This window comes from Podarcis muralis, chromosome 2 (genome assembly GCF_964188315.1).
Source record: "Podarcis muralis chromosome 2, rPodMur119.hap1.1, whole genome shotgun sequence".
Classification (NCBI taxonomy): domain Eukaryota; kingdom Metazoa; phylum Chordata; class Lepidosauria; order Squamata; family Lacertidae; genus Podarcis; species Podarcis muralis.
In genome coordinates this window covers 117,378,681-117,448,780 of record NC_135656.1, presented here as the reverse complement: position 1 = coordinate 117,448,780, position 70,100 = coordinate 117,378,681, and the positions used below count along the sequence as shown (strand labels likewise).

Genomic DNA, 70,100 nt, shown 5'->3' with positions numbered 1-70,100 from the left:
GGGTGCGTAGGCTCATTCCACCCCCCAACGAAATTCAGAGTGCCTGGCATCCAGGGCTGTCCTCTCTGCCCCAAACATTTGCCCCACTGGGGAGTTTCGGAGCTTATTGCAAAAGTTCTCCTGATAGATAACATTTCTCCAGCTTTTCTCAAGATGTTACCCGCGAAAGGATCTGCAGCCCCTTCCACATTTTTGTGTCATCCCAGTCCTTCACTTGAGACGCGAATAAAGGGATTGGGCAGGCCTGCAAAATTCCTTTGTTCTTCATCTTGGCACCTGGGAGATCACCTGTTGGAACAGGTGGGATGCTTCGGCTGCCCAAGGGGAAACCCTTGCTCTAGAAACATGGCTCCAGGGCGGCTGACATATTTTATTCCGTGTGGGGGCCTCTGTTTCATCTTTAAGGGGGTGAGGAAACCCTAGAGACCTTTTTGCTTGTTTGAGGGAGTCGTATCCACCCTATCAGCTTCTAAGGAGCTTAAGATCAATGGCTACTTCTCAGCAGAGACCCTAGAGCAGAACGTGGCGGCTGAGCGAGTTTATTGCCTGTATCAAGCTGGAACTTTCTGCTAAATGGATATCGAGCAATGTGACTGGGAACAATCTGTTCCTGCCTGAGATGTTGCCAGTCAGGCTGGATGGGCAAAGCAACATTAGGCTGGCATCCTCTGTAATGCTTTTATCAGATTGCCACCGTTCCGTCAAAATGGGCTGGCTGCTCAATTTAGAATCGTGGAAGGGACCTGAGGGTCATCTAGCCCAACCCCCTGCAATGCAGGAATCTTTTGTCCAACATGGGGCTCGAACCGACAACCTTGAGATTAAGAGTCGTCTTCTGCTCTACCGACCGAGCTATCCCTTGGGATTTGCCTAAATGAGAGAGTGGGAGGGCATTTGACCCTCCAGATGTTGCCGAACTGCTATCCCCATCACCCTCAGCAAGCGCCAGGGAGGGTGAGTGCCGTCGTTCAACAACATCCGGAGGAGCAAAGTTCCCCCTACGCCTGCCTAAAATGCTGCACAAAATCTCGCCATCACTCCTGGCCGTTTCGTATTTTTAAAAAACAAATCTCAGGGGAGCAGGTGATGGGGAAATGCCCCAAACCCCAGAGAACCACTGCCAGGATTAGCTAGGAGTGCCCTCCATAGATTATTGTACTACAGTTCCTATCATACCTGGCCATGCTGGCTGGGGCTGATGGGTATTGGAGTCCAGCAATGTCTGGAGGGATCTCCTGAGGACTGATCCATTTAGGGAAGCCGAGATGGTGTCTGTTGTTTTGAGATCAAGTAGGCTGGGAGCGGGATGCAGGTGGCGCTGTGGGTTAAACCACAGAGCCTAGGACTTGCCGATCAGAAGGTCGGTGGTTCAAATCCCCGCGACGGGGTGAGCTCCCGTTGCTCGGTCCCAGCTCCTGCCAACCTAGCAGTTTGAAAGCACGTCAAAAGAGCAAGTAGATAAATAGGTACCACTCTGGCGGGAAGGTAAACGGCATCTCTGTGCACTGCTCTGGTTCGCCAGAAGCGACTTAGTCATGCTGGCCACATGACCTGGAAGCTGTACGCCGGCTCCCTCGGCCAGTAAAGCGAGATGAGCGCCGCAACCCCAGAGTCGGCCACGACTGGACCTAATGGTCAGGAGTCCCTTTACCTTTACCTTTACCTTTAGGCTGGGAGCAAGAGAGGGTGGAATTGTGGAAGAACGTTACCAGCAAATAGTGATGACCAACTCAGCTGAACAGTTCAGGTTTTTCAAATGCCGTGGCCCTTGAAGACGTTCAGCTAAGTATTACGGAGGGGAGCAGACCTTTGAAATGCTTGGACTTGGTCACGTTCGTTCATTTCGCTGGACGAGATGATCCTCAGGGTCACTTCCAACTCTGATTTTACCACCCAAAGTTTTCTAATGTTTCTTTTTATTAGTTTTCAGTTACAATAATCCAGTCATAGCCTCATTATAACAATGCCAAATTATAATGCAATTAAAAATACCAATCATTCAGATGCCAAATTACATTATTTAGGTGGCCCCCCGCGTGCTAAAATTGACAGTTTGATTGTTTTATTTATTCCTGCGTTTCAGAATCTTAATAATGTCAGTTACATCCCAGTCAAAATAATAATCCCTTATACAACAACTGCAATGTTAGTAACTTCTATTCCTGTTGACACATTAAATGATTTATAGAACTACAATTGAGGAACTCAATCTATATCAGGGGTCAGCAAACTTTTTCAGCGGGGGGCCGGTCCACTGTCCCTCAGACCTTGTGGGGGGCCGGGCTGTATTTTGGAAGGGAAAAAAATGAATTGATTCCTATGCCCCACAAATAACCCAGAGATGCATTTTAAATAAAAACACACATTCTACTCATGTAAAAACACACTGATTCCCGGACCGTGCATGGGCCGGATTTAGAAGGCGATTGGGCCGGATTCAGCCCCCGGGCCTTAGTTTGCCTACCCATGATCTATATCCTTGTTCTTCCTGTGTGTGGCAATTATTCTGTCCGTGGTGTTTCTTCCTGTCCTTGTAAAATGTTGCCTATCTTTTCCCAGTTGTTGCTGTTCTCCTTCATGCCTTGGGTGGAGCTAATATTGCATTGTTGTTTCAGAAATCCTCCATTTCTCCGTCCCGTGCTTCATTGTTTTGCAACTTTAACAGCAGCTGCAAAAGCCACACTGTCCCAATAAATACCCTGTTTTCGCCATGTTTCTCTCGGCCATTTTTCTCTTGCCTTTCTTTTTCGATAGACAGAGTGATACAATACAGTGGTACCTCAGGTTAAGTACTTAATTTGTTTTGGAGGTCCGTTCTTAACCTGAAACTGTTCTTAACCTGAAGCACCACTTTAGCTAATGGGGCCTCCTGCTGCCGCCACGCCACCTGAGCACGATTTCTGTTCTTATCCTGAAGCAAAGTTCATAACCTGAAGCACTATTTCTGGGTGAGCGGAGTCTGTAACCTGAAGCGTATGTAACCTGAAGCATATGTAACCCGAGGTACCACTGTATACATATAGAAAAGTTCCTAATCTGGTCCCTGATGTGATCAGGATCTCTCTCTCCCCCTCCCCCTCCCCCTCTTTGCCCGCAGGCAACCTTGGGCAAGTGGCGCCCCGGGCAGGCGGCCCTCTCCCCCTGTACCCAGAGGAGGGCAGCTCCGACGACGAGGGCCTATTGGACCTTGTCTATGCCGCCAACCTTGAGATCCACAGCCGGCGGCCGCCCCGGAGGACCCGCCTCATCCGGATGCGCACCCACGAGCTGCAGGTGTCCGACGAGGAGTGCTTGACCCGCTTCCGCCTGGACCGCCAGGCCATCCAGGACCTCTGCACCCTTCTGGCTCCCTACCTGGACGGCGCCTCGGCCAGCCGCAGGCACATCCCCACCTTGCAGAAGGTCCTGATCGCGCTGCAGGTGCTGGGCACCGGGTCCTTCCAGCGGATGACGGGCGACAACCTGCGCGTGTCGCAGTCGTCGGTCAGCCGCTGCCTCGACGCCTTCCTGGAGGCCATGCTCCGCCACGTCCACGAGCACATCACCTTCCCCACCACCGACTCGGAACTGCGCCGCACGCGGGAAGCCTTCTTCGACATTGCCGGCTTCCCCAACGTCATCGGGATCGTGGACTGCACCCACGTCCCCATCATCGCGCCGGCTGACATGCCGGCGCTCTACCGCAACTGCCACAACTTCCACAGCCTCAATGTGCAGGCCACTTGCGATGCCTCGGGGTGCTTCACCCACGTGCTGGCAAAGTTCCCCGGCAGCGTCCACGACGCTCGGATATTCCAGCTCTCCCAGCTGCAGAGGCTCCTGGAGTCGTGGCCCGAAGGGAAGGGTTGGCTCTTGGGTGAGTATTTGAGTGTTTGAGGAGACCCGCTCTGAGGTGAATGAACCATGTCAGACGTCTGTCTGCTCTGTCCCCACACCGGATGTCTGTGCACCTGTCGTCTTCTTTGGCGATCCCTAGTAGCCGAGTAAGATTGTCTTACATCAGGGATGTCCAACACGTCGATCGCGATCTACTGGTCGATCCCTGCGAGGTTTTTGGTCGATCGCTGGCCCCCTTCCACCCCCTCTCCCTGCGCCGGCCTCCATTGTTACAGAAGGGAAGGTGGAGTTTAGAAGCGGAGGCTGTTATCTGGCCAGCGATCGTAAGGTTAGTGGCTGCTTCTGTTCCTCCCTCCCTCAGAGGAGCTGCAAAAAAGTCCCTAACCCCCCCTCCAAAAAAGCAGTTCAACTTTGACCTGAACCGCTAAAAAACGGGGGTAGATCACTGCCAGATTTTAAATATTAAATTAGATTGCAGTCTCCTGGGAGTTGGCCACCCCTGGTCTTCCATGAACACAATCTTAACAATGAGTCCATAAGTGACTGTGGAGGCCAATTCTGGATCCACACATCCTTCCACAGTGGGGACATAGGTTTCTGGGTGGGAGTTGATCACAGTGAGGGTTTGCCAAATGTGCCTTCCTCTTAGCACGTTTCTCCCTTGCGTCCTGAGTTTGAGCATCTTCAAAGCCCGTGACACCTTTGGTAAAGGCTGTTCTCCAATTGGAGCGCTCGCAGGCCAGTGTTTCCCAATTGTCGGTGTTTATACTGCATTTTTAAAGTTTTGCCTAAGACACCCACAAAAAATGTGCGTAGGCAGCAAATATATGGGGCCCTGATCCTTTCGGACCCCACAGTAAAGTATTTAGTGGGGCGAGTTCCCCCAACATTTTCTGCAAGTTGATGTCTTCCTCCCTCCCTTCCTCTATTGGCCAGCCGCCTCCCCACACAGCCAGGCCAAGCGCCCCCGATATTTAAAATTTATTTATTTAAAATTTATTTAAAATTTCATTTCTGAATTTCAGAAGTTTACAAAAGAATACATACTTTCCAAATACACACCCATTTCACATTCAACTTCCCCTCCACCCCTCTATGGTTCCCCCCATAGTTTCTAAGTGTGCTGCGTAATATAATTATTGCTTACCTTCTCTTTTCCACACTGGGCTCCCAGCAAATATTCAACTGCTGCTCTCCATTCAAATCCTACCTGCCTTTTTTTTTTTTTACATGTTTCCAACAATTCTTTAAATACTCAATAAAGGTTTCCACACCTCCTTATAGTCTGCATCTTCTCGATCTCTAATTTTCATTGTTAAATTTGCCAAATTGGCATATTCTGTCAGTTTTTACAGCCACTCCTCTTGAGTAGGTATCTCCTGATTTCGCCATTTTTTGTGTGAAGAAAGTACTCTTGTTGCTGCCGTGGCCTACAAAAATAGGTTCATCCATCTTCTGAGCTCCCCCAATATTTCTGAAATTTGCCGCCGTGCTTTCTCCTCTGCTCCCTTCCCTGGCTTGGACAGCACCTTCCTCTCCAGCTGGGTGCCACCCTCTTTTCCCGACTTGCTTCCCAGCTTTTGGCGCCATTTCTGCACATGTCTGAGCTGGGCAGCCGGGAGAGGCAGGCAGGAAGGGCAGTTGGTGAGGCGAGGAGGAAGGGGGGGAGTGGTTGGTACGTTTCTGAGCACAATTCAAAGTGTTGGTGCTGACCTTTAAAGCCCTCAACGGCCTCGGTCCAGCATACCTGAAGGAGCGCCTCCACCCCCATCGTTCTGCCCAGACACTGAGGTCCAGCGCCGAGGGCCTTCTGGCGGTTCCCTCATTGCGAGAAGCCAAGTTACAGGGAACCAGGCAGAGGGCCTTCTTGGTAGTGGCACCCGCCCTGTGGAACGCCCTCCCACCAGATGTCAAAGAGAACAACAACTACAGTGGTACCTCAGGTTACAGACGCTTCAGGTTACAGACTCTGCTAACCCAGAAATAGTACCTCAGGTTAAGAACTTTGCTTCAGGATGAGAACAGAAATCGTGCAGTGGCAGCGGGAGGCCCCATTAGCTAAAGTGGTACTTCAGGTTAAGAATAGTTTCAGGTTAAGAACGGACCTCTAGAATGAATTAAGTTCTTAACCCGAGGTACCACTGTACCAGACTTTTATAAGACATCTGAAGGCAGTCCTGTTTAGGGAAGCTTTTAATGTTTAACAGACTGTTGTATTTTAATATTTTGTTGGAAACTGCCCAGAGTGGCTGGGGAAACCTAGCCAGATGAGTGGGGTATAAGTTAAATTATTATTATTATTATTATTATTATTATTATTATTATTATTATTCTCGAACATGGGCAAGGGTGTGTAAGAGGGGGAGGCCTGTGCCCAGTTGTGTGTGGCAGAGGAATGTGCCCTCAGGGGAGCAGGGGGGAAGTGTGGGGATGGGAAATATTTTGTTCAAGTTGAGAGCCAGTGTGGTGTAGTGGTTAAGAGCGGTAGACTCGTAATCTGGGGAACCGGGTTCGCTTCCCTGCTCCTCCACATGCAGCTGCTGGGTGACCTTGGGCAAGTCACACTTCTCTGAAGTCTCTCAGCCCCACTCACCTCACAGAGTGTTTGTTGTGGGGGAGGAAGGGAAAGGAGATTATTGGCCGCTTTGAGACTCCTTAGGGTGGTGATAAAGCGGGATATCAAATCCAAACTCTTCTTCTTCTTCCTGTGCCGTTCATGCTCACGCTTCTCCCTCCTCTCCTCCGCAGGCGACAGCGGCTACCCCTTGCGCCCTTTCCTCATGACACCGCACCCCGACGACGGCCCGGAGCCCGTGGCCCGCTACAACGCCACGCACGAGACGACGCGGATGGTGGTGGAGCGGGCCTTTGGCCAGCTCAAGATGCGCTTCCGCTGCCTCCACTCCACCGGCGGGCGGCTCATGCTTCGCCCGGAGAAGGTGGCCAAGGTGTTTGTGGTGTGCGCCATGCTGCACAACATGGCCCTCCGGCGCCAGTTGCCCATTATCAATGGCGGACAAGGGGTGGACACCGAGGTCCCCGTGCCTCCCTACCTGGAAACCGACAGCTTGGTGGAGCAAGACCCCCGCGGGGTGGATGTCCGGGAGCAGATCATTAGCACTTATTTCTCACAATAAATTTCGACTTTCGGTAGATGGCTCGCGGCTGGTTGCGTGTCCTTCGGGGTGTGGAAGAGTCTTAGGTTGTCGTAAGCACTCCTCTCTCCCATACTTAGATTCCCAGGGCTGTTGCATCCCGCCCAACGACCAAAAACACCAAGAGTTTCCTTAGGGGGTGATCAAGGGCCTCACTCTGTGTGAGGTTTAATCTCTCAGCGCACGATTAAACTGTGGGACTCCCTGCCACTGGAGGCAGTGATGGTCACCAATTCGGATGGCTTTCAAAGAGGATTAGGCAAATTCGTGGAGGAGGAGAGGTCTCTCGATGGCTGCTAGCCAGGTTGGCTACCTCCACAGCTGAATGCTTCTGAATGCCAGTTCTTGGAAGGCTCAGATGGGGCGAGTGCGTTTGGGCTTGGGTCCCGTTTTTGGGCTTCCCGCAGGCATCTGGTCAGCCACTGTGAGGACAGGATGCTGGACTCGACGGCCCTTCCGTTCTCTGTGTCCCTTACGTATAAAACGGGAGTAAAGATTGACTTCCAAGCTTGTCATGTAAGCTGCTACAACATCCCTGGTAAGCGGCCTTTCTTTAGGGGTCAAGCAGACTTGTTCTCCCCTTATGAGGTGGAAATTTCCCCTTTACCTTTTCTGCAGATTAACTTCCCCACCTATAAAAACAAGTTCAAGCCCCATCAGTGTGGTAGAAGACCCAAAAGACTCCTCATTTCAACTTGGCCTACTCTGCTGCCACTGCCCACGAGTCTTAATTGCTGGAAAGGAAGCCAGAATGAGTTTAGCAGGGAGGTGGATGGGCTGCTTCAAACTACAGCAGGCGTGGGGAACCTTTTGGTTCCTGCTGAACTACAACTCCCATGAGCCCCAGCAAGCATTGCCAGTGGGTATGGCTGATGGGAGTCGTAGTCCAGCAACATCTGGAGGACCACCGGTTCCTCACATATGACCTACAGTTACTTCAGAGCTTTGCACTTCATCAAATTTGGCACAAGATAACTATGATATCTAGGATGCTTCCAAGCACTTGGGGTCTAACAGTGAGAAGAGACAGCGTGGTGTAGCGGTTAGAGTGTCGGAATAGGAACCGGGAGACCTGGGTTCAAATCCCTACCCAGCCACAAAGCTCAAGGGGTGACCTTGGGCCAGTCACTTCCTCTTAGCCTAACCTACCTCAGAGGGTTGTTGTGGGGAGTAAAATAACAAGGGGAGAACCATGTGTGTCGCCTTGAGCTCCTGGGAGGAAAATGTTGGACTCAAATGCAATAAAGAAATAATAAAGACCCGCAATCCCACCGTGTTTTTGTTGTTGTTTTAGTTTAGTTTTAAGGGGGGGGGGCTCATCTGATTTCTCATGGGGTGAACAGCAGCTAGAGGGAGAGATTTTTATTTATTTGTTTATTATTGCCATCAATCCCCTGTTATTTATCCCAATTTTTTTTGGTCCATTTGCATCCCTTAAGATGCTCAAGGTGGCATACATGACTCTCCCCCCAATATTATCCTCACAGCAACCCTGAGAGGCAGGTTAGGCTGGAAGTCAGTCGTCAGGGAGCTTCGCTGCGGCCAAGTGGGGATTCGAACCCAGGATCTCGCATGCAACGGTCGCACGCTCTCTACTGGGGGAGAGGGAAACAAGACAAATTTGCCACCAGTACTACCATCTCAAGTCATGTTCCTGAAGCCCCTTTATGGTCAACTGTGAGGACTTTTAGCAGCATAAGGCGAGCTCACTGATCTCCCCCTGGGAAAGCTCTAATGGCGCCCATTAAATGGCGCTCCCTTGGGGTGGAGTATCTGTTTGGCCCTCTGAAGCTTCCATGTTCAGCCCAGCATCTCCAGGCAGAGCTATGAGAGAACACAAGGTTGCAAGTTCAATCCCCGCATGGGACAGCTGCATTGCAGGGCGTTGGACTAGACCAGGGGTCAGCAAACTTTTTCAGCAGGGGGCCGGTCCACTGTCCCTCAGACCTTGCGGAGGGCCAACTATATTTTTGGGGAAAATAATGAACAAATCGCTATGCCCCACAAATAACCCAGAGATGCATTTTAAATAAAAGCACACATTCTACTCGTGTAAAAACACGCTGATTCCCAGACCGTCCGAGGGCCAGATTTAGAAGGTGATTGGGCCAGATCCGGCCCCCGGGCCTTAGTTTGCCTACCCATGGACTAGATCCCTTCTAAGTCCACAATTCTACGTTTCCATGCTGCTGGCTGGCGTGATTTCTGACGTGCATCAGGGCACGCACGCAAGAGCTTTACAGCAACAAACCTGCAGTGGGTCTCTGGCTGCTGTGGGACTCCAACTCCCATCATCTCCCAGCCAGAATGGCGAACGGTCAGGAATGATGGTGGTCGGAGTCCCGCAACAATTGGAATTTCCAGTTCTCTATGTCAATGAGGGAAGGGGATCAGCACAAAGGAGCATGCAATGAGCACCAGTGGCGCTGTGGTCTAAACCGCAGAGCCTCTTGGGCTTGCTGATCAGAAGGTCGGCGGTTCGAATCCCTGCGACGGGGTGAGCTCCCGTTGCTCTGTCTCAGCTCCTGCCAACTTAGCAGTTCGAAAGCACACCAGTGCAAGCAGATAAATAGGTACTGCTGTGGCGGGAAGGGAAACAGTGTTACTGTGTGCTCTGGTGTCCCCTTGCGCCAGAAGCAGTTTAGTCATGCTGGCCACATGACCCCAAAAGCAGTCTGTGGACAAATGCCGGCTCCCTCGGCCTGAAAGCGAGATGAGCGCTGCAACCCCAGAGTCACCTTTGACTGGACTTAACCATCCAGGAGTCCTTTATCTTTTTTAAAAACCTGTTATTACAAGCGTAATAACAGGACGCGGGTGGCGCTGTGGGTAAAAGCCTCAGCGCCTAGGGCTTGCCGATCGAAAGGTCAGCGGTTCGAATCCCCGCGGCGGGGTGCGCTCCCGTTGCTCGGTCCCAGCGCCTGCCAACCTAGCAGTTCGAAAGCACCCCCGGGTGCAAGTAGATAAATAGGGACCGCTTACTAGCGGGAAGGTAAACGGTGTTTCCGTGTGACCCAGAAGTGTCTCCGGACAGCGCTGGCCCCCGGCTCTTGAGTGAGATGGGCGCACAACCCTAGAGTCTGGCAAGACTGGCCCGTACGGGCAGGGGTACCTTTACCTTTATCACAAGCGTAGCAGGGTGAGCTGGGGTGTTAGGGAAGTGGTGGTACTGGGCTGGGCTTAAGTTCAGTAGCAGAAGAACATCAAAGCATAAGCAGAGCTCTGCTGAGGCAAAGACCCATCTAGGCCAGCATACAGGATACAGTTAAAGCAGTCTCATACCACATTCAACAGTGATGGCTTCCTCCATTGTATCCTGGGAACTGTAGTTTCTTAAGGATGCTGGGAGTTGTTAGGACGCTCCCCCTTATGGCGCTACAGTTCCCAGGGTGGCTTCACAATTGATCCCTCTCCCCAGGGAATGCTGGGAATCGTTGCTCCAGGAGGAGCTTCCTAACATCTTTCTGCACCTTTTAGTTTTTATGTTAAAAACGTGCTTTATTTTTGAGGTTGGTTTCTGTACATTTTTTCTTTGTTTTTCAAGCTTTAATAAAAACAGCTTTCAAAACACATACACTCAACCCATCAGGCAACAGGCAAAAAGCTCTCTTGTGGGATCACGCAGGAGCCTTTCTTTTTCTTATCTTTTTTTTTTAAATAATAATTTGCATTTCTAATAGATTTTCAATAAAAGCAAAAAACAAAGTGTGGGACGCGGGTGGCGCTGTGGGTAAAAGCCTCAGCGCCTAGGACTTGCCGATCGAAAGGTCGGCGGTTCGAATCCCCGCGGCGGGGTGCGCTCCCGTCGTTCGGTCCCAGCGCCTGCCAACCTAGCAGTTCGAAAGCACCCCCGGGTGCAAGTAGATAAATAGGGACCGCTTACTAGCGGGAAGGTAAACGGCGTTCCGTGTGCTGCGCTGGCTCGCCAGATGCAGCTTGTCACGCTGGCCACGTGACCCGGAAGTGTCTGCGGACAGCGCTGGCTCCCGGCCTCTTGAGTGAGATGAGCGCACAACCCTAGAGTCTGTCAAGACTGGCCCGTACGGGCAGGGGTACCTTTACCTTTAAAAAACAAAGCAGGAGCCTTTCCTAAGGTCAAGCACTCTTCTCCGGAAAGCACGGGGTTAAAATGAGAAAGACTTCCCCTTATTCCTAGAGAGCACCGAGAAATGGAAGTGGGGGGGGGGTGATGGCAATGTGAGGGGCGGGTCCAAAATTTAAAAAAAAAAAACAGCACCGAAAATCTCCCCCCCCCCCCCCGCAACTCCTTGCATGAAATTGCTTTGAGCTTCCCTTCAGCGGAGGCAGAGAACAGGATCCGGGTGCAAGAAAAGCAAGGCGTGCAGAGGTGAGCGTGCAAAAAAGGGCGAAGGGGCGATGATGCATCTGAGAGGGAGAAGTGCAGTGGGAAATCGCAGGCTGCAATCGCACTGGTCAAGCCGCGGGCGACTTCGGTGGGGTTTACTTGGGAGTAAACCTGCGCAGGGATTGCAGGAGGGCGCAGAGGGGAGAGGCTCTTCCTCTGCAAGCCCAGATCAGCTCTTGAGGGAAACCTGTCCAGAGTCGTTATCTTGACAGATAAGAGTCTTTATCTTGACTGGTCCATCTAGCTAAAGATTGTCTGCACGGGGTGGCAGCAAGCAGCTCTCCTGGGTTTTAGTTTATTTTTTTCCAAAAAAAAATTATTGGTTTTCACAAAATTATAAACAAATACATAAAACAAACAAACATAATTCATAACCTTATTAAAAAATTACACTTTGTTAAGTGACTTCCTCGCTTCCCCTTGGTTGGATTTCATTGCATGTCCTTTTAACGGTTTTCCAAATCACAATTCTTATAAAGTTTAACTTGAACATTAACATCCTTAGATCTTTTCCTTTTGAAATTAAACATATTAATTCATCACTTAACTTAAGTAAAATCCTAAGCCAATTAAGCATCTACAAGCTATTTCCAATTAATTTAACTTAACATATTTAACTAAATAATCATTAAATTTAATCCAATCTTCCTGATACTTCTCCTTATTCTGGTCGCAGACTCTTCCAGTTAGGTCGGCTAGCTCTGAAAAATCCATCATCTTTGCAGCTCTCCTGGGTTTTAGGGGAACCCATGCAGAGCCCGAGCTATAGAAGAAGAAGAAGAGTTTGGATTTGATATCCCGCCTTTCACTCCCTTTTTTAAGGCGTCTCAAAGCCGCTAACATTCTCCTTTCCCTTCCTCCCCCACAACAAACACTCTGTGAGGTGAGTGGGGCTGAGAGACTTCAAAGAAGTGTGACTGGCCTAAGTTCACCCAGCAGCTGCATGTGGAGGAGCGGGGAAGCGAACCCGGTTCACCAGATTACAAGGCTACTGCTTTTAACCACTACACCATACTGGCTCTCCCCAAAGTTGCAAGGGGAACCTGGAAATTGCCCCACTTAGGGGGCTTCCATATGGTCGCTGTCTTGCAGATGCTCCAGGTGTCCCTATTTTCCAGGGACGTCCCTGATTTCGAGAAGTTTCTGATTTGATTCCAGGGTGTCCCACTTTTCCTTAGGATGTCCCTATTTTCATTGGAGAAATTTTGGAGGATATCGAGTTATCTGACCCCCCCCCCCCCCCGGAACCCTCTGAAGGCAATCCTGTATAAGGAAGTTTTTTTAAAAAAAATGTTTAATGTTTATTATGTTTTTATGTATGTTAAAAGCTGCCCAGAGTGGCTTTGGCATCCCAGTCAGATGTGTGGGGTATAAATAGTAAAATTATCATCATGGAATGGAACGTCCCTATTTTCATCGGAGAAATGTTGGAGGGTATGGTCTTGCACAGCAAGCCCTTTTCTCCAAAATAGCAAACTTTTTGCCATAATGGTCTCTTATTGCTGGCATGTTCTGCAATATATTCTTATTCTTATTAAATTTGTATACCACACAACATCCACATTATCTATCTATCTATCTATCTATCTATCTATCTATCTATCTATCAACTAACTTTGTATACAGCCATAAACCCGCAGGTCTCAGGGCAGTTACAACACAAAATCACCATATAAAATCACATCCATAGATCTCAGTGCTGTTCACAACATTCTTGACACAACAATAGTGACTCGGTGGTGGGTTTATTCTGCTTCCATTTGTTTTGCAACACGTCCTCAAGACCTCAAACCTTGGTTTAGGAATCTTGTTGGATGAAGGAATTAAATAACATCCACTGAAGCACACAAAGTACAACCAGCCACTGAGGAGACATTGCAAACCAACCGCAGCCTTGTGAGCATGGCTGGCTCGGCACCCTAAAACAGGAGTAGGGTTTTGCAGACCCCATGTGACTTTTTTATGGCAAAGCAGTAAGCAGATTCACTGTATACCTTTAAAGCACCATTCAACGTACATGTAAAGCACATGGCATCCTGGGAACTGCAGTTTCCTTGTCTCAGAGCTTCCATTCCCAAAACCCTTAGCAAACTACAGTTTCCATGATTTGTCGTGCTGTAAATGCGCACTGCCTATGCTTTAAACGCATGGTGTGGACCTTTAAAGGGGTCTAAAATTCCCGAGAAATCCCAACTTTAATGGAGTGGCAGACAAAAATGTTTGAATACATAGAATTGGCGAAATTGACTTATAAGATTCAGAACCAAAAAGAAGCAAAGTTCGAAAAGGATTGGAGTAAATTTGTTGAATATATACGGAGTAATTGTAAGAATTTAAAAACACTAGCAGGATTAATGTAAATCTTGTGATGTGGATGGCGTGTAAATAAGAAACTGTAAGAAAAGATTTGAGACATGAAAACCGTTGATGGGATGGAAGGAAGTCCGGGTGCAATAAGGCGCAGGGTAAATAAGAAGACATACACATTTTTGAATGTAAGAGTATTTGTTTTATTTGTTGTTGTTACAAAAAAGCAATAAAAAGTATTGGGGGGGGGATAAATAAAGGGATGTAAAATCCATTTCTTTCCCTCTCTTTACATCTTTCTTCCCTAAGGAGGAGACCACGGTGCCTGTTTCAAAGATTGCGTCTCCCCCTTTGGATTCTAGCATTTTCTACGCCAACTGAGACGGCCACTCGGAAAACAAAATGGAGGTGCAAGACCCAGCAGGCCTCACACGAGGGCTGGGATCACAATGGGAAGGAAAAGTCCTCCATGCAAACAAGGCTGGGAGAGAATTGTTGCAAAGGATACCTCTCGACCAAGTTAAACAAGAGCGGCATGAGGGCCTGTTGCAACATTGGGAAGCCCAATGGCAGGAGTTCCTGAGGAAAATGGAGTCTCCCCACTCGGACTGGGGGACCCCACTGTTGCCAGATGAGCCCTCGCCCTGGGTGGACACGAAGGCCTTCCTGGCCTCCTTTGAGCAAGTGGCCAAAGCCTGCCGGTGGCCCCGGGAAGAGTGGGCGGCCCAACTCCGCCCGGCCCTCAGCGGGGAAGCCGAGCGGGCCTTCAACAGCCTGGATGCTGGAGACAGAGAGGATTATGGGAAAGTGAAGGCGGCCATCTTGAGAGGGGACGCCATGAGCAGGGAAGAGCGGCGCCAACGCTTCAGGCGGTTCTGCTACCAGGAAGCCGAGGGACCCCGAGGGGCCTACGGCCATCTCCAGGATCTGTGCCGGGGGTGGCTGAAGGTGGAGAGGCACTCCAAGGAGCAGATCCTGGAGCTGCTGATCCTGGAGCAGTTCCTGGCCATCCTGCCGCCCGAGATGCAGAGCTGGGTGAGGGAGTGTAGCCCCGAGACCTGTGCCCAGGCGGTGACCCTGGCCGAGGATATACTGCAGATGCAACGAGAGGCTGAGAGATGTGAGAAGCAGGTAAAGGTGTTTTCCTGGTACTTGGTTGTAGGTTGAGTGATGGGACATAGGTTGAATTCTCTACCCATCCCAATGTAGGGGGCGGGGAGGAAAAAATGAATGGTAAGCTGCATTGAACTACGTATTTCTTGGACTGACATAACTGCCAGAATTCTCCATGGCCCTGGACATGTTCCCTCCAGTTAGACTACTTTAGTGCGCTCTTTGTGGGGCTGCCCTTGAAGACTCTCCATAACCTGCAGCTACTGCACATAGCTGTCTCCCTTTTCTTGCGAGGAATCCTATTCAGAATAAGGAAATTTCCCTTTAAAAAAAGGGAAAAGTTGACAGCTATGCAGCTATGCAGAATACCACCACAAGGGGCTTGAGCAGTTCTATGATTCTAACTAATTAGTCGTTTTCTTTACCTCTTATTCCAGTGACTGGGGTTGTTCAACTTGGCAGATAGTGTTTACACACACACACACACACACACACACACACACACACACACACACCCTTCCAAAAGGATTTTTAAAAACCCAGAATAAATAAATATATTTGAAAGGCACAAAGGACATCAAAAAAGGCATTTTAAAAAGAGTGGCAAATACTCACGGCTAATAAAATCATGGATGGCAGGAGGGCAGCATAAAATTTCCCCCTGGATTTTAGCAGTGATGCACTCTGCTAGGGAGGGCATTCCACAAGTGGAATGGAGCCACCACTGAGAAGGCCCTGGCTGCCAGTGCAAAATGGTTAGCCCATCTGCTGGTGGCTGCACCACCAACCCCACTCTCCCCTGAAAGAATTCCCTTTTGCCGGTGCAGGTACCATTTGAGGATGCAGCTGGGAGTTCCTTTGAGGCAAGCCAGGCTCTGCGTGATGCCGAGCAGGTGCCACCGTCCATGGAGACCAAGCAGGAAGACGACAATGGAGAAGAAGCCAGCCTGTTGGGTAAGGAGTGACACAGCCTCTGGGGGGCCAGGTTCTGGTGTGCTCCCTGACTTCTTCTCTGACTGTGGCTCCTTCCCTTCTGTAAAGGGAACATGTACATGTTTTCGCAAAACAAATATTGCCTAACATAAAGCATTTGTGTGCATTATCTTCACTAAAGTGTGCAGCGTTGTGGGTACACTTTATCCTAGTATATGTATTTTTTGTATGCATCTTGGGGCTGCAAAACAGCATTGCAAGGCTCTCAGAAGTGCAAACTTCGAAGGGTGGCTGTGTTCATGTATTGTTTTGGAACAGGCAAATTAGATGGATTCTAATTTGAACATGATTATATTTCTCCCCCAGCCTCTTTAGCTAAAACCAACCATAATTAGAGTTCCTGGCGCATCTAAACTCCCAGAAGTCCTCATTGCTTTCTGCAAAAGTTTCATTGATATCACACAGCAGAGCTGTTTCTTCACTTCAGGAGTGGGGAGATTTTGGCCTTCCAGATGTGGTTGAACTACAACTCCCATCAGCATCACCAGTGATCTCTCTTTGGGGCTGGAATTGTAAACCCAGTTGCGGAAAGCCACAGATTCCACATCCCCATGGAGAAAATCCTTCTATCATGTATGCACACAAGACAATCCCATTCAACCCTGTGTTCTCTTCATTGTTAATTAAAAGCTTCCTGTCTATAGACTGAGCCCATGGCCCGGGATGATGGGCTTTGTAGTTCAGCAACATCTGGAAGGCCAGAGAGTCCCACAACCTGCTACATCGGAGACTCGTTTTCATATGTGGGGATGGGAAGTTCCTGTTGTCCTGTCTTCCTCCTAACCACCTTTGTTCCTTGCTTTTACTTTTCCTTTCCCACCACCCCCTGAAGTCCTGGGAGTAAGTGATATTGGGGTTTTCTCGTTTCTCCAGGTGGTCAAGGATGGTTGACTGTAGATGTGGGGGGAAATCATGTGCCGGAAGATTCAGGAAAAGCACAGCCATGCGGGGCGACGACAGCCAGCCTGGAAGACCGGGGCCACGGGCAGGCCAATGTTTCTAAGAGTCAGCACAGAGCGGAATCCCAGCAGGAAACCCACCCGGAAGGTGGGCCTCTTCCTTCCAGCGAAGGCCACATGGAGCTCAGAGGACTTGCCGTCCAGCAGAGAGCCTCTGTTGGCAAGAGGCAAAACCTGTACGGCGCTTACGGAAAAAGCTTTGCACGCAGCTCCTGCTCCGCGAAGAACAGTCGGATGTGCAAGAGAGGGAAGCGACACCGGTGCTTGGACTGCGGGAAGTGTTTCCTCTACAGATCGGGGCTGGCTGCGCACCGACGCATCCACACCGGCGAGAAGCCGTACGTGTGCTCCGAGTGTGGGAAGTCCTTCGCCTGCAGCTCGGACTGCAGCCGCCACAAGAGGACGCACACGGAGGAGAAGCCGTACGAGTGCCCCCAGTGCGGCAAGAGGTTCCGGCAGCGGTTCAGCCTCAGCAGACACAGGCGGGTCCACGTGGCGGAGGACCCGTGCACACGCTCGGATCGCAGGGAAAGCGCTGCCGCATTGGCCTGAAACGCCTCCTTGCCGCGATGGAGGAGACCATTGCAGTATGCAAGCAAAATAGGTGGGGGGAATTGGCTGAGGATTACCTGGAAAAAGAACACAAGACCCTTGGGATGTACGAACCTGTCTGAGTCAGACCACTGGTCCGTATAGCTTGGCCATGCCCACACGGACTGGCAGCCTCTCTCCAGGATTTCAGGCAAGGAGCATATCTCAGTCTTAACCTGGAGACAGAAGTCTGAACCTGGGACCTTCCGTATGCAATCAGATGCTCAAACCACTAAGCTACGGCCTTTGCTTAGGTTTAAAACAATCCATAGCACCGATAGGAAACTTGGGAAGCTGCCTAATAGCAGAGGTTTGTTCCACCTTGTTTGTTATTGGCTACAGTGATCGGCACAGGCTCTCCGGGGTTTCCGGCAGCAGACATTCCCAGCTTTGTAGGGAAATTATACCTGGGACCTTTGCATTGCAAAGAAGATGTTCCAGATTTCGGACTTGGGACCTGTTCTGGGTGAAACTTTTAAGAGATCAATAGGAGAAGGAATCCCTCCCACCCCCAATCCACGATTCAGGACACCACCCAGGAAAAGCCATCTTAACTTCTTCCAGCCCCTGCCCCTTCAACCCGTCCACACTGAGTTGCAGCACTAACTCGAAACGATACGGAAAAGAATACGTTGCATATCCTTTAGTTCTTTCCAACACTGTGTGTTGATCCTGCTGGCTAAGAGAGAATTCACTCTCCAAGGGTTTTCGGTGGCCAAAACGAACACCAAAATGGGGCATGATATTTGCCAGGATAATTGTTTTGTTCGCATCGCTGTTACGGTTCTAGAAATAAATATAAATATTTTTGTAAAAAAAGAGAAATGCAACAAATGTTTGGCAGAGGGAAATTGGTGGGAGGGGTACACTCAGTGAGGACCGAGAAGAATGTTCAGTTGGCGCAAGAGTGATCCAGGGGATGGTGTGGAAAGGTTTTTGAGGAAAAGTTGCAGCATTTGGGACTTTTTCTAGTTTAGAGAAAAGGCCAGCTGCAGGTGACATGGTCTCCTTTCAGTCTCCTCTTCTAAGGACGTCAGAGGAGCCTTGCAAGATCCGGCCAAAAGCCAATCGAGTCCAACTTCCTGGTTCCAACCAGATGCCAACAGGAAGCTCAAAGGCGGGACATGCGCAGGGGCTCACTCTCCCTTCTCTTCCCCAGCGACTGGCACACACAGAGGCAGGTGACTTCCAATCCCAGACCTTCCATACAGCTAAAGATACAGGAGACATCTGATTCAATTCATACTTAAAGGTGAAGTTACCCCACAGGCATACGAAACACAGAAAACATCTTTCACAATCTGCACTTCTCTAAATTTTGCAGCGCAGTTCTCCAACAAAGCAGTGTGTCAAAAAATGTGTATTATTATTATTATTATTATTATTATTATTATTATTATTATCACCTTCTAAACCACTGCCTCAAGGCGATTTGCAAATAAGATAACTTGAAAACAGTTAAAAACACAAAAGCAGCAGATTCATTTCAAAAAACCACTAAAACACAGATACTTGTGACACTTGAAATTCCTGCATTGCAGGGGGTTGGACTAGATGACCCTTGGGATCCCTTCCAATTCTATGATTCTATGAAAAGACCCATTTATCCAGCTGAGAAAGCCTGTAGGAACCAAAAACTGTTTTTGGAAAGTGCAGATAGCGGGTGTCCGTTGACAAGGACACTATTTCACAGAACAGGTAGTAGCCATACTAAAAGCCCTGTTCTGAGTTACTTCAGAGTGGGCTTTTGAAATCTTTGGAAGTTGCAAGAGAGCCCCTCCTGTAGATCACAGTGCTCCCTGTAAAGAGGAAAATTTTGTGGAACCACTCTGGGAAATCTAGCTCTGTGAGGGAAGCAGTGGGGTCTCCTAACATCTCTCAGCACCCTTAATTAACTGCAGATCCCCAAACTCTTTAGGGGGAGCCATGACTGTTTAAAGTGGTTTCAAGGCACGATAAACGTATGGTGTGAATGTGGCCTAGGTCAAGCATGGGTTGCAGAACACAACCACACAAAACCCACCAGTCCGAAAGGGCCCGAAGCCATTCGGAAAACACAGTTCTTCATAACCTCTGGGCATGAACAGAGCAAGCCTTTTCTGTGGTGGCTCCCCACTTTTGGAATGCTCTCCCCAGAGAGGCTCGCTTGGCACCATCACACACCCACACACACACACCAGGCTTTTGGCCTTTTTCTCATATGTAGTCTTTTAAATGTGGGTGAGATTTTTTAAATGTATTCTCTTTCTTCTTGGTTTTAATGTATGCGGGGATTGTTAAGGATAATGATTTAATTTCCTGAAATGGAAATGTTTGCTTATGTTAAATCACTATGCACTTTTAACATGTTTCCCCTGCCCCCCCCCCCCGGCAGTAGCTCTCATATGATTGGCCGACTATGAGTCACATGACAGAGGTATTCCATTTGGTTGTGACTGTTATTCCAGTAACTGTCGTTTTTTAACTGCCTTTCTGATTTCTCTCTCTGTGTGTGTGATGGAGAGAAGGGCTGCTGAGAGAGGCTTCTCCGGATGCTGCCGAGGACAGTGTTGTGTCAGTGTGATCTGTCTGAAGGGAAACAGACAGAGGAAAATCCCTAAATGCTAATAGTGAGAAACCTGAGCTGTAAGGAACAGAGAGAAACCTTTCATAAGAAACTGCAAGACCTGAGTAAGGCAAAAGTCTGGTGCAAGTCTCAATACAGTTTTGTTTATAAGTCGAAGAAGACTTCAACATACCCTCCAACATTTCTCCGATGAAAATAGGGATGTCCTATTGAGCCTAGGGCTTGCTGATCAGAAGGTTGGTGGTTCGAATCCCTGCGATGGGGTGATCTCCTGTTGTTTGGTCCCAGCTCCTGCCCACCTAGCAGTTCAAAAGCACGTCAGTTGCAAGTAGATAAATAGGTACCGCTCCGGCGGGAAGGTAAATGGTGTTTCCTTGTGCTGCTCTGGTTCACCAGAAGGAGCTTAGTCATGCTGGCCACATGATCCGGAAGCTGTCTGGGGACAAAGTCGGCTCCCTTGGCCTATAGAGATGAGCGCGCAACCCCAGAGTCATCCACAACTGGACCTACCGGTCATGGGTACCCTTACCTTTATTCAATAATAATTTTATTTATACCCTGCCCATCTAACTCGGTTGCCCTGGCCCCAACCACTCGGGAGGCTTCCAACACCTATGAAAACATAAAACATTAAAAAACTTTCCTATACAGAGCTGCCTTCAGATGTCTTCTAAAGGTTGTGTAGTTACTAATTTTATATTCTGATTTTATCCTGCGAACCACCCTGAGACCTGCGGGTATAGGGCGGTATATATAGATTCAATTAACAACAACAACATCAATGATAATGATCTCCTTGGCTCTGGGGTTACCTAACTCCATACCCTCCAATATTTTTCCGATGCAAATAGGGACGTTCTAAGGAAAAGCAGAACATTCTGGGATCAAATCAGAAACTTCTGTAAATCCGAGACTGTCTCTGCAAAATAGAGAAACTTGGAGGGTCTGCTTCAATCTGCAATTCAAGGGAGAACGTACCCATGGTTGAAAAAGCATGAGATTATAAATTTACAGTATTCTTCTCACTTATATAATTAGGAAAGTAAATACAGTATAAAGAGTCTGGACATTGTATAGTCTTCACAAAAAAGCTATCAATCACTCGATAAGGTGACTAACAAATTCAATGATGATGATGATGATGAAGAAGAAGAATGGCAAGTCCCATACATACCATAGAGAATAATTTCAAACTTGCCAGGTGGCAACAGCCTCTTTCAATTATCGAATGCTTGGGGAAAGTTTTTTATTTTAATTTTTAAATTCTTTCTGAAAGTCTTGTAATGAATGAGCATGCTGCATAAAGCACATTTTATATATGTATGTGTGTGTTATAGCTGTCAACCGTCCCTTATTTGGCGGGAAACTCCCTTATCCCAGCGCTGTGTCCCGCTACTGTCCCTTATTGATTATGTCCCTTAAATTTCCCGGGTTTCATGCTCGCCCGGCTCCGGAGGGAAGCAGCGGCTCGGGGTCCGCCGCCGCGAGAGAGAGAGAGCGCGCACGAGCTGTCGTGTATCCGTCTCTCCCTTTTTCCTCTCAGGGGTGCGTCATTATAAGACGAGTGGCAGCGGTCGGGCAGGCAGCCCCTCTCTTGTGAGACTTCTGCTGTGCTGCCAGGGGAGGCGGCAGCGGCGGCTGAGGAGGCGGCCTGAGGGAGGAGGAAGAGGAGGGGATGGGGAGGGACACAGAAGGGCGGCGCCGCAACTGCCTCATGCCGGGCTCGCATGCCCTCTCTCTCGGGTGGGGAAGGGCCGATGGAACTCCTCGCGCCAGGACGACGGCAGCCCCGACATGCTGCTTAGCATCCCCTCCAACCAGTGCAGCATCTTAATGCAGTGATTTCCCCCTCTGCATCCCTTTCATAACTCTATTTTTATAAATCATTTGTCCACCCATAGTTCAAATTTTTACTACACGTTTTCTGTCAATCCTACCAATGTATGTAACTCTTGACAATAGCTTTTCAACGAAATCATAAACTTTCCCCATTCTTTATTAAAGAGGTCCTCTTCCTGGTTTCTAATTCTGCCTGTAAGCTTTGCCATCTCGAGGTCGTTCATCAGTTTTGCCTGCCCCTCTTCTTTGGTGGGAGTTGTAGACCCTTAGGATCATCTAGTCCAACCCCTGCAAAACACAGTCAGTCGCAGCAAAAGCAGCATGGCTCCATCAGTGGCGGATTTCTGTATAAACTAAGCAAAATCCCTTATTTTGGCTGCTGATCCCTTATTTTTCAAATCTGTAAGTTGACAGTTATGTGTGTGTGTGTGTGTGTGTGTATGTATGCAAGTGTTTAAAAGGGTTAAATTGAGAGAGCGTTTCTTTCCTAGAAAAGATAATCAAACCCAGGAGGAAGAATAAAAAAAAACCACACCAGTGGCGCCTCCTTCCCCGGTTTGGTTTTTGCATTTAAAGTCCGCTGCATAAACGTGAAGGAAGAGGGAAGCGATCTTGGTGCATTGAAAAGGTGAGAGTTGTGGGGCGGGAGAGATTCATTTAGAAAAGGGAAATGTAGGAGGGAGACAGCGACGGGAGACCCTTCCTCCAAGTCCCGAAGCGCCCCTTCCTCTGCTTTTTCTCCTTCTCGCGCATTCATTATGATTTGCGCCCCCGAAGGTAATCTGGGCGGTGAGACGCCAACCCAGCTTTCACTCCTGTTAGCTACTCTTGGCGCCTGCCAAAGTTTCGGGGCAAACGCGCCTCTTGCTCCCAGTGTGGTGTCCTGGTTAGAGACCTGGGTTCAGATCCTGACACTCTGCCTTGAAGCTCACTGGGGTGACCTTGGGCCAGTGGCTGCCGCTCAGCTTTGCCTACCTCACAGGGCTGTTGCGGAGGAATATTTAGAAATATATTATTATTATTATTATTATTATTATTATTATTATTATTATTATTATTATTATTATTATTATTATTATTTATACCCTGCCCTCCCCTGCCAGAGCCGGGCTCAGGGTGGCTAACACCAGTAAAATTACAATAAAAACATAATAGGGGACAGGGGGGAAACAAAACAAAAATAAATAAATGATGATGATACTTGTGGGATAGAAATAAAATAAATGATGTTGATGATGCATGAGGGATAGAAATAAAATAAATGATGATGATGATACTCGGTCCATGCCCTGTCGATTTCCGAAAACCCCAGTCTACTTTTTCGTCCTACTTTGTTTGTGCTCTAGCTAGCGCAAGAGTGCCCTTTCTGGAGGACAATAATGCAACACTATTTTATCAGTATGTTTTGCTTATTGCATTTATTTTTAGCCCACTGCTTTCCCCCCCCCCCCAAGGTGGTGTACAAGGCAGTTCTCCCCTTCCACATTTATTTATTTTTTAAATAATATTTATTAAAGTTTCAAACAAAATAATACAAGAAAAGTAAAAAAAGAAAAAAGAAAATACAAAAAACAGAAAAAAAGAATAACAATTAAAAACAAATCAGTCTTTCCATATCTTGTCTTTCATTCACTTGTTTCCCTGACCTCCTCACACCTCCCTTTTTTGCATTCCAGTTCAGTTAGTTAATTCAGCAAATCCTTTCCCTCTTTGTTCTTATCTTAATCCTTTATCTTAGTATATTATTACTTCAAGTTCACATCTATTAACAATCCATTTTTACATAGACCTTAATAACATTGCTGCTAAAACCACTTAACTTCATTCCAACATCATTCTAACATTCATTAATTTTGCAGTATTTCTGTAGATAGTCTTTAAATTTCTTCCAATCTTCTTCCACCGACTCCCTCCCCTTCCACATTTAAAACCCGCAACAGACTGTGGACTCAGCTATGATGCTCCCTGGGGTGACCTTCGACCTCTCTTAGCCTAGCCTACCTCACAGGGCTGTTGTAAGGATAAAATGGGAAGGGGGGGACCATTTACACCACCTTGAAGCTTGTCAGAAAAATGAGCGCTTTTTTGTAACATGTGTGCTGCAATTTTACCATTTGGCCAGAACGTTTATTTTTTAAAACAATAATGTGGATAATAGTAATGCTGCCAACCTAGAGTGTTTGACATATTTTGTGTTCGTTCTCTTTTAGACGCATTCCATTTTTGTGCCTGCGCTTCTAGCATAAGCATCAATGCATACAGATCAGTTGTATTGCTGACATAGCTTTAAGTACAATTACAGTCAACATGCATGGCCTTTTCAGGGATACAGTTTGCTGCAAGAGCTATTGTGCTTTGTATTGAGTGCTGCAAACCTGCGATGTATAGCTGCTTGTGTTCTCGCGATAAGAGATTTAGCTTCTCTCTGCCCCATGGGAGGGGGGCGGCTGCTTGCAAAGGAAAATTCTCAGCAATTTCTCAAAGCGACAGGCTACTATAAGTTCGTTTTAACCGTCACTCTCAGGGATCCACAATGTCATATTTAGGGGTCGTCCCCCCACATTTTGACATCCTTGGGTACCAGTCAGGGCCTGGTGCTGATCCCTGCTGCTGATCCCTGTATTTTAATTCCCCACAATGCCCCTGACATAACAGTGGCAGCCCCCCATAGCTGTCAACTTTCCCCTTTTCTTGCGAGGAATCCTATTCGGAATAAAGGATTCCCCCTTTAAAAAAAGGGGGAAAGTTGACAGCTATGCAGCCCCGCTCAGTAATATATCACTGCTGTCGCTTGGCACCGCTGCCAAAGAGAGTTGAGGGTGGCTGACCTTCCAGAATGCTGGCCCTGATTCTCCCTGATTCTGGTTTTTCTTCTTTTTTTATGCAGGTAAAAGCTTTGTGCCTATGTCTTCAGGTACCGGTTGTTTATTCTAGTGTTTTCTTCAGTCCAGCCCCACATCTGTGGCTTCACACAAGGATGAAAATCGAAGAGCAGGACCCTGCGGGCTGCACACAAGGCGAGGCGTCAGAAGGAACAGGAAAAGCCCCATACTTGGGCATCGCAGGTTACAAGATGGGCATGGAGGGAGCGGTGCATTCTGGGAGTACCGGGGAGATCCTCAGAAGGTCAGTTTTGCATCAGGTGGAGGAGGAGGCGGAAGAAGCCTTGAGCCAGCATTGGGAAGCCCAAGGGCAGACGTTCCTAGGAACAGTGGAGGCCCCTCGCTTGGGCTGGGGGGTCCCACAGGTGCCAGAGGAGCCCACCCCCTGGGACGATGCCAAGGCCTTCCTCACCTCCTTTGAGCAAGTGGCCGAAGCCTGCCGGTGGCCCCGGGAAGAGTGGGCGGCCCGCCTCCAGCCGGCCCTCAGCGGAGAAGCCGAGCGAGCCTTTCGAAGCCTGGAGGCTGGAGACAGAGAGGATTATGGGAAAGTGAAGGCGGCCATCTTGCGAGGGGATGCCATTGGTAGAGAGAAGCTGCGCCAACGCTTCTGGGGCTTCCGCTACCAGGAGGCCGAGGGGCCCCGAGGGGCCTACACCCGGCTGCAGGAGCTTTGCTCCCGGTGGCTGAAGCCGGAGAGGCACACCAAGGAGCAGATCCTGGAGCTGCTGATCCTGGAGCAGTTCCTGACCATCCTTCCGCCGGAGATGCAGAGCAGGGTGAGGAATTGCGGCCCGGAGACCTGCTCCCAGGCGGTGGCCCTGGCCGAGGACTTCCTCCTGAGGCAGCAGGAGGCCAAGGAAGAGCAGGTGAGAGTGTTTCAACCTTGTACAACAGGGAGTATGGAGGGGCATTTTTGGTTTGAGGGCCACATTCTCTTCTGGGGGGGCCACATTCTTGGGAGGGGGGGAGGGCAAAAGAGGCACCTTTGTACCAGAAGCTCCAAGCGAGCCATGCCAAAGTCAAAGGTTTCTGCACATACAGCCAGGGGAAGGAGCCTGAAAGAGGGAAGGCAGGGACCCTCGCAACTGCTTCGTGGGGCAAAACCTAGAAAGAGTTGCTGAGACCACTAGGCCTGTGGTGTGTTTTCTTGAATAAAGATCTAACTTCTTTAGCCACGGGTGATTTATTGTTCTATTGCAGGCCTGTGCCTGTTAGAATTCCTGATCTATGATTGTAGTCAGGGGATTTTTGTCTATCACATGACGGTGTGTGTTTTGACTCCACAGAGTGGGAAGTGACGGAGACAGGATGTTTGTGTTGCTGTGTTTCCTGAAGTGGGACTATTGCCCTTTGTTCTTTCTCTCTTTGCTGTCTGATGCTGGGGGGGGGGGAGCCATGTTGCAGTGCTCCCTGCGTGTTTATATGTAAATAAAGTAGATTAGCCAAAATGCTGAGTTGCTGAGGTCTGCCACGCGCAAGTTGTGCAAACTCTGCGGATCTCTAAGTATGCCGGTGTCGGTTGGCATCGGTCGCTGTGATGTTTGGGCTGAAGAAAGCTTATGAAGCTCCCGAACAATCGACCAGGAGGGAGGGAACGTGCCAGTCGGGCATGTGTCTCTGCCAGAGTCCTACTCGAGTGTAGGCTGAACTCCTGACAATGCCAATGCCAGGCCTGACAGCAGTGACGGATTTACATATAAGCTAATCAAGCTATATCTTAGGGCCTCACTCTCTTGGGCGCCCCAAAAGATTTAAAGGGAAAAAACACTGGATGTGCATTTCCAAAATATAAGATAAAAAACAAATAAAATAAAACCTACATACAGCAACAGTGTTTTGTGTTGCGTATGGACCTATTAGGTCAATAAATTACCATATAGCATATATTCAACACAAAAAACAGTGAAATTTTGTTGTTGACAAAGAACAGCTGGACATATAAAGGGCCCCATTACCTTCAGTAGCTTAGGGCCTCATCAGACCTAAATCCGGCCCTGCCTGACAGGTTCTCACAGTGGCATCAGCCAGCTTCCAAGCAGGATATGAGAGCAATAGCAACTCTCCCCCTGTGTGGTTCCTAGTAACTGGCATTCAGAGGCACACGCTGCCTCTGACAGCCGAGGTAGACCATAGCCATCGTGGCTAGCAGAAGCCACTGATAGCACAGCATTCCTTTGCCACTTCTCAGGACTGTCACTGTACCCTGAAAGCATCCCTTTCCATCCTTACAGGTCACCTCAGAAGAGGCAGCTGTGAACTTTTCTGAGGGAGGCTGGGCTCCACCTCCCATGAAGGAGAAACATCTGCATGTAGAAACCAAGCAAGAAGATGGAGATGCCAGCCTGTTGAGTAGGGAGGAGTCTTCATTTTTTGAGGGGGGTGATGCTCAATAAATCGGAACTGTTTGGAATTATCTCGTTATTTTTCCAGTAGGAAAAGAGCGGATGACCACAGATGAGGAGGAGAAAGATGTACCAGGCAGTTCAGAACTGGTGGGACCGCAGGGGACGTTGACCTGGAAAGTGGAAGAGGAACTTCTTCTGTGTTGTGAGCCTGAAAATGTCTTGGCAAGTCAGGATGGAGCAAGGTGTCAGCAGGAAACCCACCCAGTGGAGGGAGCTGTTGGTGCCGCTCCTTGTAGGGAAGGTCACGAGGCCCCCAGGGAAATCACAGTCCAGGCAGGTAAGAAATGAACACGGGGACATTGAAAGCTGCCCTTATAGAGAGCCAATGTCATGGGATGGTTGGGTGCAGAGGAATGGTGGGAAGAACCGGCTGGGGAACCCCCAAGGGAAGAAGGCTCAGAGGCCAGGGATGTGTGGTGGGACAACCAGGAGTGGTCAGAGGGAGAAGACAGGGAAGAGGCTGTGTCGGAAGCTGAAGAAGTAACAGGGCAGGGTGAGTCTGTGGCAGAGAGAAGTCCAGAAACAAAGGTAATAATAAAAATAATAATAATAATATATTTTATTTATACCATGCCCTCCCCAGCCAAGATTGGGCTCAGGGCGGCTAACACCAGATATAAAACAACTGTTTGAAATACAACTTAAAAACCAAGATTAAAATACAACATTAAAATGCAGCCTCATTTCAGCCGAAACTCAAAAACTTTTGGGGGGATGAAAACGTCAAGTCATGGTAGAAGCTGAAGCAGGGGAAGAGGAAGCCCAAGAGGCAGAGATGAGTCAGGCTGGTGAAGAGTCATGGGGATTTCCCCCTCCTGCTGTGAAAAACTCAATTCCCCCCATCTCCCTGAACCAGAAGAGGGCTGAAATGGGCTTCACAGGCTTCACTCAGGCATAGTCTCGGGTTGCTAGGAAAAAGCACAGGAGAGGAGGGGACTTAGATGACTGTGGGGAGGCAGGGACCTATAATCTCAGCAACTGATTTCATGGAATAAGAGCTACAGGAAATAAGCTGCTGTGCTTATTAGGCCTGACACGCAGCCAAGTCTGCAAAGATTGTGTTTTTGCTAATAGTTAACTCCAACTTGGAACTGTGTGATTTACTACTGACTCACTCTGTGATAGCCAGAGACCATTGGCCAACCTAGACCAGTATTCTGTACACTGACTGGCAGCAGCTCTCCAGAATTCCAGGCAGGGGGTGTTCCCAGCCCTCCCTGGAAAAGCCAGGGGTTGAACCTAGGAGCTTCTGCATGCAAAGCAAATATTCTACCCCTGAGCCGGATCCCTTCCAGAAATGGGAACGTAAGGTTGTAGGAAATGCAGATGGAGCCCAATACCAAGTTGACCCCACTTTGAATCCTTACCTAGCCATGAAGTTCGCCGGTCCAAACTGCCTAACTTACCTCAAAGAGTTGTTGTGAAGATAAAAACAGGGGAGGGCCGTGTATTGTAGCCCCAGCTTCTTGGAGGAAGGGCAGGACAAAAATAAAAATGTATTGATGGTGATGTCTCTTCTTTCCCCCTGCAGGAGGATCTCTGATCCCCAAACCAAACCTCATTTCCTGGCTGGAAGAAAGCAGGTAGGTGCTATTTTGCTGAGAGAGAATTGTGGGGTACCCTTGTGGGGGCGACGGGCTGATGGAACCCCACCCCACATAGGAGCAAACTCCTATGCTCCAGGGCCACTTCAGCCCGCACAATAAAATATTTGAGGGGGCCAGGCGTCCACATAGTTGATGGGCATTCCCATTCAAACGGTGTGCGTGCACTACATCATGTGATCGATTATGCAAGGCGAGGCTTACCTGGGCCCCCACAATATTTTATTCAATATTTCACCCCAATATTTTATTTCACCCCAAATTGCTGCTCCAAGATCAGAGGTTCTATGCTACTAGCCATGATGGCTAGCACCTATTTCAACTGTCTGGGGGCAAAATAAGCCCCTGAATCCAGCCAGGTAATGTCATACCCTCCAACATCTCTCCACTGAAAATATATAAAAACATAGGTAAAGGTAAAGGTACCCCTGCCCGTACGGGCCAGTCTTGACAAACTCTAGGGTTGTGCACCCATCTCACTCAAGAGGCCGGGGGCCAGCGCTGTCCGGAGACACTTCCGGGTCACGTGGCCAGCGTCAGTGGCGTAGCGTGGGTTGTCAGCACCCGGGGCAAGGCAAGTAATTTGCGCCCCCTAACCCGTGGATTTGCGCCCCCTAACCTGTGGATTTGCCCTAACCCCAGATGTTGCGCCCGGTGCGGCCGGCCCCCCCTGCACCCCCCACGCTACGCCACTGGCCAGCGTGACATCGCTGCTCTGGCGAGCCAGAGCCGCACACGGAAACGCCGTTTACCTTCCCGCTAGTAAGTGGTCCCTATTTATCTACTTGCACCCGGGGGTGCTTTCGAACTGCTAGGTTGGCAGGCGCTGGGACTGAGCAACGGGAGCGCACCCCGCCGCGGGGATTCGAACCGCCGACCTTTCGATCGGCAAGCCCTAGGCGCTGAGGCTTTTACCCACAGCGCCACCCGCGTCCCTATATAAAAACATAATAGAATATTAAACTTTTTTTTTTAAAACCTTCCCTATACAGGGCTGCCTTCAGATGTCTTCTAAAGGTTGTATAGTTACTTATGTCTTTGGCTCAGGAGTTGTGTAACAACATACCTTCCAACATTTCTCTGATGAAAATAAGGATGTCCTAAGGAAAAGCGGGACATTCCGGGATTAAATCAGAAACCGAGATGGCTTCTCTAAATTTGGGACTCTCCCTGGAACACAGGGACACTTTGAGGGTCTGTAATGTGTACAGAAATGCACATAACTAATGTAAACTATGCATTAAAATGTATATATTGAGGAAAGTACAGTGGTGCCTCGCAAGACGAAAATAATCCATTCCGCGAGTCTCTTCGTCTAGCGGTTTTTTCGTCTTGCGAAGCAACCCTATTAGCGGCTTAGCGGCTTAGCGCTATTAGTGGTCTAGCGGCTTAGCGGCTTAGCGGCTATTAAAGGCTTAGCGGCTTAGCGGCTAAAAGGCTATTAGCGGCTTAGCGGCTATTAAAGGCTTAGCGGCTTAGCGGCTAAAAGGCTATTAGCGGCTTAGCGGCTTAGAAAAAGGGGGGGAGCGAAAAAAATCGCAAGACTCGCAAGACGTTTCCGTCTTGCGAAGCAAGCCCATAGGGAAAATCGTCTTGCGAAGCGCATCGAAAAACGGAAAACCCTTTCGTCTAGCGGGTTTTTCGTCTTGCAAGGCATTCGTCTTGCGGGGCACCACTGTAACATGCACAAGCTGTTGATGCAGCGTAGAATAGCATTAGTTTTTTGCTGCCGCATCACACTGTTCACTCATGTTAAGCTTGTGGTCCACCAAGACCTCTGGGTCTTTTTGACATGTACTACTAGTAAGCCGAGTACCTCCCATGTTATATTTGTGCAGCTGGTTATTCCTGCCTAAGTGCAGAACCTTACATTTCAACCCTATTTAAATCCTTTTTTAAAATTTTCTTACACTTTCTTTTCTTACTCAGGCACCAATTCATAGCATTTAATTCTGGCTTACCTGTTTATTCCAGAAGGCAGCTTGCGAGAGATTGAGGACGAGACCGAAATATGTGGGACGTCATTAGGATGTAAAGAGAAACTCCAGGATCAAAGTGATTCAGAGTTGCAGGAGGGTGAGGCTCAGGCGGAGGATAAGGCTAAACCTGCTACTTGTCAGGGCATGGACCTGAAAGAAATCCCGACCCGGCAGGAAAAACACAGAGAAACGAGAAGCACCAAGTGCCTCTGTGCTCCCACCCAGGAGAAACCAAATAAAAACTTGAGGGTTGGAAAAAGCTTCGCTCAGCATCAAAGACACCGTGATGGGGAAGTGCCATATAAATGCCTGGACTGTGGAAAGAGCTTCAACCACAAAGTGAACCTGATTTCACATCAGAGAATCCACAGGCGGGGAAAACTCTACAACTGCTCAAACTGCAGCAAAACTTTCCTCCACAAATCGATTCTTAGCCGGCATTTGAGGATGCACACAGGGCAGAAGCCGTTCAGCTGCGCCGACTGTGGCATCAGCTTGAGCGCCCGGTCCAGCCTCACTCGGCACCAGAGGATCCACACGAGGGAGAAGCCCTACAAGTGCTTGGAGTGCGAGAAGAGCTTCAGCCAGAACTCGGACCTTCTGAGGCACCAGAGACTCCACACAGGGGACAAACCATACCAGTGCACCGAGTGCGGGAAAAGCTTCAGCCGGGGGGACTGTCTGGCTTCGCACCAGAAAATCCACACAGGGAAAGATCAGGCCAGCTTCCCGACGGCAGCAAGAACTTCGGTGATCAATCAGGTCTTATTCAGTGTGTGAGGATTCACGCAGGGAGCAAGCGGTACAAACGCTTCGAGTTTGGGAAGAAAAGTTTTATAGTGAGATCACAACCCCGTTTCACATCGTAGAGCAGGGGTCAGCAAACTTTTTCAGCAGGGGGCCGGTCCACTGTCCCTCAGACCTTGTGGGGGGCCGGACTATATTTTGGAAAAAAAATATGAATGAATTCCTATGCCCCACAAATAACCCGGAGACGCATTTTAAATAAAAGCACACATTCTACTCATGTAAAAACACGCTGATTCCTGGACCGTTGTGGGCTGGATTTAGAAGTCGATTGGGCCGGATCCGGCCCCCAGGCCTTCGTTTGCCTACCCATGTCGTAGCGTCCTGTGGAGCAATCATAGACATGGGGCAATCATAGTTGCTATCTTATTAGACACTTTTACAGAAGGAAAGGCATACAGGCTTCTGCTCTGTATACCTGAAGGAGCGTCTCCACCCACATCGTTCAGCCTGGACACTGAGGTCCAACTCCGAGGGCCTTCTGGCGGTTCCCTCACTGCGAGAAGTTAAGCTACAGGGAACCAGGCAGAAGGCCTTCTCGGTAGTGGCACCTGCCCTGTGGAACGCCCTCCCTTTAGATGTCAAGGAAATAAACAACTACCTGACTTTTAGAAGACATCTGAAGGCAGCCCTGTTTAGGGAAGTTCTTAATGTTTGGTGTTTTATTGTGTTTTTAGTATTCTGTTGGGAGCCACCCAGAGTCACTGGGGCAAAGAAATAAATTATTATTTTTCTACCTCAGAGGTGAGGCACCCAAGGCCTGGAAACAAAATACAGCTCTCCAGGTCTCTTTACCTGGTCCTTGAAGTTTTCCCCATGCCACACTCCTGCTACTCCTCCCTGGCCGAGTTTCACAAACTGATTTCCTCCCCCCCCCCCCCTTGGACAGGAAGTGTCCTTAAAATCTGTCAGCGTCTCTTGCTGGTCTGGAGGAAAGATGGAGAGGCTGTTTGTGCCAAAATTACCCTCCCATCCCTAGGTAGCATGGGCATTTGCTTCTCTACTCTCTTTTGCCTCTGTCCCCACCCAACACCAGAATGTGGCCCTTGGAAGGTTGCCAAGGAACTTTGCCCCTGGGCTTGAAAAAGTTCGCCAACCCTGGTATACATGCTCAGATTGTAGCAAAAGCTTTTGGGACAAATTGGTGTTCCTATGGGCTGACTGGAATGAAAGCTGAACAGATGGTCCAGAGGGATAGGCTAACTACTGTTGTGGATGCTCTCGTAACCTCAAGGTTAGATTACTACTGAGCACGGGATTGCCAAGAGGAATATTATTCCGCCATCAAATGCCTGGAGTGAACAGACTACACTGAGTAACCGCAGCCAGGCCTTAACTTTCTGGCCAGACCGTGGAGCGTGAAAGGGAGGCTTGGTCTCTGCCCTCCCTTTTCCTTGAGCTTTTAAAAAGGAAGGAAGCAGTGAATATCATGTTGGTTTATAGAAAGTGGTTTTGTTAGGCATGGATGAGTTTACAAATAGCTGATAGACACGGAATTGCAAGCTCTTTATTTTCATTTCTTCTTTTTCTCCCATTACTTCTTTCTCCTTTCCCTCGTTTTCTCTATTTTCCTTTCCTTTTTCCTTTTTTTATGTCACCGTTTGTGCTTTTATCTAGATTAGAATTTTTTAAAAAAATATTTGAAATACTTTAACGTCATGCTGGGATGGGTGTGTGTGTGTCTTCAGGCCCTGGAGGCAAATTTGGCCCTCCAGTCCTCTCTGATCCTCAGGACTCTTCCCAGACTGCACCCCTCTGTGGAGATGCTGGTCTGAGGGCAAATGGGGCACTGCCCCACCAGTGCCAGGTGGCCCCCACCTGCCTGCCTTCTTCCTTGCAACCAAGCCAAAGAGAACCGCTGTCTGTCGGTTTCCTCCTCCTCTTGCAGAACTCGGCAGGTAGGAGGATGGGGGCAGCCCTAGAATTGGTTGGCTCTGCCTGCCACTGCCTCTCTGGCGCCACCTACTGTTGGGCTCCTCGGCTTCCGCCCTACCAGACCCAGCGGGCACCAGCCACCTTTGAACTTAGCCTACCAGTCGAGAGGTGAACTTTTCATTCATTCCCCAGTCCGCTCTTGCCCCAGGCCCCACCCACCATTGGCATGTGGCCCCCGGAAGGCTGCCCAGAAGGGAATACGGCCCTCGGGCTCCCCACCCTGTAAAAGGGAAACATTCTTATCAGACCGTCTGCAAATGCATCGAAGGGTTAAAGTGACCGAGTGCTTGGTTTGCTAGAGGGGCCAAATAAAGTGCTTTTTTTTTGGCTGGATGGAAAACACTCGAGGTTTTTTCCCTGTTGGGGGTGGGGTTTGGTTTTGCATTCGCCTGCAGAAAAAACAACAACATACAAACCAACCAAAAACAGGAGGAGGAAGGAAGGGAAAAAAGATCTCAGTGCGTGGAGAGGTGAGTTGCAGGAGGGCAGAGGCAGATCTCCAAAGGTGGGGGGACAGAAGAAGAGGAAGCGACTTTTTGGGGGGCTGGGGGAAGGCAACGCAGCTCCAGCCCCGGTGCTTTGATCCCGGGAGGTCTAACTCTGACCCCAGCGAAATCCCTCGCGCTCGTTTCCTTCCACATCAGAGAATGGATCCTCCCCGCAGTAACGCTTTTCTTTTCGGGAAGGTGGAGGTGATGTTTGTTTTTGCAATGCAGGGAAATGGGGGCGGGGGGGGGGGAATAGATCTGGTCAGTGATTTTTCCTTAAAAACATGTCTAGGGGTACTCTCATTTTCCTACGCATAGTGAAATACTGCCCCTCAATGAGGCCAAACTTAGATTCACCAAATGTTTAGGGGGTATGCGTACCCCCAGGGAAAAAAGCACTGGGTCTGGAGGAGACACATCCCCAAACACACACACACACAAACACACACACTGGAAGCTGTTTTATAATTGAGTCAGACCATTGGTCTATCAAGCTCAAGGCTGCCTGCACTGACCAGCAGTCCAGGGTTTTAGGTAGGAGGGAGGGTGTCTCTCCTAGAATTAGAACCCAGGACCTTCTCTGCTTCTAAACTGCGACTCCCTTCACAGCAAGGCAGCGCCTTCGTTGGTCAAGGATTCTTTCCCGCACTCCATTCCACCCTCCGCAACACTCTGCCAGCATTCCAAGGCTACTGAGCATGCTCAGTTCTCCTGGGCTGTTTTTTCTGGGGGGGTTCCCCCCTTAAAGTCCCCCCCTACTTCTGCAAATCTTGGGGTTTCCCTGAGCCCTGAGGATACTCCGCTCTTGTGAGCGGGTGGCGCCAGCATTTTAAGCACGCTGTATTGCATGTCTGGGTTCCTACCCTCTTTTTTTGGCTTTTAATTGATTTTCTCTTTTTGTTTTTATTTATTTATTTCATGATTGTAAAAAGCAACAGCCTCAAAGCGTTTTGCATAAAAGATGAAACGGTAAAATTTCCGCCGAGGAAAATGCATAGCGGTAACGTAAGATGTTCAAAAAGTTACAACGCCAGTAGATGAAAAAGAGATTTAAGACTGGTGTCAACTTTCTAAGTTCCTTAAGTTGCTTCAATACTTTCCGGGGATAGAATTTAGGATAAATTTCTTTGGTGGACAGGAACTGCACTTTAAATGTGCTTTAAGAGTATGGTGCGCACACACCCTCAGCTCACCCATTCCAGGATACTCCATTCCGCCTTCCGCTTGTGGTTTCACTCTTCCCCGCCCCCTCAGTGTTTCATGGCCACTCTGAATGCTCAGTCTCTATTGAGATGGTTTGGGGAAGATCTTCCCCTACTTTTGGGAACCTCTGGGTTTTCCCCAAGCCGGCTGATGGCTCACGTCTTTGGGTAGGTGGGTCACCTTTTGCCTCTCTAGGTCAGGCACATTCTGTGTCAACAACTACAGTGGTACCCCGCAAGACGAATGCCTCGCAAGACGGAAAACCCGCTAAACGAAAGGGTTTTCCGTTTCGGAGGCGCTTCGCAAGACGAATTTCCCTATGGGCTTGCTTCGCAAGACGAAAAAGTCTTGCGAGTCTCGCCATTTCCCCCCCCTCTTTCCCCCCCTTTTTCAAAGCTGCTAAGCCATTAATAGCCTTTTAGCAGCTTAGTCACTAATCCTTTAATAGCCGCTAAGCTGCTAAACCGCTAATAGCGCTAATCCGCTTAGCCGCTAATGGGGTTGCTTCGCAAGACAAAAAAACCGCTAGGCGAAGAGAATTGCAGAACTGATTCTTTTCGTCTTGCGAGGCACCACTGTAGTCCCAAGTCTTCCATATGCCTGGACACTTATGCCCTGATAAAGGGTTTGTTGATCCAGCCTTAGTAGGGAAAGGATCCTGACTCTGCAGTCTCCAGAGATACTGTGGCTGATTCCTTTTCCGTGGGACCAGGGGCTGCAGGGAGGGTCAAACTCTAAGCCAGGGGTTAGCAAACTTTTTCAGCAGAGGGCCGATCCACTGTCCCTCAGACCTTGTTGGGGGCCGGACTATATTTTTTTTGGGGGGAATGAATGAATTCCTATGTCCCACAAATAACCCAGAGATGCATTTTAAATAAAAGCACACATTCTACTCATGTAAAAACACGCTGATTCCTGGACCTTCCATGGGCTGGATTTAGAAGGTGATTGGGCCGGATCCGGTCCCCAGGCCTTAGTTTGCCTACCCATGTGCTAAGCCATGGGAAAGGGCTGCAGCTCAGTGGTACAGCATTGCTTTGCTCTGTCATAGATTCATAGAATCATAGAATCATAAGAGTTGGAATAGACCACAAGGGCCATTGAGTCCAACCCCCTGCCAAGCAGGAAACACCATCAGAGCACTCCTGACATATGGTTGTCAAGCCTCTGCTTAAAGACCTCCAAAGAAGGAGACTCCACCACACTCCTTGGCAGCAAATTCCACTGTCGAACAGCTCTTACTGTCAGGAAGTTCTTCCTAATGTTTAGGTGGAATCTTCTTTCTTGTAGTTTGGATCCATTGCTCCGTGTCCGCTTCTCTGGAGCAGCAGAAAACAACCTTTCTCCCTCCTCTATGTGACATCCTTTTATATATTTGAACATGGCTATCATATCACCCCTTAACCTCCTCTTCTCCAGGCTAAGCATGCCCAGCTCCCTTAGCCGTTCCTCATAAGGCATCGTTTCCAGGCCTTTGACCATTTTGGTTGCCCTCCTCTGGACACGTTCCAGTTTGTCAGTGTCCTTCTTGAACTGTGGTGCCCAGAACTGGACACAGTACTCCAGGTGAGGTCTGACCAGAGCAGAATACTGTCATTAAGCTGTATCCCCTCCCCAGAATTCAACAGGGAGGAGGATGGGATGGGATAAAAAAAATAATAATCAAAATTAGTTGTGTCCTTCTCCCATTGGCTCTGGGATTATGAGAGGATTATGGGAACGTGAAGGCAGCCATCTTGCAAAGGCTGCACCTACAATGGGGTTCCTTGCCTTCCGCCAAAGCAGCCACAACAGCCAATACTCTATATATTTTGGTTTTAATCTAGAGAAGCTTCTATACAAGAGTTTAACTCTGGGATGAGATGGAGGAGCAAGCGAGTCGTAGGCAAAAGGCTGTCTTGCAGAGTGACAGAGAAGCTCCTGACGTCCTCCAGGCTGTGATTATCGGAGAAGATCTGCAGAGAATACCGGAAGTTCGGATCAAGGAGGAACCGAGCGAGGGGCAGCTGCAGCGCTGGGAAACCCAGTGGCAGGACTTCCTGAAGAAAGTGGAGGTTTCTCAGTTAGGCTGGGCACCACAGCTGGAGGAGCCCACCCCCTGGGACGACGCCAAGGCCTTCTTCGCCTCCTTCGAGCAAGTGGCCCAAGCCTGCCGGTGGCCCAAGGTGGAGTGGGTGGCCCGACTCCGGCCGGCCCTCAGGGGAGAAGCCGAGCAGGCCTTCAGTGGGCTGGAGGCCGGAGACAGAGAGGATTATGGGAAAGTGAAGGCGGCCATCTTGCAAAGGGACGCCATCGGTAGAGAGAAGCTGCGTCAACACTTCCGGGGCTTCTGCTACCAGGAGGCTGAAGGGCCCAGAGGGGCCTACACCCGGCTGCAGGAGCTTTGCTCCCGGTGGCTGAAGGTGGAGAGGCACACCAAGGAGCAGATCCTGGAGCTGCTGATCCTGGAGCAGTTCCTGACCATCCTTCCGCCGGAGATCCAGAGCTGGGTGAGGGAGTGCGGCCCGGAGACCTGCTCCCAGGCGGTGGCCCTGGCCGAGGACTTCCTCCTGAGGCAGCAGCAGACCAAGAGATGGGAAGTGCAGGTGAGAGTGTTTCATCCCTATACAAACAGTAAGCGGTGGGGACCATTGATGGCCTAAGGGCCACATTCCCTTCTGGGGGGCCACATGCTTGTTTGTATAAGAAGCTGCAAGTCAGCTATGCCAGAATCGAAGGTTCCTGCACATACAGCCAGACAAGCAAGAGAGAGCGTTGCAGTTCAAGGACGCATTTCATCCAGGAGGGGGGAAACAGAGGAAGGGGTATGGTCTGAGAAGAGTCCCAAGGGCCATGTTGAGAGACCTGGAGGGCCACAGGCTTGTGGGAACGTTTATATAATTTAGCAGAGTTTAAACGATCCTCTGTTTGAGTTTATGCAGTGACAAGCGGGTTGCTAACTCGTTTGAGTCCTGGTTGATAATCCTTTTCTGTCCCTCTTAAAGAAAACACACATGAATCTGAATCATATTAACAAAAACTATTTTACTATCCAGGGATGCGGGTGGTGCTGTGGGTTAAACCACAGAGCCTAGGGCTTGCCAATCAGAAGGTCGGTGATTTGAATCCCCACGACGGGGTGAGCTCTCGTTGCTCGATCCCAGCTCCTGCCAACCTAGCAGTTCAAAAGCACACCAAAAGTGCAAGTAGATAAATAGGTACTGCTCCGGCAGGAAGGTAAACGGCGTTTCCGTGCGCTGCTCTGGTTCGCCAGAAGCGGCTTAGTCATGCTGGCCACATGACCCAGAAGCTGTACGCCGGCTCCCTCGGCCAATAAAGCGAGATGAGCACCGCAACACCAGAGTCGTCCGTGACTGGACTTAATGGTCAGGGGTCCCTTTACCTTTACCTTTACTTAATATCAGATTCATTCAGGTTTACAGAGTTGTTCCTGAAGGCAGGCTTAGGTTACATAACAGATAAACTATATATAGTGGTACCTCGGGTTACATACGCTTCAGGTTACAGACGCTTCAGGTTACAGACTCCGCTAACCCAGAAATAGTACCTCGGGTTAAGAACTTTGCTTCAGGATGAGAACAGAAATTGTGCTCCGGCGGCGCGGCAGCAGCAGGAGGCCCCATTAGCTAAAGTGGTGCTTCAAGTTAAGAACAGTTTCAGGTTAAGAACGGACCTCTGGAACGAATTAAGTTCTAAATCCGAGGTACCACTGTAGTAGTGAGTCATGAGAAGACTTCATCCAAGCAGTTACCAGTTAACACTCCTTGCAGCGACTGACCAACTGACAAAACTGCCTGCCGCATAGAGGCAGTTATTCCTCTCTCGGAATGTTGGACTTGATTGACAGCTATATATCCCACAAGGCTGAGGTCCCCCAACCGTGTTGTATATGGAATAAATGTCCTTCAACCGTTGGGTCTCCAGCTGTCATTGGGCTGCAGCTCCCTGTTGCCTGACTATTTGCTAAGCCTCCGGTCCATCAACATCTGTGGGGCGAGACAGGAAGCCAGAGGGAAACAGGAAACCAAGTGAGCTCTGCGCCTCTTGGCCGCCTCTCCTAAATTTCAGTTGGCACCAGCTAGGGCGAAGGTAGCTCTGGCACAATTCAAACCATATGTTTAAAGTGCTTTGTTGTTTAGTCGTTTAGTCGTGTCCGACTCTTCGTGACCCCCTGGACAAGAGCACGCCAGGCACCTCTGTCCTCCATTACCTCCCGCAGTTTGGTCAAACTCATGCTGGTAACCTCGAAAACACTATCCAACCATCTCGTCCTCTGTCACCCCCTTCTCCTTGTGCCCTCCATCTTTCCCAGCATCAGTGTCTTCTCCAGGGAGTCTTCTCTTCTCATGAGGTGGCCAAAGTACTGGAGCCTCAGCTTCACGATCTGTCCTTCCAGTGAGCACTCAGGGCTGATTTCCTTAAGAATGGATGCGTTTGATCTTCTTGCAGTCCATGGGACTCTCAAGAGTCTTCTCCAGCACCATAATTCAAAAGCATCAATTCTTCGGCGATCAGCCTTCTTTATGGTCCAGCTCTCACTTCCATACATCACTACTGGGAAAACCATGGCTTTAACTATACGGACCTTTGTTGGCAAGGTGACGTCTCTACTTCTCAAGATGCTGTCTAGGCCTGTCATTGCCCTTCTCCCAAGAAGCAGGCGTCTTTTAATTTCGTGGCTGCTGTCACCATCTGCAGTGATCATGGAGCCCAAGAAAGTAAAATCTCTCACTGCCTCCATTTCTTCCCCTTCTATTTGCCAGGAGGTGATGGGACCAGTGGCCATGATCTTCGTTTTTTTGATGTTGAGCTTCAGACCATATTTTGCGCTCTCCTCTTTCACCCTCATTAAAAGGTTCTTTAATTCCTCCTCACTTTCTGCCATCAAGGTTGTGTCATCTGCATATCTGAGGTTGTTGATATTTCTTCCGGCAATCTTAATTGCAGTTTGGGATTCATCCAGCCCAGCCTTTCGCATAAAGTGCTTTAGTACCACTTTAAACAGTCCTGGTTCCCCCCAAAGAATTCTGGGGGCTGTAGTTTATTAGGGGTGCCGAAAGTTGTTGGGCAGGACCCATATTTGCCTCACAGAACTACAATTCCCATAGTTCACTGAGAAAAGGGCTAGACTGCTCCACTTTGAGAACTGGAGGTTTAAATAACTTTTTTATACCTATAAAGGTTATCTATACTAGCGGCCAAAACTGTGGGAACCTTTTGGAAGAAGTGTATTTCCAAGGTTTGATGGCTCATAACACCACTTTTTATGAGTAATACCATAAAATTATATACCAGTGGAAAGATAATTTAATGAAGAATGTAATGCAACAAAGTTTGTTCAATTATCTGTATTCTATCAAACGTTATAGCCAAATAACCAGAAAAAGGAAGCACAACTTGCTTAGGTTGATATGCAGTAGCTTTCCTTCATTTGAATGTAGCCAATGAGCATGAGAATTTTTGTATATCTCGTTTTTTCTATGTGTTTCACATTTCTTCTTTATGACTGCTGTTGTAATAAATAATAAATAATTCTTCATAAAAGTAATTGCATTACATTCTTCATTAAATTATCTTTCCATTGATATATAATTTTTTGGTATGACTCCCCCAAAAAAGTGGTGTTATAAGCCATCAAACCTTGGAAATACACTTCTTCCAAAGGGTTTCCACAATTTTGGCCACCAGTGTATTCATGGTAGCTCAGTTCTAGAGCACTGATCCTCAGCATCTCCAAGCTGGGCTCCCCTCTGGAACCCTGCAGAGCCACTGCCAGTCAGAGTAGGCATTTCAGAGCTAGATTAGAGTAGACTGTTCCTGTAACTAAAAAAAATGTGCTATTTAAAAAAACAAAAACAAAGTCCACCCATCTGGTACAGTGGTACCTCGGTTTAAGTACTTTATTCGTTCAGGAGGTCCGTTCTTAACCTGAAACTGTTCTTAACCTGAAGCACCACTTTAGCTAATGGGGCATCCTGCTGCCGCTGCGCCACTGGAGCACGATTTCTGTTCTCATCCTTAAGCAAAGTTCTTAACCTGAAGCACTATTCTGGGTTAGCGGAGTCTGTAACCTGAAGTGTATGTAACCCAAGGTACCACTGTAATTGTAAAGGTAAAGGGACCCCTGACCGTTAGGTCCAGTCACAGACAACCCTGGGGTTGCGGCACTCATCTCGCTTTATTGGCCAAGGGAGCTGGCGTACAGCTTCCGGGTCATGTGGCCAGCATGACTAAGCTGCTTCTGGCGAACCAGAGCAGCGCAAGGAAACGCCGTTTACCTTCCTGCTGGAGCGGTACCTATTTATCTACTTGCACTTTGATGTGCTTTCGAACTGCTAGCTTGGCAGGAGCAGGGACTGAGCAACAGGAGCTCACCCTGTCACGGGGATTCGAACCACTGGCCTTCTGATCGGCAAGCCCTAGGCTCTGTGGTTTAGACCACAGCACTACCCGCATCCCTTTCTGGTACTTGTACCTCAGCATATAGTTCTGTCTCCCTGCTCTTAAAAAAAAAGGATCCTTGTTTCTTTTTCAGGAGCTGGCAAAGTTTGAGGAGGTGGTGGTGTGCTCTGTGAAGACTGAACCATCTCCCTCCAGCCCTGTGGAGATGAAGAAAACCAAGCAGGATCTGGGTGCCGGGGTTCTGGGTAAGCCTAATTTCTCCTGCTGCTGGATTCCAGGAACCATTGTGCGAAATTTAGCTTCAATATTTTAAGAAGTGTCCAGACAAAACTTACTGAAATATATAGTGGAAGATTTTCTTTTTTTAAATTGTGATGTTTGATCACTGATGTGTTTGTGGCCGTGGGCTCCTTTGGGAGTGAGGTTAGAGGTGGAATAAATAATTTGATGAAAGATAAGTTGAGAGTATTTCAGGAGTTCTCCCAAGAGTTATATTCAGCAGGTAACAATTCTATGGGGAAGATGAAAGAATATATCGAGACACACTGGAAGATAAAGCTAGAAAGTAGAGATGGAGAGATTATGGAACAACCAATTTCAGAAAAAGAAATAGAGAAAGTTATAGGGAAGCTAAAAGGGGGGGAAACCCCAGGAGCAGATGGATTGGGAAAAGAATAAAGTATTTAAAAATATATTGATTCCTAAAATAAAAGTATTATATAATTCAGTAATAGAGGGTGAAAGGATCCCTCCATCGTGGGAACAATCAATAATTATCTTAATTCCAAAACCAGGAAAAGATTTGAAGGACCCAGGATCATAGGCCGATATTCCTAATAAATCAAGATGCTAAAAAAAAGTGGAATAAAAATATATATATTCTGCTGTCAGTTCTTTTAATTTGGTTCCCCACCACCACCTTTTTTTTCCCATTCTGAAAGGCTATGTGCAGCTGAGCAAAGGTGGAGAGAAAATTCTGGAGTCTTCTGAGCCTGAGGCGTTCCACAGGAGAGCAACTGTGACCGTTTCCCTGGCTGAGGAGGTGGGCAAAACGGGCAGGAGCCAACATACCCCAAAGAGGCAGCAAAGAACCCGCCAGAGGAATCGGGCAGGAGGATCCGTTCCTGGCGTGGCAGACGAGGCCCTTGGCAAACGCCTCTCAAGGCCTAAAGAACAGCCCTGCGCCATTCCAGAGGGAGGTTTCGGCAAAGACTCCAGGCTTGGCCAACTTGAAAGAACCCAAAATGGCGGGGGACAAGTTCAGGACGCCGGGAAGAGCCCTCTTCTGAGACCTGAGAAGTCGCGCATGTGCTCTTTCTGCGGGAAAGCCTTCTGCGAGATCGCCCACATGAGGGCCACACACTTCGAGAAGAAGCCCTTCCAGTGCTCGGCCTGCGCAAAGTGCTTCAGCCGCAACTCGCTGCTCCTCAAGCACGAGAGGACGCACGACGGGGAGAAGCCGTACCCCTGCTCCACCTGCGGGAAGAGCTTCGTGTACAGCTGGAACCTCATTAAGCACAAGAAGAAGCACACGGGTGAGAAGCCCCACAAGTGCTCGGCGTGCGGGAAAACCTTCTTCGAGCGCTCGGACCTCGTGCGGCACGAGAGGACTCACACGGGAGAGAAGCCCTACAGGTGCTCCCACTGCTGGAGGCGATTCAGCCAGCAGTGGCTCCTGATGAAACATGAGAAAACCCACATGGCATAGAAACCTCCACAGGGCGAGGAAATGATATCTGAAGGGGCATCCTCCTTCCCTGTGCACCTTCGGGTGCTGACCTTGACAGAGGGGGGGGCGGCCCTTGGTAGCTCCACACCCTCAGAGGTTTTTGAGTGGAGGGCGGTGGCTCCGAAGAGGGTTTTCTCTCTGACATCCCTAAGCTGCAGAGTTCCCCCACTGGGGGGTTGTGTCTGAGGACACGATTACATAGCTTTTGCCGCTCGACGGAGACACCCCTTTTTTTCTATGGCTTTCAGCATCCGATATTTTTACAGTGGTGCCTCGCAAGACGAAATTAATTCGTTCCGCGAGTTTTGTCGTCTTGCGATTTTTTTCGTCTTGCGAAGCACGGTGTCGGGAAAGTTTTGGAAAAGCTTCAAAAATCACCAAAGTCTTTAAAAACCTCAAAAAAGGCTACCACACCGCGTGCTATGAGTCGCTCCTCGAAGTCAAGTCGCAACTGTATTAACGGTGTAAAGAAAAAGGAAACAAACTTGCAAGACGTTTCCGTCTTGCGAAGCAAGCCCATAGGGAAAATTGTCTTGCGAAGCAGCTCAAAAAACAAAAAACCCTTTCGTCTTGCGAGTTTTCCGTCTTGCGAGGCATTCGTCTTGCGAGATACCAATGTATATATAAATAGATACAGGATCCAGCTTTCTCTCTTGACGGGAATTGACTTCAACTGATTTTGAAATGTGTGTTTCTCAGGCGAGAACCAGCAAACCAGCAATGGGGAACCTCCGACCCAGACAGGAGGCGTTGTAGATCGGCCAGCAGGAGGTTTGCAGGGCCCCTGCCCATTGCCTGATCGTTGGCACCTGCTGTGCAGCCCTTTGCGAGCCCCAAGGGGCAAACTGCTGGCGGTTGTGGCTCGGAAAGCACAGGCAACGCATCTATGGCAATGCTGCTTTCTGCTTCAACAGAGCAAGGGGAACCTCTCGCCTTTCAGATGTTGCTGGACCCCCAACTCCCATCATCCCTGACCACATGGCATGCTGGCTGCCAGAGCTGATGGGAGTTGGAGTCCATCTGGAGCAGTGTTTCCCAACCTTGGGCCTCCAGCTGTTTTTGAACTACAATTCCCATCATCCCTGACCACTGGTCTTGCTTGCTAGCTAGGGATGATGGGAGTTGTAGTCCAAAAACAGCTGGAGGCCCAAGGTTGGGAAACACTGGTCTAGAGGGTCACAAATTCCCCCATGCCCTAGAAAAGTTTGGGAACTTGGTGAGGGTTGACGTGTCCACCTCTGAGCCCATAATGCAAATGATGAACCCGGTCCCCATCTCTGATCAATATTGAATGTATTCTCCAAGGACTAACTTCCCTTTTATATTCTTCCTTCTCTTTCTTTTGTTCCTCCCTCCCTCCCTGTTCTAACTCTGCTGGGAGAGCCACAGACCCATTGCACTGGGTGGGTAGTAGCTCTGAAGGTTATTCCAGAACGTTAAGCAGCATAGAGCGGCTGGGGAAATCATGGGGGGTTAGGGCACTTTCAACCAGATGGGCTGGAGGCTCATTTCGTTTCCGTTTCCTACGGAAGATGAGCGAGGAGTCGCCTGCCTTTCCTGGAACTGGCCGGGGGCGAGCGGAGATTGTTTGGGGATTGTGATGGGAGGGAGGGACCAGAGTCGAAGCAGCTGGGAAGGGGGGCGAAGGAGGGGTTGACTTGGGTGGGAGTCGCCTTACGAGATCGTTTAATTCTCATCGCATTCATTTCGGATTTCGGGTTAGTGGGATCTCCCCCCCCCCCATACAATCGCCCCTCAAATAAATTGTTTATTCTGGGTGGTTATCGGTGAAATTCCTGCTAAAAGGACTTGGACTTTTACCCTATCCCACAGCTTCACAGTGCTGTTAGTACACCAAGACCGCGACAGCGTTTTAGGGGAGCCATTGTTGGGGATTACTAGATCGTAGTTTTTGAGAGCCAGTGTGGTGTAGTGGTTAAGAGCGGGAGTCTCGTAATCTGGGGAACCAGGTTCGCGTCTCCGCTCCTCCACATGCAGCTGCTGGGTGACCTTGGGCTAGTCACACTTCTTTGAAGTCTCTCAGCCCCACTCACCTCACAGAGTGTTTGTTGTGGGGGAGGAAGGGAAAGGAGAATGTTAGCCGCTTTGAAACTCCTGAAGGGGAGTGAAAGGCGGGATATCAAATCCCAACTCTTCTCTTCTTCTTCTTCTTCTTCTTCTTCTTCTTCTTCTTCTTCTTCTTCTTCTTCTTCTTCCCGTTTTCACGTCCTGGTATTGCCTTAGAAAGCTGACCCTGGACCAGGCAATGTGTCTTTCCTGTAAATGTCGTTTGCTCTTAAGCGTGTGCAGAGTGCCTTCTCTTTCCATTGAGTATGTACCATCGTATTTATCGCTGTTACTGTGAAGGTGTTTGCGCCGCTGACTTAGTACCACTTCCTTATCTCCGTGGTGTTTATGTCACATACTTTTACCATTGAATTTTGTAAGCTACTCCGGTGTCACTTTAAGTTAAACAGCAACATACAAATGCTTTAATGTAAAAAAATGGCATTCCAGTGCAGGTATCACATCTCCTGGTGGTGATTTTTTTCAAGCGCAGATGGAACCATTAGTTGTGCAGTAACAGTGCAAAATGGAATGGAGTTTCTAATCTACAACATTAAAATATCATGAAATATTTTCAAAAGGATAAGAAGTAAAATAAAGAAATGGTCCAATTCTGTGTAACTGAGGACTGAATAAATTATCACTGTAGAATTAAACAGGGCGGCAAATAGATCAGTTTCCCCTCTCTCTGGTGTTCAACACCTGATTTTATGAGATTGAAACAAGTGCGTGTATGATATGATAGCATACAAACAAAAAATATTGAGATGTCTTTCTTGTGATTCCTGAATCTCAGGTTGGTTTTATCAGTCTGTATTTGCTCATGGGAAAAAACAAACTAAAAAAAACTAGATGGGCTGGAGGGGATTTTTGGTAGGGAGAGACAGGCATTCAAATTGCTTTGATGAGTCACTTCGCTTTGGGTGAGTCTGTTCATTATTATGCCACTATTTTTAATGAGTTCTTTATGTATATAAGGGACGCGGGTGGCGCTGTGGTCTAACCACTGAACCTCTTGGGCTTGCCAATCAGAAGGTTGGCGGTTTGAATCCCCGCAACGGGGAGAGCTCCCATTACTCGATCCCTGCTCCTGCCAACCTAGGAGTTCGAAAGCACATCAGTGCAAGTAGATAAATAGGTACCGCTCCAACAGGAAGGTAAATGGCGTTTCCATGCGCTGCTCTGGTTTCGGTGTTCTATTGTGCCAGAAGCAGCTTAGTCATGCTGGCCACATGACCCAGAAAAACTGTGGACAAACGCCGGCTCCCTCGGCCTGTAAAGCGAGATGAGCGCCGCAACCCCAGAGTCGTCTGCGACTGAACTTAACCATCCAGGAATCCTTTACCTTTACCTTCTTTATGTATATGATCACTGAGATTGTTTCCATTGTGTTTTACTGCTCATGGTGTACTGTAGACCAATGATTCTCCACCCAGCCATTACTAATCCTCTGTTGAGCACTGTATATCAATAAAATATTTAATTTGCTTCAGCTAGTTTGGAGTCTGTTGTCTTTGTCACTGGTTGAGCTGGGGTGCAAAGTGAACCCAGATTAACCAAGAATGTGGTGGGGTCTGCAAAAAAGATGGACTGGGTATCTTCCACAGCCGATAGCCAAACACATTTCAGCTGGAAAGAGTCCTGTGGCAAACTAAAAATCCTGAACACCAACTTGAGAATGGATCAGGAGCTGTAGTCCTATTTCAGTTGTGTTGCAGTGACAAATTCTCCTTCCCAGTTTACCCCCACCCTGCCAAAGTGGAAGACTCAGTGTCTGCAAGTTTTAGCATCATGGGAGATAAAAATGTCTCCATTTGTTTTCTCCATGCTATGCATACACCTCTTTCATGTCCCCTCTTACTTGCCTTTTCTCTGAATTAAAAAGCCCCAAATTTTCTAACGCTTCCTGGTAGCAGAGCTTCTCCATCCTCTTGATCAATTTTAAAATGCATTTTTTACAAAATACAAAAACTGCAGCAGCAAGCTTAATCCCCAAAGAGGCACTTCCCTCTCTTGCACATGATGGAAAACCTGCCTGCATCATCAAAAAACAGATGCGAAGAAAGCTTGTTTATTCATAAGCAAACTGATGCAAATGTTATCAGGCAGCTAACTGGTTAAGGATGGACTCCTCTGCATGCAAAAGGAAGTTGGGGGGCACCTTTTAAGACACTTGTGGGCACCACAAAATAGCCAGAAGAAAAATTGATGACCTCAGTGCCCCCCGCCTGAAAAAAACAGGCAAAACCTACACCCAAAAAACAAACTCTGGGCAAAAAAAGTTGTTGTAAAGTGCCCCAAGCAGTAGTAGTAGTAGTAGTAGTAATATTTCTATGCTGCCTATCTGACTGAGTTGCCCCAACGATTTTGGGTGGCTTCCAGCAATTTATAAAACCACAGTAAAGCATTGTACGTAAAAAAACTTCCCTATACTGTACAGCATTAATTCTAAGTTTTGGTGGTCATTAAGCCCAATCCTCTCCAATACTTTGGCCACCTCATGAGAAGAGAAGACTCCCTGGAAAAGACCCTGATGTTGGGAAAGATGGAGGGCACAAGGAGAAGGGGACGACAGAGGACGAGATGGTTGGACAGTGTTCTTGAAGCTACCAGCATGAGTTTGACCAAACTGGGAGGCAGTGGAAGACAGGAGTGCCTGGCGTGCTCTGGTTCAGGGGGTCACGAAGAGTCGGGCACGACTAAACAACAACAACAACAACAAGCAGCCCAATCCTTGCTCAGTGCAGGATCCTAGACTGTTGTTGTTTAGTCGTTTAGTCGTGTCCGACTCTTCGTGACCCCCTGGACCAGAGCACGCCAGGCACTCCTGTCTTCCACTGCCTCCCAGTTTGGTCAAACTCATGCCGGTAGCTTCGAGATCACTGTCCAACCATGTTGTCCTCTGTCGTCCCCTTCTCCTTGTGCCCTCCATCTTTCCCAACACCAGGGTCTTTTCCAGGGAGTCTTCTCATGAGGTGGCCAAAGTATTGGAGCCTCAGCTTCAGGATCTGTCCTTCCAGTGAGCCCTCAGGGCCGATTTCCTTAAGAATGGAGAGGTTTGATCTTCTTGCAGTCCATGGGACTCTCAAGAGTCTCCTCCAGCACCATAATTCAAAAGCATCCATTCTTCGGAGATCAACTTTCTTTGTGGTCCAGGCCAGCTCTCGTTTCCATAAGGATCCTAGACAGATAGATGTAAAACCGAGGATGGAAACGCCGAACAACTCAGTGGAAGAGCATAATATTTTAAGGCAGACGTTTCAATACTCAGCATCTCCATAGGGCTGAAAGCGCCACCCCGCCTGAAACCCAGGACAGCACTGCCAGTCAGTGCAGACGTCCTGATCTGACTCGGAAGAAGGCAGGTTCCTCTGCTGCTCCGGCTCCCAGTGAAACACTTCCAAGGGAGGACAGCTCCTCCCAGATTTTTTACCCCCACGGCAATCTGCCCTTCCCCCGCGATTCCCACCCATTTGGCTCCAGCCTTGCTGCAGCTGCGCCGAAGGAAGCCAGCCTGCTCTCAGAATTACAGAACTGTAGAACGGGACCCCCGAGGGTCATCTAGTCCGACCCCATTGCTCCCACTTCTGTACTGCGGGGGGGCTGGACTAGATGACCCCTGGGGATCCCTCCCAAGCCTTACGATTCTCTGATTCTGCGCAAGAGGCCCCTTCGCGACGTCCCTCCCAGCCATGGGGGGGGGGGGAATGACGTTTCCCGGAGCAAGAGCTCAAAAGGGGTTAAACCAACCGAGCTTTGCTTCCTAGAAAAGACAGCAGAGAGAGAGGGAGGGGGGGAGAGATGAGGATTTATGGGGCGGGGGGGAGCAGGCAAAGGGTCTTTTCCTGTCGTGGGAGGAGGGGGCGCCTGGGAAGATCCTTTTTTTCCTGCAAGAAGAAAGAGTGTGCACCATGGAGGGGTGAGCATGGAGGGGCTGCAGGGAGAGGGGGCGGAGGAAGGAAGGGGCACCCCTATAGCTCCCCCCTCCCCACCCTTTGGATCCTGGCACAGCAGGATCCTTCCCACTCAGCTCCGTCTAGATCTGGAAAAGGAGGCAGGACCCCTCTATGGAAGGAAGGAAAGATATAGGTACAGATGCAGATCTATACATACCTAGGTAAAGTGGGTCATCTAGCATTGTATTGTCAACACTGGCTGGCAGCAGCTCTCCAGGGTTTCCGGCAGGGGGAATTCCCATTCATTATCAACATTCAGGAGATAGATAGGTAGGTAGGTAGATAGATCCTCTTGAATATGGTATACAGTGCTTTTTTTCTTTAAAAATGTTAAGGGGTAATCTCCTTTTGACTCCAGAAAATCACCATTTTATAGTTCAAATCAGGAAAAATACAGTAAATGGACAAAAGTACATAGATTCACAAAATGTTTAGGGGTATGCCTGCATCCCCCCAGAAAAAAAGCACTTGAAATTATTATCTGATATATATGTGTGTGTGTGTGTGTGTGTGTGTGTGTGTGTGTGTGTAAAATCTGTGAGGGTGGCTCACATGTGACTCTTTAATAGTATTTCAGGTGTGCTTAGGTTGGTTTTTTTAGATGCTCAAAACGTTTTGATTGTTATCTTGGATTGTTTGCTGTTGTTTGTGGCCCCCGGGCTCCTTTGAGAGGAAAGGCAGAAATTTAATACATACGAAGAAGAAAAAGGGCCAGGGACCAGGACATTTTCACTGGGGTACAGTTGCAAAGGCTTCGTGCACACCACACATTTAAAGGACACTGTTTATCCTCCCTCCCCCCAAAAAATAATCCTGGGAAATGTAGTTGGCATCCCTGCATAGCTACAGTTCCCAGCACTCCTAACAAACTACAGTTCCCAGGATTCTTGAGGGGAAGACATGTGCTTTAAATGTATGGTGTGGACTTAGTCTTTCCCTTATTAGTAGGTGATAGTATTAAAACTACAAAAGAGTAAAAACAAATGCAGATTTTTTTCAGTATAACCTGCATGCAGTTACCATTTTTTTAGCATGCGCAAGTGGCTGCAATATTAGAGCTCTCTGTTCTCTTGTGAATTCATTTTCTCTTTTGTTTCTACCCTTTTCATTCTCTAGGCTCTAAGCTCAGGATGCCTATGGATTTGTTCTCGAATTGTCCGTAACGTGCCCTTGCGTTTGTGAAGACACTCGAGAATGAAAATGGGGAATCAAGACACCACAGGCGACACGTTGCAGGAGGCGCCAGGGAGAAAAGGGAAAAGCACAGGTTTCCTCCAGGATGGGAACATCAAGGAATTCTTGCAAGTGAAGGAGGAGCCAGGCGAGGAGCCGACAGAAGCCCCATGGCAGGAGCTCCTGAAGAAAATGGAGTTGCCTCGGTCCGAGTGGGAGAAGCCACAGTTTCCCGAGGAGCCGTGGGACGATGCGAAATCTTTCCTGGCCTCTTTCGAACGAGTGGCCAAAACCTGCCGGTGGCCCAGGGAAGAGTGGGCGGCCCGAATCCTGCCAGCCCTCACAGGAGATGCTGAGCAGGACTTCAGTGGGCTAGAAGGCAAAGACAAAGAGGATTATGGGAAAGTGAAGGCGGCCATCTTGAGAGCGGAGGCCAAGAACAGGGAAGAGCAACGTCAACGTTTCAGATGCTTCTGCTACCAGGAGGCCGAGGGGCCCAGAGGGACGTACCTACGGCTCCGGGGACTTTGCTACGGGTGGCTGAAGGTGGAGAGGCTCTCAAAGGAGCAGATCCTGGAGCTGGTGATCCTGGAGCAGTTCCTGGCCATCCTGCCGCCCGAGATGCAGAGCTGGGTCAAAGAGCAAGTTCCAGAGGCTTGTCCCCAGGCGGTGTCGCTCGCAGAGGATTTCCTGCTGAGGCAAAGAGAGTCCAAGGGGCAGGAGAAACAGGTGCAAAGTTTGTGTGCGGCATAGAGCTATTTTTAAAATATTTCTTACTACTACATTACTACTGCCATAGTCGAAGGCAGTATGTTTCTGAATACCAGTTGCTTGAAGCCAAAAATCATGCTTGTGGGCTTTCCTTGGGGTTGTCTGGCTAGCCATTGTGATAACAGGATAGAATCAAAGAACCACAGAATTTTAGAGCTGGAAGTGACTACAGTGGTACCTCGGGTTAAGAACTTAATTCGTTCCGGAGGTCCGTTCTTAACCTGAAACGGTTCTTAACCTGAAGCACTTTAGCTAATGGGGCCTCCTGCTGCCACCACGCGGCCAGAGCACTATTTCTGTTCTCATCCTGAAGCAAAGTTCTTAACCTGAAGCACTATTTCTGGGTTAGCGGAGTCTGTAACCTGAAGCGTATGTAACCTGAAACGTATGTAACCCGAGGTACCACTGTACATGGGTCATCTAGTCCAGACCCCTGAAATACAGGAATTGTATGCCTGATGTGAGGACTCGAACCCACAACCCTGGGATTAAGAGTCTCATGCTCTACTGACTGAGCTATTTAAGGATGAGGGACTAGAGGGGTTACTGACATCCTCACCTTACTCAGAAGGGTTTCTTAATTACGTTTAATTGCATTGCCCCAAGGTCACCCAGTTAGCTTCGTCACTGAGTGACAATTTGAACTCCGGTCCTAGTCCAACACTCTAACCCAGTGTTTTCCAAACTTGAGTCTCCAGCTGTTTTTGGACTACAATTCCCATCGTTCCTTGCCACTGGTCTTGCTAGCTAGGGACGATGGGAGTTGTAGTCCAAAAACAGCTGGAGCCCCAAGTTTGGAAAACACCGCCAAGCAACGATGGCTTTGACCCTTAGGTGAATTTCCTTTTTCATCGATATGGAGCCCCAGGGCTTGAAATATCTGTTTTGATTGACAGGAGTCCCTGAAGATGGTTGAGTCTCCTCACTCAGGCTGGAAAATGCCACAGTGGTCGGAGGAGCCCGCGCCATGGGATGACATGAAGGCCTTCCTGGCCTCCTTTGAGCAAGTGGCCCAAACCTGCCGGTGGCCCCCGGAAGAATGGGCAGCCCGGCTCCTGCCTGTCTTCAGAGGAGAAGCCGAGAGGACCTTTAGCAGCCCGGAGGCCGGAGACAAAGGGGATTATGGGAAGCTGAAGGCAGCCATTTTGCAACAGGACACCATTAGGAGGGAGAAGAACCGCCAACACTTCAGGCACTTCTGCTACCAGGAGGCCGAGGGGCCAAGAGGGGCTTACTGTAGACTCCAGAAACTTTGTAGAGGGTGGCTGGCGGTCGAAGGACACACCAAGGAGGAGATCCTGGATCTGCTGGTCCTGGAGCAGTTTCTGGCTGTCCTGCCACCGGAGATGCAGAGCTGGGTCAGGGGACAGGACCCGGAGACCTGCTCCCAGGCGGTGGCCCTGGCCGAGGAGTTCCTGCAGAGGCGGCAAGAGTCCAAGACAGAGGAGAAACAGGTGAAACTATTTCCCTATGTGTGGCACAGGGCCAGGGATGTGAAGGAGAGAGAAGTATAGCTTGAGGTTGTTGATGGACTGCACCTTGTGCCTCGTTTTCCTTGGCTGTTATAATAATAATAATAATAATAATTATTATTATTATTATTATTTATACCCCGCACATCTGGATGGGCTTCCCCAGCCACTCTGGGCGGCTTCCAACAAAATTTTAAAATACCGTAATACATCAAACATTAAAATCTTCCCTAAACAGGGCTGCCTTCAGATGTCTTCTAAAAATCTGATAGTTGTTGTTGTCTTTGACATCTGGTGGGAGGGTGTTCCACAGGGCGGGTGCCACTACCGAGAAGGCCCTCTGCCTGGTTCCATGTAACTTGGCTTCTCGCAGTGAGGGAACTGCCAGAAGGCCCTCGGAGCTGGACCTCAGTGTCCGGGCAGAACGATGGCGGTGGAGACGCTCCTTCAGGTATACTGGGCCTTAGAGGCTATTTAGGGCTTTAAAGGTCAGCATCAACACTTTGAATTTTGCTTGGAAACATACTGGGAGCCAATGTAGGTCTTTCAAGACCGGTGTTATGTGGTCTTGGCGGCCGCTCCCAGTCACCAGTGTAGCTGCCACATTCTGGATTAATTGTAGTTTCCAGGTCACCTTCAAAGGTAGCCCCACGTAGAGCGCATTGCAGTAGTCCAAGCAGGAGATAACCAGAGCATGCACCACTCTGGTGAGACAGTCTGCGGGCAGGTAGGGTCTCAGCCTGCGTACCAGGTGGAGCTGGTAAACAGCTGCCCTGGACACAGAATTGACCTGCGCCTCCATGGACAGCTGTGAGTCCAAAAGGACTCCCAGGCTGCGCACCTGGTCCTTCAGGGGCACAGATACCCCATTCAGGACCAGGGAGTCCTCCACCCCCGCCTGCCTCCTGTCCCCCAAAACAGTACTTCTGTCTTGTCAGGATTCAACCTCAGTCTGTTAGCCGCCATCCCTGAAGGCCAAGCTAGGTGCAACATTTCTTGTGGAAGCAACCAGCATTTTTTGCGGAAGCACCCAAGTCTGAAAGGATTGCTCTTACTCTTACTCTTAAGAATAAATAAGAATAGAAAAAAAATATTATAAATTAGTTTGGAGTTGCTATTTAACGCCAGTCAGATTAAATCAAATAAACAAGGAATATTCAGTTTTATGTTGGAGGGGATGCCAGGAAACTGGGAATTCTGTTCTCATGTGGTGGGGGTGTAAATATGTAAAAAACATTTGCCAAAGGGTGTTTAAGGAGATAACAGAAATCACTGGGTTAAAGCTGACCGAAAGTCCTGAGGTAGCATTATCATCAATTTGCGATGGGGTGGAAGGTTTGCAGGTCATGAAGGGCTTGCTCAGAAATTTATTGACAGCTGCATGAATTATGATAGCTAGGAAGTGGAAGGGGGAAGCAGAATATAAAATGGAAGAATGGTATAAAGAGGTGTGGGATAAAGCTATTAATGATAAGTTAACATGTGCCATTAAGGTAAGAGGGGAATACACAGGAGAAATGATTTTGAGGAGATATGGAAGGTGTTTTTAGAATTTGTACTGTTAAAACAGAAAGGGGTCAAACCACCACAGGAGGTGTTGAAATTTTGGGAGATTGGATAGTTCAAATGGAATGGTCTCGGGGGTGTGGTGCACATTTTTATTCTTATTTATTTAAGATTATTACTTTGTTAAAATAATTAAAAACAGGCTCCATAATGTAAAAAAAGAGGGATTGCTCTCTGCTGTTCCAGGTGGCGTTGGAGGAGGAGGAGGAGGAGGAAGATGCAAATTTCTCGGATGCAGGGCAGTCTCCGTGGGACTCCGAAGAGGGGCACCTGTGTGTGGTAATCAAGCAGGAAGTTGAGGATGGAGAGGCCAGTCCGTGTGGTGAGGAGACATATGCCTTTCTTTCAGCTCGAGTCCTTGCCTGGGTTAAGCTCAGCTGAGGCTCCTCCATACTCCCAGGTCCCTGTTTGTCGGCTTCCCTTAGGTATCTGCTTGGCCACTGTGAGAACACGATGCTGAATTTATGATGGGCCTCTGGTCTGATTCAGCAGCCCTTTTCTAACGTCCTTTCCCCCTTGCCAGTTCTGAATGGCTAAGATTCAACTGCCCATATAGAATATCCTATGATTATTCTTATTATTACTATTATTGTTATTATTATTATTATTAGAGTGAGGGTGTTAGCACTATGAACAGGGCTCCATTTTCTGATCACAGCACACAAGAGGGTCTGTAGGGAGAGAGGTGGTCTAGTCAATGTTATTCTTTCAAGAATAGTGGGAAAATATACAACAACAACAACAATTTATTATTTATACTCCACCCATCTGGCTTGGTTTCCCCAGCCACTCCCAACAGAATATTAAAAACACGATAAAACTTCAAACATTAAAAACTTCCCTAAACACATTTGGATATCACAGCCAAATTTTGCACAAAATTCCTACAAGGACAGAGCAGGGTGTTGTGCATGGACGCCATCTTGAATCAAGATGGTGGGCTGAACTTTTCAAAACGGCACCTTTTGCATTCCTGAGCAATGCCGGGTACACATGCTTCTAGTAAATCAAAATAAAATAAGATTCAACTGCCAATCCAGTCAGCCTGTGTTACATGGAATTGGGGGAGCGCCATCTTTTCCTCGTCTGCACTTCTCTGCCCACTTATCTGGGAGTAAGTCCTACTGAACGCAACAGGTCTTACCACTGAGTAGACATGTACAGTGGTACCTCGCAAGACGAATGCCTCGCAAGACAAAAAACTCGCTAGACGAAAGGGTTTTTTGTTTTTTGAGCTGCTTCGCAAGACGATTTTCCCTATGGGCTTGCTTCGCAAGACGGAAACGTCTTGCAAGTTTGTTTCCTTTTTCTTAAAACCGTTAATACAGTTGCGATTTGACTTCGAGGAGCAACTCATAGCACGCGATGTGGTAGCCTTTTTTGAGTTTTTTAAAGACTTTGGTCATTTTTGAAGCTTTTCCAAAACTTTCCCGACACCGTGCTTCGCAAGACGAAAAAAATTGCAAGACGACAAAACTCGCGGAACGAATTAATTTCGTCTTGCGAGGCACCACTGTACAAGACTGCACCCTTAATTTGGTTTTAGGCACTACTTGAATACTCTCAGCTTTTTATTCCATTGTTGGTTGTTGTTGTTTCTCGGGCTGTGCGCACACCATACATTTAAAACTCGTTTCCCCCTCTCCAAATCATCCTGGGAACTGTAGTTTATATCTCTCGCAGAGCTACAATGCCCAGCACCCTTCACAAACTACACTTCCTGTGTGCTTCATTGTATTTCATGTTTTACCACTGCTTTCTGCCTTGAGCTCTCTTGGCAGAAGAAAAGATGAGATACAAAAGTTTTAAATTAATAAAATGAAGGCATTTCTCTTCCTCCAAAGAAGACTGGGCTGTGAGAGGAATCGTGGTGGATGAAGGCCTCAAGGTGGAAGGCAGTCTGAGGTGTTCTCCAGGAGAATTTCAAGAGCTGGCTGAGAGTTGTTTATTTGTTTATATATTTCTAAAAGCAATGATACCGCTTAGCAGAATAAAAATATCTAAGCAGGTTATGTAGGGATCTCCATTGTTGTGTTTACTGGGCACACGGCACCTTCGAGCCGCCGCTCACCCCGCCACCCTCTTCCCCACTTCCTACCAGGCTGGGAAAAGAGATTTAAACTTCTTCACCCATCCCAGTGCCATGTCCCATTTGATATTTTCACCACTGCAAGCCAAACTGGTGGGTTCAGGGGGCAGGTTAGGCCCCTGTGCTGAGCATTACCCACCTCTGGTTCCAGCCAATAAAAGTTGGTAAGGGTGGGAAATTTGTGGCCTTCGAGAAATGGTTGGGCTTTGCCTCCCATCAACCCAGTATAGCCAAAAGGGAAATAATGGGTCTAATAACTGTTCCAGGTAACCAGTACTTCCATTGGGTAAGATTTCTCTCTTTCTCCCACCAGTAGATATGTGCAAGACTGAAAATGAGGAGGAACCAAGCGAAGCGTCTGTGGAAAGATTTGAGGATGCCGGGAATACGTGCCCCGTGTGTGGGAAAAACTTCAGCTGCAAATCGGACCTTAACAGACATCAGAGAACCCACACAGGAGAGAAACCATTTCGATGCTTTGAGTGCGGGAAGAGCTTCAGTCGGGGCGACTACCTTATTTTGCACCAAAGGCTTCACAGAGGGGAGAAACCCTATAAGTGCTCAGAGTGCGGGAAGGGCTTCTATCGAAGCACGCGCCTTATTTCACATAAGAGAATCCACCTAGCAGAGAAGCTGTATAAATGCTCCGGCTGCAGCAAGAGCTTCTGTGACCAGTCCAGACTTATGCAACATAAGAGGACGCAGCACTCAAGCGAGAGGCCGTATAAATGTTCAGAGTGCGGAAAGAGCTTCATTCGGAAAGCACACCTTACTAGACATCAAAGAATCCACACAGGCAAGGTACTATACAAATGCTTAGAGTGTGACAGGAGCTTCAGTTGTAGCAAGCATCTTATTTCACACCAAAGAATCCACACTGGAGAGAAGCCGCATAAATGCCCAGCGTGTGGGAAGAGCTTTAATTTCAGCGGGAACCTTACTTCACACCTGAGAATGCATACAGGAGAGAAACCATTTGAATGCTCCGAGTGCGGGAAGACTTTCAGTCGGAGTGCCCACCTCACCTTACATCAGAGAACCCACACGGGGGAGAAGCCATACAGCTGCTTGGAGTGCGGAAAGAGCTTCAGTCAGAGCAGCAACCTTACTTCCCACCAGAGAATCCACACAGGGGAGAAGCCTTATAAATGCTCAGTGTGTGACAAGAGCTTTGGCCGGGGTGACTCTCTTATTTCCCATCAAAAAACCCACGTGGCAGAAACCATATAAGTGCCCAGAGTGTGGAAAGAGCTTTTTGCCAAAAGCACGCACCTTATTTCACACAAGAAAATTCACAGACGAGGGAGGAACCGCAGGAAAAATGCTGTGCCATCAACGCTTGGAACTGGGAAACGGCTTTGGCAAAAAGACAACTCTTGCTACACCACAAAGAATGCACATCTCTCAAAACCACCTGCTTGTTCTCATTTGCTCCACTGAAACATACACAGTGAATAAAATTAGAAAAGGTTTATCAACGGATATAACCTTTATTATAGTGTTGAGCAGAGCTTTCCAGACTTTTCACGTTGGTGACACACTTTTTAGACGTGCATCCTTTCGTGACACAGTAATTCAGTTTTGCTAGCAAACCGGAGGTTAAACTAACCCCTTTCCAGCCCCGGGAGGCGTGTGGGGAACGTTTGTGCAACACAACTACACACCCCAGCTGACTCACTGAAATATTGCAACACAGTTTGGAAAGCTCTGGTACAGAAAGAGACAGGGCTAGTTTTTGCCTTTCCCAAGGTCTCTTGGAAGGCAAAGAGACACTGTATTGCGGCCTAAAGTGATTTGAATTGGGTCATCTGAAATCCTTAGTTGGGGGGCAAGCCTTCGGTTGACTGTCCAAACTAGATTTGGGCCTTCTGTCCTGGAAACTGAGCACACTGTCATGGAACAAGGAGGCATATCTACAGTTACCGAGGGCAGGGTGGGCGGGGACCAATATTACAAAGTTCAGGTATCTTTGTGAAAGAGCTTTGCAAGTACGGCACATTAAACAGGTTTTAACGAAGTACGATTAGCCTTGTTCTTGTTGATAGCTGTTAGTGTGGTGATCTGAAGAGTCTACAAGTTTGGGAGGCTCGTAAAGGTGAGCTCCCATTGCTCTGTCCCAGCTCCTGCCAAGCTAGCAGTTTGAAAGCACACCAGTGCAAGCGGATAAATAGGTACCACTGTGGCGGGAAGTAAACGGCATTTTCATGTACTCTGGTTTCTGTCTCGGTGTTCCATTAAGCCAGAAGCAGTTTAGTCCTGCTGGCCACATCACCCAGAAAGCTGTCTGTGGACAAACGCCGGCTCCCTCAGCCTGAAAGCGAGATGAGCACCACAACCCCATAGTCGCTTTTGACTGGACTTAACGATCCAGGGGTCCTCTACCTTTACCAATCCTTGGAATATCAAGGTAGGAAAAGACTCCTGGAAAGAATTTATCTAGAGCCACAATCTCTCATAACATTGTCCATGATGAGTCTGGAGAACTCGAAAGCTTCCTTATGTTTCGTGGCATTTTTTGTTGGTCCTAATAAAAAAGTTTTGCTCAGCTGTGGATTTTGGAGTTTTCTCCCAAACAGAAATTATTTCTCTTACCTGCATTCCTACATTTTCACTCCCCACCACCACCCAGGATCCTGTTTCTGTCTTGGTGTTGTCTGGTAACATCTGGTGAGCAATAATTCTCTGTCCCTGACTTAAAAGAGTGGCATAAGGTGTGTTGTGGAATACCTCTGATGAGACCCTGGGGAGCAGCTGCCAGTCAGAGTTGGCATCACTAGGCTAGATGGAGCAATGGCCTGGCTCTGCGTAAGGCAGCAGCAAATGTAACACCCCATATGCACCATCTGTTTAAATTCTATTCGTCAGCATGCCACTCGAACTCAGGAGGAGTTAAAAACTACTGTATTAGCAACCCTATAAACAGAAGTAAAGGAGGCAGAAAGGACAGGAAAATGAGTTCGGAAGGTTGTAGGACTAACTTTGTTGCTGTTTAGTTGTTTAGTCGTGTCCGACTCTTCGTGACCCCCTGGACCAGAGCACGCCAGGCCCTCCTGTCTTCCATTGTCTCCCGCAGTTTGGTCAAACTCATGTTCGTAGCTTCGAGAACACTGTCCAACCATCTCGTCCTCTGTCGTCCCCTTCTCCTTGTGCCCTCCATCTTTCCCAACATCAGGGTCTTCTCCAGGGAGTCTTCTCATGAGGTGGCCAAAGTATTGGAGCCTCAGCTTCAGGATCTGTCCTTCCAGTGAGCAGTCAGGGCTGATTTCCTTAAGAATGGAGAGGTTTGACCTTCCTGCAGTCCATGGGACTCTCAAGAGTCTCCTCCAGCACCATAATTCAAAAGCATCAATTCTTCGGCAATCAGCCTTCTTTATGGTCCAGCTCTCACTTCCATACATCCCAGTAGTGATGTACGGAAGTGAAAGCTGGACCATAAAGAGGGCTGACTGCCGAAGACTTGATGCTTTTGAATTATGGTGCTAGAAGTAAAGGAGACAGAAAGGGCAGGAAAATCAGTTCGGAAGGTTGTAGGACTAACTTAGGCACACTAATTCCAATGGGTCTACTCTTAAGTAGAAGTTAGTTGGCTGCCACCCAGTACAGTTGCCAACTTTTTTTGGCTGCCGACTGACCCAGTGCCATTGACATTTTAGGCATTGGCTGCATACCTTTAAAACACCTTGATATGGATTTTTTAAAAGAAATATTTTATTTCCATTTTTAAAACAATATTCTTATACATTCACATTGGACTCCCCCCACTGGTTTCCAATTTTTCCGTTTTTCTAATCCATTTTATCTCATTTTTTACCTTAACTCACATTATCTGTGTTGCAACAATCCCGCTAACATTTTTAAGTATACACAGTGGTCTTTAAGATATTCTACAAACTTTTCCCACTCTTGACTGGATTTCTTGTCATCTTGATGCCTGATCCTGACGGTCATCTTTGCCATTTCGGCAGAGTCCATCATCTTGGTTACATGATACTGTTTTAAACTGTCCTGCATTGCAGGGGGTTGGGATAGATGACCCTTGGGGTTCCCTTCCAACTCCACAATACTATGATTCCATATTGCAGCTTCTTCCCCAAAAAGTATGGGAGCTGTGGTCTGCTAAGGGAGCTGTTAGCAAACCTCTGTTCCCTTCCTGGAGCTACATGGCTGCTTAAAACAGTATGATGCTGCTTTAAATATGTGTTGTTGTTGTTTAGTCGTTTAGTCGTGTCCGACTTTTCGTGACCCCATGGACCAGAGCACGCCAGGCACCTCTGTCCTCCACTACTTCCCGCAGTTGGTCAAACTCATGCTGGTAACCTCAAAAACACTATCCAACCATCTCGTCCTCCGTCGCCCCCTTCTCCTTGTGCCCTCCATCTTTCCCAGCATCAGTGTCTTCTCCAGGGAGTCTTCTCTTCTCATGAGGTGGCCAAAGTACTGGAGCCTCAGCTTCACGATCTGTCCTTCCAGTGAGCACTCAGGGCTGATTTCCTTAAGAATGGATGCGTTTGATCTTCTTGCAGTCCATGGGACTCTCAAGAGTCTTCTCCAGCACCATAATTCAAAAGCATCCATTCTTCGGCGATCAGCCTTCTTTATGGTCCAGCTCTCACTTCCATACATCACTACTGGGAAAACCACGGCTTTAACTATACGGACCTTTGTTGGCAAGGTGACGTCTCTACTTCTCAAGATGCTGTCTAGGCCTGTCATTGCCCTTCTCCCAAGAAGCAGGCGTCTTTTAATTTCGTGGCTGCTGTCACCATCTGCAGTGATCTTTAAATATGTAGTGCAGGGTATATTTATTGAAAATGTGCATACTTTCCTTATCCATTGTTTCTAAGAAGTTATGTTGGTCGAATCTGTATTTTGCTATACTGAAAACTAATAGAAATATTTGGAGAATATACAGTGGTACCTCAGGATGCAAACGGGATCCATTCCGGAGCCCCATTGCATCCTGAAGCGAACACAACCCACGTCCACGCATGCATGGGCCGCATTCTGACGCTTCCGTGCATGTGCGCGATGTCATTTTGACTGCACATGCGCGCGCAGCTAAACCTGGAAGTAACGCGCTCCGTTACTTCCGGGTCGCCGTGGAGCACAACCTGAAAATACTTCACTTGAAGCACATTTATCCCGAGACATAACTGTATATATATTTTCATATTATATTATATTATATTATATTATATTATATTATATTATATTATATTATATTATATTATATTATATTATATTATATTCTTATCTATCTTATCTTATCTCTTATCTTATTATAGAATAGAATCATAGAGTTGGAATAGACCACAAGGGTCATCGAGTCCAACCCCCTGCCAAGCAGGAAACACCATCAGAGCACTCCTGACATATGGTTGTCAAGCCTCTGCTTAAAGACCTCCAAAGAAGGAGACTCCACCACACTCCTTGGCAGCAAATTCCACTGTCGAACAGCTCTTACTGTCAGGAAGTTCTTCCTAATGTTTAGGTGGAATCTTCTTTCTTGTAGTTTGGATCCATTGCTCCGTGTCCGCTTCTCTGGAGCAGCAGAAAACAACCTTTCTCCCTCCTCTATATGACATCCTTTTATATATTTGAACATGGCTATCATATCCCCCCTTAACCTCCTCTTCTCCAGGCTAAACATGCCCAGCTCCCTTAGCCGTTCCTCATAAGGCATCGTTTCCAGGCCTTTGACCATTTTGGTTGCCCTCCTCTGGACACGTTCCAGTTTGTCAGTGTCCTTCTTGAACTGTGGTGCCCAGAACTGGACACAGTACTCCAGGTGAGGTCTGACTAGAGCAGAATACAGTGGCACTATTACTTCCCTTGATCTAGATGCTATACTCCTATTGATGCAGCCCAGAATTGCATTGGCTTTTTTAGCTGCCGCGTCACACTGTTGGCTCATGTCAAGTTTGTGGTCAACCAAGACTCCTAGATCCTTTTCACATGTACTGCTCTCAAGCCAGGTGTCCCCCATCTTGTATTTGTGCCTCTCATTTTTTTTGCCCAAGTGCAATACTTTATATTATATTATATTCAGTGCTTTTTCTGGGGGGACACAGGGGTACGCACACCCCTAAACATTTTGTGAATCTAATGGGAGAAGAAACTTAAAAATTTCAAAAATTTAGTTTCTTCTCTAGCATGGTGAACCGTCAGTTCCATTGCTACCCCTGATGGGGGCTTCATTTCCAGTCACGGTGCTTCCTCAGTCTCAGACGGAATGAGAGTACCCCTAAACTTTTTCTTTTTTTAAGAAAATAAAGCACTGTATATATTTATATTTTCTCATATTATATATATATATATACTGGAGATGAGCCCCCAGTCTCTCTCCAACCTATCTCAGCACAGAGCTCCTGCTGCCTGATCTCGTGCAAACAAAGGGAATTTCTATTTTTGCACTCTCTTCCCCCCTCCTAACCCCTATTTGAAATCCCACTCTGCCCTACCTATTCGATTTGCTCCAAGCTTTGCAGCAGGGAGGGGAGGTGATGTCATTTCCTGCCAGGCCCGCAATGCACCCTGGGACTTATAGTACAGTTCCTTGTTGCTGTGAACTACCATTCCCAAGGAAGCTTTTGCAAAGTGCCTGCCTCGGACGTCCCCTTTTAAAGCGGCCGCGGCTATTTTAATAATGATAATTGTTCTTCATTTATTTTTTTAAGCCAATGCACAAGGCAAGGGAAAGAGAGAGGAGGGTGCAGAGCAGGGATTTGGAAGAGAGGAGCTGAGCAGGCGCCTCGCTCGGGCTGCAGAAAGCCACGCACTCCGAGCAGCAGTTTTTGCAGGGCGTTTTCTTCCGCGTAGAGCCACCAAGGATCGGGCCGCCGGGAGATCGGCTGCTGGCTTTGCTCTGGAAGGGCAGCGAGACGCATCTCCGGGGTCTGTGCCGGGAGAAAGAAGGAATTTATATTCACTTTCCTCCCCCAAGACACGTTGTTGCTTTGGGGTCTGGGGATCCCTCCTTGCGGGGAGGAAGGAGCACGTGGCTTTGGATCTGAGTGAGTCCAGAAGGGGTCGATCCTGCACGTCTAGGAGAAGCAGGAACAGGCGGGGGTGGGGGTGGGATGGCTGAAGGGCAATATGGGATATATATATATATATATATATATATATATATATATATATATATATATATAAAATTTATAAACCACCTTTTATCTTCCAAACAACTCAAGGTGGTCTCCGTGGTTCTCCTCTTCCCCATTTCATCCCAGTGAGCCGCATGGCTGAGTGGGGATTCGAACCCAGCTCTCCCAGGTCCTAGTCCAGCACTCTAACCATTACACCACACGGACTTCGCTGTGTCTCGAAGCTGAAAACCCAGGGTGGCAGAACTGGAGGAGAGGACCAGAGTTCAAATCCCTACTCAGCCGCGAAGCTACCTAAGTTACCTTGGGCCAGTTGCTGGGGTGCCTTGAATGATGGTGCTGTGGGCGACACTGGCCTCCATCCCCCTTCCTTCCTTCCTTCCTTCCTTCCTTCCTTCCTTCCTTCCTTCCTCTCCCTCGTCTGATGCCCTCTCGCATCTCTGCCTCCCAAAAGCTTGCACAGTTTTTTGCTGCAGCAGCCCTGGCTACAAGCTCTGCAGGCAAATGGTGCCTCTGGGGCTGGCCAGGGGGTGCTTCCCAGGCCCCTGTGGGGCAGTGTGAGGAGGCACCTCTCTTTGGGGCAGTGGGGGCAGCTCAGAGACCAAGGGCGGCGGCAGCGGCTGCCCAGAGGACTCCCAAGGAGAGGGGAGAGGAGAGGAGGCTGAGGGAACATTCCACAATGGAGGGAGTTTGAAAAGGGATGAGGGGCTGCCAGCAAGGGGAGATATAACTGGGCTCCTGAGTCCCACAGGGGTGCCGCAGAAAGAATGTGCAGTCATACCTCATGTTATGTTTGCTTCATGATACATTTTTTCAGGTTACGTCCCACGGCAACCCGGAAGTACCAGAAAGTTCCAGGTTTCGCCGCATGCACAGATGCGCAAATTGACATCACGTCCATGCGCAGAAGCGGCAAATCACAACCTGCGCATGCGCAGACGTGCCGCTACAGGTTGCGTTCTATTCATGTTGCGAACGGGCCTCTGGAACGGATCCCGTTCACAACCAGAGGTGCCACCGTTGTTGGTCAAGGGAGCTGTGGACCTAAAAAGGTTGCAAACCCCAGAGGAAAAGTCAGCTAGGAGCTGGGTAAACAAACAACCAAACTGTAGCAGGTAGAGCACGGGACTCTTGATCTCAAGGGTCCTGTGTTCGAGTCCCTTGTTGAGCAAAAGATTCCTGAATAGCAGGGGGTTGAACTAGATGACCCTCATATGTCTATGGTTCTATATTTGCTGGGAGCGAAGCCCCACCGTGTTCAATGGATTCTGCTCTCTAGTAAAAACCTAGGAAGCTGTCTTATACTGAGCACATGTGGCTCAATATTGGCAACACGGACTGGCATCAGTTCTCTGTTGTTTCAGGCAGGGAGCCTGTCCCAGATCTGCCTGGAGTTGACAGGATTTGAACCTGGGACCCTTTGAAGCAGGACCGTTGAGCTACGGGCCTCCCCCAATCCTCTAGCACCATATCAGCGTTGTACGGGCACAGGGGCGACTTGCTTCATATTGTGCATAGTCTCTTCCTTTTTTTATATATACATATAATTTTTATTAGTTTTTTTAACATATCATTTTCAACAGTAATTAAACATACTTTTACATCTTACTCAAATTTTTGACTTCCATCAATCCTGTCTGAAAATTTTCCAATCTAATCTCTCAGTATGCATTTCTTATCTCCCTATTACATTTCAAACTCATAACCAATATCTCTTTTTCTACTTTGTAACACTTCATATATTTCTCCTTAGAAAACTTCTTGTAGTCTTACTAGCGTAATTTGTTGATTACAGTTGCTCTTCAAATAATTCATATACTTCTTCCAATCTTCTGTAAATCTCTGGTCCCGCAGGTTTCGAATCCTTCCTGTTGTTCTCTCCAATTCTGCATAGTCCATTAATTTTGTCTGCCATTCTTCTTTCGTCGGAAGTGCATAGTCTCTTCCAATCCTGAAATCACCCCCTTTTTATTTCCCCGCAGGGAGAAATCTCCTGAGCTCTGCAGCTCAGCCTGGCCCAGTTGTGAGCAAAGAAAGTCAGATGTTGGATGCTGAGTGGTCCATCGGCCCAGCATCATTCGCGACCGGCGCTTGGGAGATTGCATCTCGGAGCTAGGCGAAGTTAGTTCCTTGCAAGAGAGAAAACAACATGGCTGCCGACCAGGGACCCAAGTCGGGATTTGGCCTCCGGATTGCACCCGCTCTGGAACTCGCCAGGAACAAAGCGGGGGGTCAGGATCCGGCCTGCCCCGGAGCAGGAATTGGGAAGCCACCACGCGTGCTTCAGGCTGGAAGCATTTGGGGCTTCCTCCACAAAATCCCAGCGGACCAGGTGAAACCGGAACCAGGAGAGGCCACCCTCCAGCGCTGGGAAAGCCAGTGGCAGGAGTTCCTGAGGAAAATCGAGTCTCATCCTTCCTCGGCTTGGGGGCTCCCACAGTTACCAGAGGAGCCCACGCCCTGGGACGACACGGAGGGGTTTTTGGCCTCCTTTGAGCAAGTGGCCGAAGCCTGCCGGTGGCCCCGGGACGAGTGGGTGGCCCGCCTCCAGCCGGCCCTCAGCGGAGAAGCCGAGTGGGCCTTTCGAAGCCTGGAGGCCGGAGACAGAGAGGATTATGGGAAAGTGAAGGCGGCCATCTTGCGCGGGGACACCATGAGCAGGGAGGAGCAGCGCCAGCGCTTCCGGCGCTTCTGCTACCAGGAGGCCGAGGGGCCGCGAGGGGCCTACGGCCAACTCCAAAAACTTTGCCAGGGGTGGCTGAAGGTCAAGAGGCGCTCGAAGGAGCAGATCCTGGAGCTGCTGGTCCTGGAGCAGTTCCTGACCATCCTGCCGCCGGAGATGCAGAGCTGGGTCAGGGGACAGGACCCAGAAAGCTGCTCGCAGGCGGTGGCCCTGGCCGAGGAGTTCCTGCAGAGGCAGCAAGCGGCCTCTCGGAGCCGGGAACAGCAGGTGAGGCGTGGCATGTGGCCCCTGGCAGTCTTGGGGTAGGAGAGGAACCGCGCCCATGTTGGAGCCAGTGGGGGTATGTGCTATTATGCTTAGGTTCCCGCTTGTGGCCTTCGCATGGCGCATCTGGTTGGCCACTGCAAGAACAGGATGATGGAGGAGACACTCTGCTTCTTACGACCTTCACACCATTGTGTGAATTTCAGAAGATGCTAAGAGGGGAGGGTTTGTACATGGGGCAGGCAAAATGCTAAAACCCTTGAATCTGCTGGTGTCTTCCTCTTGTGCTTGAGTAGTACTGTTTTGCCTGGGTGAGGATCAGCCCACAGAAATCGAGTTTGAAATCGAGGGTCATCTAGTCCAACCCCCTGCAATGCAGGAATCTTTCTCGAACCCGCGACCCTGAGATAAAGAGTTGTGCTCTACCATCTGAACTTAGAGTTCTTGTTGAAAATACACTGAAAAGGATATACCAAGAGCTCTGGCCACAAGTTTCAATATAAGGAATAATTCCTACTCAAGAGTTGAAAAGAAAAACGTGTGTATTCTGCTAAGAATAACAGTTAGAAGCTAATAGAAAATTTAAACACAGCGTGTAAGTGCGGTAGTTTTAAGGTAATAGTAAATTTAGATACAACGTTTAAGTACAGAAATAATATAGTTTCAAATATGCAGTGATATAGTATAAAGGTACATAAAATACCAGTACACAATAAAATACCAGTATAAAACAATTGTTGTGTACTGGTATTTTATGTACCTTTATACTATATCACTGCATATTTGAAACTATATTATTTCTGTACTTAAACGTTGTATCTAGATTTACTATTACCTTAAAACTACCGCACTTACACGCTGTGTTTAAATTGGTATATCCTTTTCAGTCTACCATCTGAACTGTCTTGAGCCCTATTCTGTAAGCCACCCAGAGTGGTTGGGGAAACCCAGCCAGATGGGCAGGGTATAAATAATAAAAAATATTATCATCATTATTATTATTAAATATTAGGGGTATTTGAGCACACACTCACTCCTTTTCACTATTGGATACTCTTCTTTTTTAAAAAACAAACAAATTTTGTTTCTATTAATTTTTTGCATAACATAATGCAAGTGATGAATCAGAAATGCAAGCCAAATTAATTGTAACACAGCCAAATAAAGCAGAGTGGGTCTCATTTGGTTTGCTAGGTAGACACAAATGGAGCTGGGACCCAGCAATTCCAAAACTCCTGCCGCCCGGGGAACACTCTGGAGAGACTTGTTAGACTGAGAAAAAGGACAGAATGTTAAATTCTGCCACCATTTTCATCAGAAAAAAAAAATCAGAGAAACAGCAAAAGTGATTTGCATCACAAGCAAAAGCACGCATGCCGTTGCTGTCTGTTGATGTGAATTTTTTATGGGGCAAAATTTAAATGAACCATATAAAATACAGTGGTACCTCAGGTTACAAACGCTTCAGGTTACAGATTCCGCTAACCCGGAAGTAGTACCTCAGGTTAAGAACTTTACCTCAGGGTGAGAACAGAAATCTCGTGGCGGTGGCGGGAGGCCCCATTAGCTAAAGTGGTACCTCAGGTTAAAAACAGTTTCAGGTTAAGAACGGACCTCTGGAACGAATTAAGTTCTTAACCTGAGGTACCACTGTAAATGAATTGGGAAAAGGAAGAGGAGAAAGGGTTTCTGGAGGGGGGTGTTTGTGGTCTAGGTTCGAAAGCGGACAGCTTCATGGAGAACAAGGCTATGAACAGCTGCCGCAGGAGGGGAAGGTGCCATTGCACTCGGATCCTGCCCACAAATGTCTCATGGGCGCCTGGTTGGCCACTGTGAGAACAGGATGCTGGACTCGATGGACCACTGGCCTGACTGGGAGTGGCCGCCGGGACCACATAACACCGGTCCTGAGAGATCTGCATTGGCTTCCAGTACGTTTCCAAGCACAATTCAAAGTGTTGGTGCTGACCTTTAAAGCCCTAAATGGCCTCAGTCCTGTATACCTGAAGGAGCGTCTCCACCCCCATTGTTCAGCCCAGACACTGAGATCCAGCGCCGAGGGCCTTCTGGTGGTTCCCTCATTGCAAGAAGTGAGGTTACAGGGAACCAGGCAGAGGGCCTTCTCGGTAGTGGCACCCACCCTGTGGAACGCCCTCCCTTCAGATGTGAAGGAAATAAGCAGCTATCCTATTTTTAAAAGACATCTGAAGGCAGCTCTGTTTAGGGATGTTTTTAATATTTAATGCTGTATTGTTTTTAACACTTGATTGGAAGCCACCCAGAGTGGCTGGGGAAATTATTATTATTATTGCATCCTTAAGTGCAACCAGGCCCTCCAAAAGTTTGTCAGAGTAGACGTTAAGTTTCACAACTTCCTCTGAGTCACGGACGAAGGGAAGGAAGAGGCACTGTACCGGGGCAAACCGTATCGGGCTCGCTGTGGCCCTTGCACAACCTTATAACACGGGTCAGCTTCTGAGACTGGGCTACATGCCAGAGACACCCTCTTAATGTAAAATCAGAGGACATTTCCCAGGCTCCTGCCACAGGTCCTCAACCACATGCCACTCTTCAGGAAGAAATTTGAAATTGGTGAGATGTGAATAGGAAAAACTCCCCCACGCCTAAAAAACCACAGCACGCCTTTTCTCCTTATTTCCTAAAAGGCTCCATCCTTGCTGTTTTTTCCAGGCTGTAGCAGAAGTGGTCGCCCCACTTCCAGCAGAAGAACAGGCTCTGTCTGGTGCCAAGGAGTTGAGGAGGCCCAAGCAGGAGATTGATGGTGGAGCAATTGACTCCCTCATGGACCGAGACGCCAGCCAACTGGGTAAGACTTCCTCAGTCCTTGGTTTTGCCACTCACAGAAAGCCTGGCATCTTGGACAGGAAAACGCGGTTGGTCCAGTACAATTTATTCAATGTACAGTGGTACCTCGGGTTACAGATGCTTCAGGTTACAGGCGCTTCAGGTTACAGACCCAGCTAACCCAGAAATAGTATCTCGGGTTAAGAACTTTGCTTCAGGATGAGAACAGATACCGCGCGGTGGCAGCGGGAGGCCCCATTAGCTAAAGTGGTACCTCAGGTTACGAGCAGATTCAGGTTAAGAACAAACTTCCAGAACGAATTAAGTTCTTAACCCGAGGTACCACTGTATTATTACCAGAAGCAAGTTTTTAAAATTCTGCTCTTCAGCCCGGAAAGGTTCCTAGAGGGGCTTACGGCGACCGATATTAACATGGTCCCTGCCCCTCAGGCTTAGGAATCTAAAAGTCACGACACAAAAGAAAAAGAGATGGGGCAGGAGGAGGGGAAAGCGATGGCAAAAGCAGGCACCAGTTCTCGGCTGCAAATTTCTTGTGTTTTTCAGGGGGTAAACGTTGACAACATAATCATTATAGAGCGTTTTCCCCCAAACCTCCACCTGTTTCTCCTCCTTCGCAAGTGAGACTTCTGCTGGTGAAGCCCAGTGGTTGACCTCCCAGCAAACATTTTTTTGAAGTGCCTAGTTAGACTATGGAACTCTCTCCCACTGGAGTCAGTGATGGCGAACCTGGATGGCTGTGAAAGAGGATGAGACAAATTCAGGGCTTTCAGTTGCTACTAGCCACAATGACTCTGTTCTGCCTCCACGGCTGGAGGCACTTCTGAGCACCAGTTCCTGGAAACCACAGGAGGGGAGATGGCTCTTGTGGTCGAATCCTGCTTCTGGGTTTTCCACAGGATTCTGGTTGGCCACTGTGGGAGCAGGATGCTGGGCTGGATAGGTCATTGGCCTGGTCATTGGCAGGCTTTTC

The 70,100-nt window shown here is 48.4% G+C and overlaps 4 protein-coding genes across 9 annotated transcripts in view; all 4 read left to right on the top strand.

Moving 5' to 3' along the window:
- Positions 1-8,258, top strand: part of LOC114592328 (uncharacterized) — an 18,777-nt gene extending 10,519 nt beyond the window's left edge. For all 6 annotated transcript variants that reach the window (XM_028720420.2, XM_077921389.1, XM_028720419.2 and 3 more), the window contains 2 exons: positions 3,098-3,856; positions 6,586-8,258. In XM_028720420.2, coding sequence (XP_028576253.2) covers positions 3,098-3,856; positions 6,586-6,974 — 1,148 coding nt within the window. In that variant the 3' untranslated portion in view covers positions 6,975-8,258. The remainder of the gene's footprint in view (positions 1-3,097; positions 3,857-6,585) is intronic.
- A 2,975-nt stretch (positions 8,259-11,233) lies between these two features.
- LOC114592271 (uncharacterized) lies at positions 11,234-19,682 on the top strand. Its single transcript, XM_028720331.2, has 4 exons — positions 11,234-11,340; positions 13,975-14,796; positions 15,606-15,732; positions 16,645-19,682. Exons 2-4 carry the CDS (start codon positions 14,068-14,070, stop codon positions 17,280-17,282), a joined length of 1,494 nt encoding a protein of 497 aa, XP_028576164.2. The 5' UTR covers positions 11,234-11,340; positions 13,975-14,067; the 3' UTR covers positions 17,283-19,682.
- A 4,782-nt stretch (positions 19,683-24,464) lies between these two features.
- LOC114591062 (uncharacterized) lies at positions 24,465-58,271 on the top strand. The gene is given in 18 exon segments (XM_077923575.1): positions 24,465-25,474; positions 26,840-26,957; positions 27,039-27,290; positions 28,545-28,596; positions 28,973-28,976; positions 30,561-31,305; positions 31,308-31,461; positions 36,879-37,614; positions 41,565-41,676; positions 42,373-43,137; positions 43,860-43,920; positions 50,368-51,085; positions 52,024-52,581; positions 54,352-54,487; positions 56,010-56,105; positions 56,568-57,468; positions 57,470-57,506; positions 57,509-58,271. Coding segments are annotated over 18 exon segments (6,543 nt in total). The 5' UTR covers positions 24,465-24,562; the 3' UTR covers positions 57,695-58,271.
- A 4,533-nt stretch (positions 58,272-62,804) lies between these two features.
- LOC114592258 (zinc finger protein with KRAB and SCAN domains 5-like) overlaps positions 62,805-70,100 on the top strand; it is a 9,066-nt gene continuing 1,770 nt past the window's right edge. The window contains exons 1-3 of the mRNA XM_028720306.2: positions 62,805-63,267; positions 65,340-66,307; positions 68,996-69,131. Coding sequence (XP_028576139.2) covers positions 65,507-66,307; positions 68,996-69,131 — 937 coding nt within the window. The 5' untranslated portion in view covers positions 62,805-63,267; positions 65,340-65,506. The remainder of the gene's footprint in view (positions 63,268-65,339; positions 66,308-68,995; positions 69,132-70,100) is intronic.

Bases quoted from the DNA above. Each gene is read 5' to 3' on its own strand.
- LOC114592271 (XM_028720331.2), top strand. From the start codon at position 14,068: ATGGAGGTGCAAGACCCAGCAGGCCTCACACGAGGGCTGGGATCACAA. The intron at 14,797-15,605 runs GTAAAGGTGTTT...TTGCCGGTGCAG, and splicing joins CTGAGAGATGTGAGAAGCAG to GTACCATTTGAGGATGCAGC. The intron at 15,733-16,644 runs GTAAGGAGTGAC...TCGTTTCTCCAG, and splicing joins AGAAGAAGCCAGCCTGTTGG to GTGGTCAAGGATGGTTGACT.